This window comes from Pristiophorus japonicus, chromosome 6 (genome assembly GCF_044704955.1).
Source record: "Pristiophorus japonicus isolate sPriJap1 chromosome 6, sPriJap1.hap1, whole genome shotgun sequence".
NCBI lineage: Eukaryota > Metazoa > Chordata > Chondrichthyes > Pristiophoridae > Pristiophorus > Pristiophorus japonicus.
The window spans coordinates 33,190,765-33,262,853 of NC_091982.1; the positions used below are offsets into that span (position 1 = coordinate 33,190,765).

Consider the following 72,089-nt stretch of genomic DNA (forward strand, 5'->3'; position numbering starts at 1 on the left):
TCGACTACATGCTGGGGCATGTCCGATTGCCCTTGGCTGCCTAGAGAACTGTGTGCCGCATTAACAATGTTGACTCCCTGGTCGTTTGCTGCATTTGAGCCAACATTTTTGTCATACATCATTCTGGTCTCTTCCTCCCCTGAGATAAATGTCTGGGCTATCAGAGCCGCCACTTCCAAGGTCAAGTCTTTGGTCTCAATCAGTTTCCTGAAAACCCCAGCGTGCCCGATGCCCCCAATAAAAAAAGTCTCACAGCATCTCTGCTCTGCATGCATCTGGGAACTTACATAGGCTCGCCAGTCACCGGAGATCTGCCACGACGTCTGGAACGCTTTGCCCTTCTCACTGCCGGTGCATGTAAAACCGGTGTCTCGCCATGTGCATGCTGCTCGCCGGTTTAAGGTGCTCTCCGATCAACTTACTGAGCTCTTCAAACGTCTTGTCCGCCGGCTTCTCTGGCGCTATAAGTTCCTTCATCAGAGAGTACGTTCTGGACCGTCAGGAGATGAGCCCTGCGTTTGTCGGCCGAATCCTGTCCCAACCATTCCTTAGTGACAAAACATTGCTGTAGTCTCTCAATAAAGTCGTCCCAATCATCACCAACACAGTACCTCTCTTCTGTGCTGCTAGTGGCCATGTTCGTGTGGTTTAAATCCCAGTTTCTCGTCGACAATGATATGTCCTTACTATACAGTATAAATGCACACAAGGCCCATACTTGAGAGAAGGTTACTCTGTGACCAGTTACCTTTATTACCAAGACCTCAAGTGATGAAGGTGGGTGGAGCTTCCTCTTTTATACCTGAAAGGCCAGGTTAGGAGTGTCTCCCACAAGTTCGCCCCTTGTGGTCAATGTTCTCAAGGTGTACAACTTAGGTCAGCTTATACATAGGTTACAATGATAGTTGAATACATGACAGAGTAGGACCTATTAGAGACCATAAAACTAATCTGTGTGTGGACGTGAAAGACGTGGGTATGGTTAGAACATAAGAACATAAGAAATAGGAACTGGAGTAGGCCATACGGCCCCTCGAGCTGCTCCGCCATTCAATATGATCATGGCTGATCTGATCATGGACTCAGCTCCACTTCCCCGCCTGCTCCCCATAACCCCTTATCCCCTAATCATATAATAAACTGTCTATTTCTGTCTTAAATTTATTCAATTTCCCAGCTTCCACAGCTCTCTGAGGCAACGAATTACAGAGATTTACAACCCTCTGAGAGAAGAAATTTCTCCTCATCTCAGTTTTAAATGGGCTGCCCCTTATTCTAAGATTATGCCCCCTAATTCTAGTCTCCCCCATCAGTGGAAACATTCTCTCTGCATCCACCTTGTCAAGCCCCCTCATAATCTTATATGTTTCGATAAGATCACCTCTCATTCTTCTGAACTCCAATGATTGGAGGCCTCCAATGCATATATATCCCTCATTAAATAAGGAGACCAAATCTGTATGCAGTACTCCAGGTGTGGTCTTACCAACGCCCTGTACAGTTGTAGCAGGACTTCCCTACTTTTATACTCCATCCCTCTTGCAATAAAGGCCATCATTCCATTTGCTTTCCTAATTACTTGCTGTACCTGTATGCTAATTTTTTGCGTTTCATGTACGAAGACACCCAGATCCCTTTGTACTGCTGCGCATCCTGGTATAGGGCCCAGATGGCGAAAATTCCTTACAAAAGTGTAACCTATTCCCGGCTGGTAATTTTCCTGCCCCACCTCCGTTTTCGTCCTGAAAACAGAAAAGCCTAAAATCCAGCCCCATGTGTACTCCTCACAACTTGTTTTCCCACCTATCTTTGTAGCATCAGCAAATTGGGCTAGAGTACAATTGTGATATATTCACAGAGCACAAGCACACACAGCTTTCTATCAAAACCGGCAGCTCTCAGAATTCTCTGGAACTTCCTGCTTCTTTATTATTAACTCTGTAGTTACAGTACACAATACGATCACATCCACAGTGTGGAGCTACAAACATTACAAGCTCACAAACATTACACTTCTCCCTCCTTACTAAAGAAGTTATTATAACAAACATCATCCATAACTTGCATGTTTATACATAACACAGGATATAGACTTTTTTTCCATATTTATAAATTTACCTTAACCACTTGTTTTCTGTTTCGAAGAGGATACCTTTGCTCTCGAACAGAACCTTCCAAACATGGTGTCGAACTTAAACTCATTCGAGGCTCATCCTGAGGAATGCTTTCCTCCACGGAATTTCCTTGATTTTCATTTGAACTCACTCTAACTTCAGGCTCTTTGTTTTCCTGACTCGGACTCAGACTTACATTCTGATTTTCTCTTGGATTTGTTTCCAGTACACTAAATGTAGGATATACTACTGGTGTATCAAAACTCACTGATGAGTCAGAAATAATTGAGTTATTCCCACCTTCAACTCCTTCCATGTCTGTAGGTAAAATATGATCAATGTGAACAAACCTAACCTGTCCATTATCAAATATCTTGACCAAATATGTGCGAGGACCACATATCTTCACCACTCTTCCTCGTAACCACTTTAACCATTTATGGTGATGGATCTTCACTCTCACCTTCTGGTTTAATTTCAACATTTCTTCTTTTATTCTACCTCTATCATGATTCTCTTTCTGTCTTAATTGTGTCTCTTCTACAGACTGTGCCAAGTTTGGTTTTAACAATGAGAAGTTGGTTTGTGGCTGTCATTTGAGAAACAACTCTGCTGGTGTTCTACCAGTAGTTGTGTGAGGAGTATTACGATACGTAATTAGAAAATTAGCCAAGTTGTGATACAATGACAACTGTCGTTTCTTTGGATTTGGATCTAACATTTGTTTTATGAGGGAACGTTTTACAATTTGTACAGTGCGCTCTGCTGCACCATTCGAAGCAGGGTGGTATGGTGGAACCTTGGTATGTTTCACAGCATTTTTGCTCGTGAACTGTGCAAATTCTTCTGAACGAAATTGTGGTCCATTATCTGAAACAATTTCTTCTGGGAGGCCAAATGAAGAAAATAAACTTCGGAAAATGTCTAATGTTTTACTTGTTATTTTCCACATTGGAAACACCTCAAACCACTTCGAATGGCTATCAATCACAATTGTTGTCCTTCTAGCTCAGCAAAAACAATATATAGCCTTTGCCACACCCTGGGAGGCCATTTCCATGGCTGTAATGGTACTGTTGGTGGTTGCTTGCTTACCGATTGATATGTCGTACACTGATTCACGATGTACTCTATATCTTTATCAAGACCTGGCCACCATAAATAACTGTGTGCAAAACTCTTGGTCAAGCACATTCCCAGGTGCTAGTCATGGTCTGCTAATAACTTGGACCTGAATTTATTTGGTATATGTTGTAGGCATTAGGCACCTGCTGAATATATCAAAACACTAGGCATTAGGCACCTGCTGAATATATCTAAACTCATATAGGTTTAAAGTGGCCACATATAAAATGGCTGCCCAAGCATGATGGGAGCTCGGTTAGCCAAGTTAGCTAAAGCTGCTGACTGAGCACTGACCCTGCAGAGCCTGGTCTCAGGAATGTCTTGAATCAACAGCTTGATTCCAAAAATTAATGCCAAAGCTTTCCTTTCGATTTGCACATAATTACTGAGCGTGCGTGAAACAAAAGCAATTGGTCTTTAAGTCTTACATGAGAGATTACTGCCCCAAATCCATACGGAGGGGCATCACATGCTAGCTTGATCTCCTTAGAAACGTCATAGTGAACTAACAAGGTGCTCGCTACCAATTTGCTTTTACACTCCTTGAATGCTGAATTGCATTCTTTTGACCACTTCCAATGGACCTGTTTTTTCAATAGTTCATTTAGTGGATTTAATACTGTAGCCAAATTTGGTAGGAACTTCTCATAATAGTTCAAAAAACCCAAGAATGAACGAAGTTCAGTGACATTCCTGGGAGTGGGTGCATTTCTGATTGCATCCAGCTTTCCTATGGTTGGATGTAAACCATCTTTGTCTACTCTGTACCCTAAGTACTCCACTGAGTTTTGAAATAACTCACACTTACGAGCAGACACTCATACTCTGTGCTTCTCTAGCTGTTTGAGGACTTCATTCAATATGTTATTATGAATTTGCCTATTTGGTGCTGAAATTAGTATATCATCCAAATAACATACTACCCCTTCAATACCTTGCAAAATCTGGTTCGTCACCCCTTGGAATATGGCAGGGACGGAAGACACTCCAAACGGTAGCCTATTAAATTGATATAGGCCAAGATGAGTATTCATCGTCAAACATGGCTTGGACTCCTCATCTAGTTCAAGCTGTAAGTAGGTATTTGTACGATCCAGTTTTGAGAAGATCTGACCAACTGTCAGTGTTGTGAACAAATCTTCTATATTCGGCAATGTATTAGGGAGATTACCCTCTAGAACCTGGTTTACGGTTACTTTATAATCACCACACAATCTTACCTTACCATCGGACTTAGGTACAAAAACAATGGGTGTAGCCCATTCGAGGAGGCGGGAGCTCGGAGCAGCGCGAGTCCGGGGTCGGTGAGAGGCCTATAAAGGCCAGCGGGAGTCGAGCAGTTCGAGCAGTCAGTCGAGGAGGCGGGAGCTCGGAGCAGCGCGAGTCCGGGGTCGGCGAGAGGCCTATAAAGGCCAGCGGGAGTCGAGCAGTTCGAGCAGTCAGTCGAGGAGGCGGGAGCTCGGAGCAGCGTGAGTCCGGGGTCGGCGAGAGGCGTGCCGGTGCAGCTACAGGGAGAAGGCAAAGAAAGAAACAAAGGTGACGTCACAGCCTAGGGGGTAAGTGATTGGCTGGTGATTAGTGAGTAGTTTTTCTTTTTCTTCTTATATTAGTCAGTAACTTTTAACATTGTTGTTGCCAATTTAAGTGTATCTAAGGGTTCAGTCATGGCAGGAGAGCTCGGTCGGGTGTTATGCTCCTCCTGTACCATGTGGGAACTCAGGGACACTTCCGGTGTCCCTGATGACTACGTGTGCGGGAAGTGTGTCCACCTCAAGCTCCTGACTGTCCTCGTTACGGAATTGGAGCTGAGGGTGGATTCACTCTGGAGCATCCACGATGCTGAGAATGACATGAGTATCACGTATCGTGAGTTGGTCTTACCGCAGGGAAAGGGTCCACAGCCAGATAGGGAATGGAAGACCAGCAGGAAGAGTAGTGCAAGGAAGGTAGTGCAGGGGTCCCCTGCGGTCATCCCCCTGCAAAACAGATACACCGTTTTGAGTACTGTTGAGGGGAATGACTCATCAGGGGAGGGCAGCAGCAGCCAAGTTCATGGCACCGTGGCTGGCTCTGCTGCACAGGAGGGCAAGAAAAAGAGTGGGACAGCAATAGTGATAGGGGATTCAATGGTGAGGGGAATAGATAGGCGTTTCTGCGGCCGCGACCGAGACTCCAGGATGGTATGTTGCCTCCCTGGTGCAAGGGTCAAGGATGTCTCAGAGCGGGTGCAGGACATTCTGAAATGGGAGGGAGAACAGCCAGTTGTCGTGGTGCACATTGGTACCAACGACATAGGTAAAAAAAGGGATGAGGTCCTACAAAACGAATTTAAGGAGCTAGGAGCTAAGTTAAAAAGTAGGACCTCAAAAGTAGTAATCTCGGGATTGCTACCAGTGCCACGTGATAGTCAGAGTAGGAATCGCAGGATAGCGCGGATGAATACGTGGCTTGAGCAGTGGTGCAGCAGGGAGGGATTCAAATTCCTGGGGCATTGGGACCGGTTCTGGGGGAGGTGGGACCAGTACAAACTGGACGGTCTGCACCTGGGCAGGACCGGAACCAATGTCCTAGGGGGAGTGTTTGCTAGTGCTGTTGGGGAGGAGTTAAACTAATATGGCAGGGGGATGGGAACCAATGCAGGGAGACAGAGGGAAACAAAAAGGAGGCAAAAGCAAAAGACAGAAAGGAGATGAGTAAAAGTGGAGGGCAGAGAAACCCAAGGCAAAGAACAAAAAGGGCCAGCAAAATTCTAAAAGGACAAAGGGTGTTAAAAAAACAAGCCTGAAGGCTTTGTGTCTTACTGCAAGGAGTATCCGCAAAAAGGTGGATGAATTAATTGTGCAAATAGACGTTAACAAATATGATGTGATTGGGATTACGGAGACGTGGCTCCAGGATGATCAGGGCTGGGAACTCAACATTCAGGGGTATTCAACATTCAGGAAGGATAGAATAAAAGGAAAAGGAGGTGGGGTAGCATTGCTGGTTAAAGAGGAGATTAATGCAATAGTTAGGAAAGACATTAGCTTGGATGATGTGGAATCTATATGGGTAGAGCTGCAGAACACCAAAGGGCAAAAAACGTTAGTAGGAGTTGTGTACAGACCTCCAAACAGTAATAGGGATGTTGGGGAGGGCATCAAACAGGAAATTAGGGGTGCATGCAATAAAGGTGTAGCAGTTATAATGGGTGACTTTAATATGCACATAGATTGGGCTAGCCAAACTGGAAGCAATACGGTGGAGGAGGATTTCCTGGAGTGCATAAGGGATGGTTTTCTAGACCAATATGTTGAGGAACCAACTAGGGGGGAGGCCATCTTAGACTGGGTGTTGTGTAATGAGAGAGGATTAATTAACAATCTCATTGTGCGAGGCCCCTTGGGGAAGAGTGACCATAATATGGTGGAATTCTGCATTAGGATGGAGAATGAAACAGTAAATTCAGAGACCATGGTCCAGAACTTAAAGAAGGGTAACTTTGAAGGTATGAGGCGTGAATTGGCTAGGATAGATTGGCGAATGATACTTAGGGGGTTGACTGTGGATGGGCAATGGCAGACATTTAGAGACCGCATGGATGAATTACAACAATTGTACATTCCTGTCTGGCGTAAAAATAAAAAAGGGAAGGTGGCTCAACCGTGGCTATCTAGGGAAATCAGGGATAGTATTAAAGCCAAGGAAGTGGCATACAAATGGACCAGAAATAGCAGCGAACCTGGGGACTGGGAGAAATTTAGAACTCAGCAGAGGAGGACAAAGGGTTTGATTAGGGCAGGGAAAATGGAGTACGAGAAGAAGCTTGCAGGGAACATTAAGGCGGATTGCAAAAGTTTCTATCGGTATGTAAAGAGAAAAAGGTTAGTAAAGACAAACGTAGGTCCCCTGCAGTCAGAATCAGGGGAAGTCATAACGGGGAACAAAGAAATGGCAGACCAATTGAACAAGTACTTTGGTTCGGTATTCACTGAGGAGGATACAAACAACCTTCCGGATATAAAAGGGGTCAGAGGGTCTAGTAACGAGGGGGAACTGAGGGAAATCTTTATTAGTCGGGGAATTGTGTTGGGGAAATTGATGGGATTGAAGGCCGATAAATCCCCAGGGCCTGATGGACTGCATCCCAGAGTACTTAAGGAGGTGGCCTTGGAAATAGTGGATGCATTGACAGTCATTTTCCAACATTCCATTGACTCTGGATCAGTTCCTATGGAGTGGAGGGTAGCCAATGTAACCCCATTTTTTAAAAAAGGAGGGAGAGAGAAAACAGGGAATTATAGACTGGTCAGCCTGACCTCAGTAGTGGGTAAAATGATGGAATCAATTATTAAGGATGTCATAGCAGTGCATCTGGAAAATGGTGACATGATAGGTCCAAGTCAGCATGGATTTGTGAAAGGGAAATCATGCTTGACAAATCTTCTGGAATTTTTTGAGGATGTTTCCAGTAAAGTGGACAAAGGAGAACCAGTTGATGTGGTATATTTGGACTTTCAGAAGGCTTTCGACAAGGTCCCACACAAGAGATTAATGTGCAAAGTTAAAGCACATGGGATTGGGGGTAGTGTGCTGACGTGGATTGAGAACTGGTTGTCAGACAGGAAGCAAAGAGTGGGAGTAAAGGGGTACTTTTCAGAATGGCAGGCAGTGACTAGTGGGGTGCCGCAAGGTTCTGTGCTGGGGCCCCAGCTGTTTACATTGTACATTAATGATTTAGACGAGGGGATTAAATGCAGTATCTCCAAATTTGCGGATGACACTAAGTTGGGTGGCAGTGTGAGCTGCGAGGAGGATGCTATTAGGCTGCAGAGTGACTTGGATAGGTTAGGTGAGTGGGCAAATGCATGGCAGATGAAGTATAATGTGGATAAATGTGAGGTTATCCACTTTGGTGGTAAAAACAGAGAGACAGACTATTATCTGAATGGTGACAGATTAGGAAAAGGGAAGGTGCAACGAGACCTGGGTGTCATGGTACATCAGTCATTGAAGGTTAGCATGCAGGTACAGCAGACGGTTAAGAAAGCAAATGGCATGTTGGCCTTCATAGCGAGGGGATTTGAATACAGGGGCAGGGAGGTGTTGCTACAGTTGTACAGGGCCTTGGTGAGGCCACACCTGGAGTATTGTGTACAGTTTTGGTCTCCTAACTTGAGGAAGGACATTCTTGCTATTGAGGGAGTGCAGCGAAGATTCACCAGACTGATTCCCGGGATGGCGGGACTGACCTATCAAGAAAGACTGGATCAACTGGGCTTGTATTCACTGGAGTTCAGAAGAATGAGAGGGGACCTCATGGAAACGTTTAAAATTCTGACGGGTTTAGACAGGTTAGATGTAGGAAGAATGTTCCCAATGTTGGGGAAGTCCAGAACCAGGGGTCACAGTCTGAGGATAAGGGGTAAGCCATTTAGGACCGAGATGAGGAGAAACTTCTTCACCCAGAGAGTGGTGAACCTGTGGAATTCTCTACCACAGAAAGTAGTTGAGGCCAATTCACTAAATATATTCAAAAGGGAGTTAGATGAAGTCCTTACTACTCGGGGGATCAAGGGTTATGGCGAGAAAGCAGGAAGGGGGTACTGAAGTTTCATGTTCAGCCATGAACTCATTGAATGGCGTTGCAGGCTAGAAGGGCTGAATGGCCTGCTCCTGCACCTATTTTCTATGTTTCTATGTTAATTACATCGATCTATCTTCGAAATAATGTTCTCAGTCTCTAGTCTTTTGAGTTCTTGCTCAACTTTCTCCTTGAGTGCATATGGTACGGAACGTGGCTTGCAGTAAACCAATCTGGCATCCTTCTGTACCCTGACACTTGCCTTGAAGCTTTGGATCGGACTGCCCATTTCTCAGAACACCTTCGGATAACTCTTGATAACATCATCCATTGATGCAAATCTCGTTTCAATATGAAAAATCTCACTCCAATCCAGCCTCAGTGATCTCAACCAAATTCTTCCTAATAAGGCAGGCTTGTCTCCTTTCACTACTATTAGAGGCAAGTTCTGAAATTGATCCTTGTATTTCACCAGTATGGTGATACGACCTACCACAGGAATTTTCTCTCCCGAGTAGCCTCGCAGCTCTATCTTGGATTTCTCCAATGGGAAATCACGCAATTGGTCGAGGTACAGTGACTCCAGTACTACTCCATTGGTATCTTGAATCCCGCAACATCTATGTGGATTTTGATACTTTTCGAATCGCTGTCCGTTAACCTCGTACTCCTGATGACGTGTAACTCTAACATCTCCACGTCCTGTTGTTGTTCTTCCATGCTATGTAGTCTCTGGGGATTTCTACCATAGCTTTGAAAGCTGTACTCATAGCCTTGAAAGCTGGTTTACCCTTCAGTCGGAATGCCTTCTCAAGATGCCCAGTCTTTCTGCAGAAGAAACACTCTGCCTTCACATATGGACAACTTTGAGCAATGTGTTGTCCCAGGCACCTATAGCATGACTTTGGTGGTCTGTTAGAATTTTCAGTTTCTGAGACTTTGGGCCCCCACCGCCTTTTACTTTGAATCTGCTGGCGATTTACCTTGGTTGATTGACGACAGTAATTATTATGAAATTGTCGGGATTATTGATCGGCCATGCCCATCGACCTCGCTGTCTGACAATCTCAAAAGTCAAGTCATCCATCGTCAATAACTTTCTTCTGATCGCATCATTTTTCATCCCACAAATAAAACGATCGTGCAATACTCGGTTTTGAAAGTTTCCAAAATTACAGTGAATAGATAGCTTTTTTAATGCTACAATGTAATCACTGATACTTTGATCAGTCTTTTGATTTTGTATACTGAAACGGTAGCTTTCAGCAATTTCTAATGGTTTGGGGTTATAGTGCTGCTCCAGCTTCGTTAAAATCTCTTTAAGCGTTGTGTCCTTTGGCTCATCAGGCACAAGCAGATTTATCAGCGTTTCATACAATTCAGGTCCAGCTGCAGATAAGAAGATAGCTCGCTTCCGTTCCAACACAGCCCAGTTCTGATCTGCATTCTCTGGAACTTCGATTATGTTATTTGCAGTGAAATATATTTCTAGCCGGTCCACATACGCCTTAAACCTTTTCTGGTCACGTTTATATTCACCTAAATATTCCATTACGGTTTTGGGTGCTGCCATTTTAAAATCTGCAGTAACTAGTGTGCTCGTTTTTTACCTCGGATTTTGTAGCTTTTTCCAAAGACAGAGAAGCTTCCAAAGTCTCACTGTCGGCTGGCTGAATCCTTCACCAACAAAATTTCAGCTTTAAATCATCCGAAAAATCCCATCTCGCCACCAAATGTGATATATTCACAGAGCACAAGCACACACAGCTTTCTAACATGGCAGGCAGTTCTCGGTAGTCTCCGGAACCTCCTGCTTCTTTTTATTATTAACTCTACAGTTGCAGTACACAATACGTCCAGATTCTCAGTGTGGACCTATAAACATTACAAGCTCACAGACATTACAACACTCAACCTAGTCATTAATATAGATTGTAAATAGTTGAGGCCCCAGCACTGATCCCTGTGGCACATCACTAATTACAGTTTGCCAACCTGAAAATTCCCCATTTATTCTAACTCTCTATTTTCTGCTTGTTAGCCATCCTCTATCCATGCTAATATATTACCCCCAGCACCTTTTATGTGGCACCTTATGGAATGCCTTTTGGAAATCCAAATACACTACGTTTACTGGTTCCCCTTTATCCACTCTGCTCTTTACATCCTCAAAGAACTCTAATAAATTTGTCAAACAAGATTTTCCTTTCATAAAACCCTGTCTATATGTACTGCTACTACTCCATTAATAACGATTCTAGCATCGTCCCAATGACAGATGTTAGGCTAACTGGCCTATAGTTTCCTGCTTTCCGTCTCCCTCCTTTCTTGAATTGGGGTGTTACATTTGCGGCTTTCCAATCCACTGGGACCTTTCCAAAATCTAGGGAATTTTGTAAGATTATAACCAATGCATCCACTATCTCTGCAGCCACTTCTTTTAAGACCCTAGGATGCAAGCCTTTAGGTCCAGGGGACTTGTCAGCCTTTATTCCCATTAGTTTGTCTATTACTTTTTCTCTAGTGGCTGTTTCCAATGGGGTTCGGCAGGGCTCAGTATCAGGTCGCTTGCTTTTTGTGATGTATATATCAAGGATTTAGACTTGAATGTAGGGGGTATGATTAAAAAGTATGCAGACGTTACAAAAATTGGCCATGTGGTTGATAATGAAGAAGAAAGCTGTAGACTGCAGGAAGCTATCAATGAACTGGTCAGGTCAACAGAACAATGGCAAATAGAATTCAATCCAGAGAAGTGTGAGGAACAAAGGGACCTTGGAGCGCAGGTCCACAGATTCCTGAATGTCACAGGACAGGTAGAGAAGGCATACGGGATACTTGCATTTATTAGCCGAGTCATAGAATACAAGAGCAGGGAGGTTATGCTTGAACTGTATAAAACACCAGTTAGGCCACAGCTAGAGTACTGAGTGCAATTCTGGTCACCACCTTACTGGGATGGTGTGATTGCATTAGAAAGGGTACAGAGGAGATTTACGAGGATGTTGCCTGGACTGAAGAATTTTAGCTATGAGGATAGATTGGATAGGCTGGCGTTGTTTTCTTTGCAACAGAGGAGGCTGAGGGGAGACCTTATTGAGGTGTATAAAATTATGAGGGGCCTAGATAGGGTGAATAGGAAGGACCTACTGCCCTTAGCAGAGGGGTCAACAACCAGGGGGCATAGATTTAAAGTAATTGGTAGGAGGTTTAGAGGGGATTTGAGGGGAAATTTCCACCCAGAGGGTGGTGGTGGTCTGGAACTCACTGCCTGAAAGGGTGGTAGAGGCAGAAACCCTCACCACATTTAAAAAGTACCTGGATATGCACTTGAAGTGCCGTAACCTGCAAGGCTATGGACCAAGAGCTGGAAAGTGGGATTAGGCTGGATAGCTCTTTGTCGACTGGCACGGACACGATGGACCGAAATGGCCTCCATCCATGCTTTAATTTTCTATGAATCTATGATTCTATGAATGTTAACTCTCTTTCTCTCTCCACAGATGCTGCCTGACCTGCTGAGTGTTTCCAGCATTTTCTGTTTTTATTTCAGATTTCCAGCGTCTGCAGCATTTTGCATTTGTCTACAACAACAACTTGTATTTATATAGCGCCTTTAACGTAGTAAAACGTCCCAAGGTGCTTCACAAGAGTGTTATAAGACAAAACAAATAAATTTGACACCGAGCCACATCAGAAGAATTTACGGTAGATGACCAAAAGCTTGGTCAAAGAGTTAAGGAGCGTCTTAAAGGAGGAAAGAGATGTAGAGAGGCAGGAGAGAGTTCCAGAGCTTGGGGCGTAGGCAGCTGAAGACACGGCCACCAATGGTTGAGCGATTATAATCAGGGATGCTCAGGAGCGCAGACCATCTCGGGGATTGTGAGGCTGAAGGACGGGAGTCCTCCCACTATTTATCGGGGACTTGGCCTGGAGGGTGGTGCACGGAGCAGTCCCGTGCAATAAAGTTTTAAGCCGGTTCACGGGCTCCCAGGCCGCCTGCAATTTCTGCGGTCTGGAGGAGTCCGTGTTCCACATTTTTATGGAGTGTGCGAGGTTGCAGCTCCTGTTCCATTATTTAAAGGGGCTGCTCCTCAATTTCTGGTTGCACTTCAGTCCCACTCTCCTGATCTTTGGGCACCCTGTGCGGAGGGGAGCGGGTAGGTCCGAGGGCCACCTCGTAGGACTGCTCCTGGGCACGGCCAAGGGTGCCATCAGCCGGTCCAGGCAGCGGGCGGTCGAGGGGGTCGTTCAGCCTGACTGCCTGCCTCTCTTCCGCGCCTACATCCGGGCCAGGGTGTCCTTGGAGATGGAGCACGCGGTGTCCACCGGTACGCTGGCGGCCTTCCGCGAGAGGTGGGCACCGGAGGGACTGGAGTGCATTATAACCCCCGGCAACCAAATTTTAATTTGATTTTATATATTTTAAAGTCTAATTTATTTTAAATGCCGGTTTTAGTGTCCCCCTCCCCTTTTATAGGGGGCACTTGGAAAAAATTATGATTTTAGTGCCCAAAAAAACCCAAAAAAACCCCACAAAAATCACCATAAAAACAAAAAAAGAACAAAGAAAAAGGGCACGTGAAAAGTGTTTGGAGTGTCCCCCAGATCGGGGGGGCACTTGATTTAATGTTTATTTTGTTCCCCCAAAAGAGTTGTGAGGCTGAAGGACGGGAGTCCTCCCACTATTTATCGGGGACTTGGCCTGGAGGGTGGTGCACGGAGCAGTCCTGTGCAATAAATTTTCAAGCCGGTTCACGGGCTCCCAGGCCGCCTGCAATTTCTGCGGTCTGGAGGAGTCCGTGTTCCATGTTTTTATCGAATGTACGAGGTTGCAGCCCCTGTTCAACTATTTAAAGGGGCTGTTCCTGAAATTCTGGCTGCACTTCAGTCCCACACTCCTGATCTTTGGGCACCCTGTGCGGAGGGGAGCGGGTAGATGCGAGGGCCTCCTCGTAGGACTGCGCCTGGGCACGGTCAAGGGTGCCATCAGCCGGTCCAGGCAGCGAGCGGTCGAGGGGGTCGTTCAGCCCGACTGCCTGCCTCTCTTCTGTGCGTACATCCGCGCCAGCGTGTCCTTCGAGATGGATCACCCGGTGTCCACTGGTACGCTCGCGGCTTTCCGTGAGAGGTGGAGTGCATCGTCACCCCCGGCAACCAAATTTTAATTTGATTTTATATGTTTTAAAGTTTAATTTGTTTTAATTGCCGGTTTTAGTGTCCCCTCCCCTTTTATAGGGGGCACTTGTAAATTATGGCTTTAGTGCCCAAAAAAAACTTACAAAAATTACAAAAAAAAACAAACAAAAAAAAAGGGCCTGGAAAAATGTTTGGAGTGTCCCCCAGATTGGAGGGCACTTGATCTAATTGTTTATTTATTGTTTCCAACCAACCAGAAGAGTTGTGAGGCTGAAGGAGATTACAGTGATAGGGAGGGACAAGGCCATGGAGGGATTTGTAAACAAGGATGACAATTTTGAAATTGAGGCATTGCTTAACCGGGATCCAATGTAGGTCAGCGAGCACAGGGTTGATGGGTGAGGGGACCTTGGTGCAAGTTGGGACACGGCCTGCCGAGTTTTGGATGACCTCAAGTTTACGTAGGGTAGAATGTGGGAGGCCAGCCAGGAGTTCATTGGAGTAGTGAAATCAAGAGGTAACAAAGGGATGGATGAGGGTTTCAGCAGCAGATGAGCTGAGGCAGGGGCGGAGACGGGCAATGTTACGGAGGTGGAAATAGGCGATTCTAGTTATGCGGCCTGAAGCTCATTTCAGGGTCAAATATGACACCTAGGTTGTGAACAGTCTGGTTCAGCCTCAAGTACAGTACTGCAGTATGAGTTGGCATCTTCAGGGGAGGAGAGAAAATTAGGAGGGGGAAAAAATCTTAACCTATTTTCTTGAAAAGAAAAGGCCAAGGGCTGATTTAATTGATGTCTTTAAAAATATGAAGGAATTTGATAGGGTCGACATAGAGAGGTTTTCATTTGTGGGGAGTTCAAAATTAGGTGTCATAAATATAAGATAGTCACTAATAAATCCAATCAGGAATTCAGGAGAGACCTCTTTACCCATAGAGTGGTTAGAATGGAACTTGCTACCACATGGAGAGAGAAACAGGGTTAACGTTTCAGGAATAGAAGGATTATGCAGAGAGGCTTAGATGAAGTCGGGTAAAAGGGGGATTCTGTGGAGCATGAGCGCCATGCATGGATCAGTTTTGCCGAATGGCCCTGTTTCTGTGCTGCAAATTCTGTGTTATATTAATTCTGCCCATTCCTGGGCTCTGCCTTTGATAGTGATTGACAGGTTGGAAGGGGAACTCTGCTAACCCCTCCCCTCGCCCCACAGCTACGTGCCGAACGTGACTCCGCAACTCTTGACGCAGTCGCAGCCGCAGGAGAAAACGGACGTCAGGCGCCGGTTGTGATGGATGGCAGGAAAGGCCAATCAAAAGGAGGACCTGCCTGTCGGATCGGGCGGTGCCGTCCGGCAGAACCAATCAGCACCGAGCAGGGGGACGGGACAAGACTTGCTGGCCGGTCACAGTGAAGCGCTCAGACAGATACCGTTCACTTTATCTCTAGGTCACTGAGGTAGTGAGAGGGGAATCTCAAACTTAAAACAACAACAACAAGAAGTGAATTAAAATAATAAGCAAAAATGTCGCTATCTAATAAACTGACCTTGGATAAAGTCGACGTGAAGGGGCAGAGAGTGATCATGAGGTGAGTGAGGAGGGAAGGCCCCATTGAACTCGGACATGGCCCCAATCCAACTGCTTCCAAATTGCAAAGTGCTGCTAATTTTATATATTCCGAATTGAGAATATTGTTTATATTGATCCTACAACGCCATTGAATTGTGTCTCTGTGTGTTCGTTAGAGCTTGTGGTTTAATGAGAAACGTGAGATCTCAAAATCATTAACAATTAATGTGCAGAAATATCAAGATCCAAATTTCTTGGCCACCGCGCACACGTGCTGATGGATTGAAACTAAATATTTGACACATTTTACTTTTGCAATGAATTTGATAATTGAATTATTAGTGGGTTTGTGCAAAGCAGCCTTAAGCTGTGCAACGTGCTGAAATAAAGTGCAGAATTGCAAAACGTTTTTGGGGAGGGGTTGGTGAACTGTGCATCTTCATATTTGCTCGATCTGAAACCACTTTGATAGCAAAAAAAAAATCATCCATATAGACTTTCATTCATGAGTAGTTGTTAATTAAGTTTGCATTTAAGTTTGCTCAACATTTATCTTGGCCCTAAAATATTTATTTAAAAAAATGAAACTGATCTTTTTTGGAGCTGGTCTAAGTCGATGCATTTGAAGGGTTTATACTTTCTGCAAATTAAATCAACATTATTCAGTGTTTTAATTTGATCACTTGTAATTTTGTTATACTTTAATGCTTTTATTCTCCTTTTTACTAAATTTACTAACTTATAATTTCAATTCACTTTGGAAAATGCTCCCTATGCATTTTTTATGAGTGAGAGAATGAAGGGTTAATGGTGCAAACCCAAAGATACCACTGCTGCTGCCCTTTGCTTAATTGATGAGTTGGAGAATACTTCATCGAGATGACCTTTAATCTTAAATGCCAGAGCACAGATGTAGAGGTATTTCTGGATTAGTAGTAAGTAGTTGTGTGAAAAGTCCTTATGAATGAAGTGAAGGGCAAGGTCATTTTTCCACCCTTTGTGCTCATGGGAGTTTGAGGAAAATTGCAAAATAAAATTAAAAAAATCTATGCTGTCAAAGATGGCTTCCAATGTTCCCAGGATTTTAAGCACAATGGATGCAGTTCAGAGCTCCTTCTAGGCTGCAATGCATTTTGTCTCTAGCTGCCAGAGTGTTTGTATGACTGATATTTCCAGTGTCCTGCACCAGTAATCTACTTGTAGACATGAGTGAGTTTAGAACAAAAAAATCATGGCTAGATTTGTCCTATGGGTGTGTGCACAGGACACTGACTTTGACATTTTCTTGCACTCTTAACCTTCAGAATGAATGAGTGGCAGATGTTAGATGGCTGCATTTGGAGCTAGGGTCTACCAGTAAAAATACTGACATGTCAAGTTGCTGCTAACTCCATACTTGAAGTGTTGCCCTTGTGCAGCTTTTGATAGTCCAAGACAGATGGCCGTAATTATTTTTGGTACAGAGAGCCTTTAAGAACCTGAAATATACAAAGGTTTGAAACTGCAGTCAGAATTATCTGCAGGCTCTCCTTGCATCAATTATTTTTAGTGTTCTCATAAAGGAGTAGTGTGTGGTAATTCTGGCTTAACTGAGGCTTTTATATTAGAGATGATCCAAAACTCGGCTGCCCGTGTCCTAACGCGCACCAATTCCTGTTCACCCATCACCCGTGTGTTCGCTGACCTACATTGGTTAAGCAATGCCTTGATTTCACAATTCTCATCCTTATTTTCAAATCCCTCCATGGCCTTGCCCCTCCCTATCTCTCTAATCTCCTCCAGCTCTACAACCCCACCCATCCGAGATGTCTGCGCTTCTCTAATTCTGCCCTCTTGAGCATCCCTGATTATAATCACTCAACCATTGGTGGCCGTGCTTTCTGTTGCCTAGGCCCAAACTTTGGAATTCCCTGCCTAAACCTCTCTCTTTCCTCCTTCCAGATGCTCCTTAAAACCTACCTCTGACCAAGCTTTTGGTCACCTGCTGTAATTTCTCCTAGTGCAGCTCGGTGTCAAATTAAAAAAACAATCTCAATACTCCTGTGAAGCGCCTTGGGATGTTTCACTGTTAAAGGCACTATATAAATACAAGTTATCATCATTAGTATTCCTACTCTTAACATTTTTAGTAGCAAGGTCCATTATTTTTGCAGCAATTTCATAGCATGCTTTTCTTTAAATGCTAATATTGCTAACTGCAAAATGGTCTGGCTGTCTGAGAACCAATTCCAAGATGGTTGTCCTGGCAAAATTTTAGCAGGAGAATGACTTGATTTAAAATTCTTCTGGTAATTGTTAAAACTCTCTGGGACCATTCAATCCACAATGAACTGTGAGGTTGCGAGCAGGATGTAGTAACAAAGTTACAATATCCTGCATGTGGGTATCAGCAGTTGCAATCAGAGCATGTGTGTTGGCCTGACTAAGAGATCTCAATAGCCAATAACTGCACAAATGATCAAGTAAAAAGTATATAGCTTTTTGGGGGATAAAATGGCATTATTTTATGTTTTTGATGTGATTGGAATATCTTGCAAGAGTAATTGAATTGTAAATGTTTGTACCAATGACCATTTTATCTATGAAATTTGCCTGCTGGTGTGACTCGGCCAAGAACGCGTAAACTTTAATTATACCTATAGCAACATGGGTTTCTGATTTGAGTTCGTTCGCACATGTGTAATGTGCATAGATTTGTTAATTTCACTGTCTGAATGATTTCTACTGCTCACCGATTCCATTGTGCAGTACATTCAGAAGCAGAAAGCGAGTGATGAGATATTCTACCACATGAGTAATCTTAAAACCACGATTAAGTAGTGGAATGTGAAGTGAGGATGAGTGGGTGACCTTTTACATTGCACGATAGGTTTTCAGGATGAATGTATTCAGTACCATTATTTCACATGGATGGCGATTCAGAGACTGAATCCGTAAAACTTTCTCTGTGCATTAAATTGACATTGCAATACGCTCCTGGTTAGTCACCTTACCTTGGTAAGTTTTTTGAATTTGAAAACTGCCCAACTGATTTGTTTGCTGTAAATGTTTTTTCTGTTTATAATCTTGACTGCATTGCTTTGAGATGTACCACCCTGCAGATGTTGATACACTCCTGGGTTCCCCTTCCAAATAGTGACAAACTACCATTCATCCTGGCAAATATTGACATCTCCAGTAAACCCCTGTCCCAACTTCCAGCAGACAGTAAAATATCCCAAAATAAAACACCACTGTCATTGTAGAAAATGTTTTATTAGTGCACTGAAATAGGTGTAATAAGTTAGCAAGTTCAAAAATGTAATGACAGAAGGAATCTGATGACTGTGTGGCGTTCCCTAGGATATCGGAGTTCCAGTTTGAAAATCTATATCTTGCAGCCATCAAAAAAAAAAAGATTTGACTGCTGTTTCCCTGAACTAGATTTGTGTCCGATCCTGGAGGTGAACATAAGATCATAAGAAATAGCAGCAGGCCATTTGGCCCCTCGAGCCTGCTCCGCCATTCAATAAGATCATGACTGATCTGGTCATGGACTCAGCTCCACTTCCCTGCCCGCTCCCCATAACCCTTTACTCCCTTATCACTCAAAAGTCTGTTTATCTTCGCCTTAAATATATTCAATGACCCAGCCTCCACAGCTCTCTGGGGCAGAGAATTCCATAGTTTTAAACCCTCAGAAGAAATTTCTCCTCAGCTCAGTTTTAAATGGGCGGCCCCTTATTTTAAGACTATGTCCCCCTAGTTTTAGTTTCCCCTATGATTGGAAATATCCTCTCTGCGTCCACCTTGTCGAGCCCCCTCAATATCTTATGTTTCGATAAGATCACACCTCATTCTTCTAAACTCCAATGAGTATTGCCGGTTCAACCTATCTTCATAAGTCAGTCCCCTCATCTCCAGAATCAACCTAGTGAAAGGACAGTGTTGAAGTCATTGTGCTGAAATAAACATAGTGAGAGAGGCAGTATTAAGGGGTTTAGCATCTTTGAAAGTGGATAAATCCCGAGGCCTTGATGAAATGTATCCCAGGCTGTTAAGAGAAAATAGCAGAGGCTCTGACCATCATTTTCCAATCCTCTCTAGCTCCAGGTGTGGTACTGGCGGACTGATAACATTGTACCTTTGTTTAAAAAGGGAGAAAGGGATAGACTGAGTAATTACAGGCCAGTAAGCCTAACCTAAGTGGTGGAAAATTATTGGAAAAAATTCTGAGGGACAGGATAAATCTTTATTTAGAAAGACATGCATTAATCAAGGACAGTCAGCATGGATTTGTTAAGGGAAGGTCGTGTCTGACTAACTTGATTGAATTTTTTGAGGCTGTAACAAGGGTCAATGAGGGTAGTGTGTTTGATGTAGTCTTTATGGATTTTAGCAAGGCTCTGCTATTTCCTCTTTTGCTTCTGTTAACAGCCTGGGATACATTTCATCCAGGCCTGGGGATTTATCCACTTTCAAAAATGCTAAGGTCCCACATGGCAGACTGGTCACGAAAGTAAAAGCCCATGGGATCCAGGGCAAAGTGGCAAGTTGGATCCAAAATTGGTTCCGGCAGGAAGCAAGGGTAATAGTTGATTGTTTTTGTGACTGGAAGGCTGTTTCCAGTGGGGTTCCGCAGGGCTCAGTGCTAGGACCCTTGCTTTTTGTGGTATAGATCAAGGATTTAGACTTGAATGTAGGGGGTATGATTAAGAAGTTTGCAGATGATACAAAAATTGGCTGTGTGGTTGATGATGAAGAAAGCTGTAGACTGCAGGAAGATATCAATGAATGGTCAGGTGGGCAGAACAGTGGCAAATGGAATTCAATCCGGAGAAGTGTGAGGGAATGCATTTGGGGAGGGCTAGCAAGGCAATACACATTAAATGGTAGGACACTTAGCAGTGTAGAGAAACAGAGAACTTGGAGTGCGTGTCCACAGATCCCTGAAGGTAGCAGGCCAGGGGGTTAAGGCGGCATATGGAATGCTTGCCTTTATTAGCCGAGGCATAGAATACAAGAGCAGTGAGGTTGTGCTTGAACTGTAGAAAACATTAGTTAGGCCACAACTAGAGTACTGCGTGCAGTTCTGGTCACCACATAACAGGAAAGATGTGATAGCACTAGAGAGGGTACAGAGGGGATTTACGAGGATGATGCCTGGACTGGAGAATTTTAGCTACGAGGAAAGATTGGACAGGCTGGGTTTGTTTTCTTTTGAACAGAGGAGGCTGAGGGAGACCTTTTTATTGAGGTGTTTAAAATTATGAGGGGCTTAGATAGTAGATAGGAAGCACCTAGTTCCCTTAGCAGAAAGGTCAGCAACCAGGGGGCATAGATTTAAGGTAATTGGTAGGAGGTTTAGAGGGGATTTAAAAGGAAATGTTTTAACCCAGAGGGTGGTGGGGGTCTGGAGCTCACTACCTGAAAGGGTGGTAGAGGCAGAAACCCTCACCACATTTAAAAAAAATACTTAGATGTGCACTTGAAGTGCGATAACCTACAAGACTGGAAAGTGGGAATAGGCTGTTTGTCGGCCGGCGCGGACATGATGGGCTGAAGTGGCCGTCTTCCGTGCTGTAAATTTCTATGACTCGATATTTCTATGCTCCTCTAATTCTGCCCTCTTGAGCATCCCTGATTATAATCGCTCAACCATTGTTGGCCGTGCCTTCTGTTGCCTAGGCCCAAGCTCTGGAATTGCTTGTTTAAACCTCTCTGCCTCGCTACCTCTCTTTCCTCCTTCAAGATGCTCATTAAAACCTTCCTCTTTGACCAAGCTTATGGTCACCTGCCCTAATTTCTCCTTATGTGGCTCGGTGTCAAATTTTTTGCCTCAATACTCCTGTGAAACGCCTTGGGTCGTTTGACTATGTTAAAGGCGCTATATAAATACAAGTTATTGCTTTTACATAAGAAATAGGAGTCGGCCATACGGTCCCTCGAGCCTGCTCCGCCATTTAATACGATCATGGCTGATCTGATCATGGACTCTGGTCCACTTCCCTGCCCGCTTTTAATGTCCTACCGAGTTTACGTGTCTATCAGATTATGGTATGACTTTCTAGATTCTAGAATTAGCAACAGCCTTGTGTGCAGGCCAGCTGCATTTTATTTTTTTTTTAAAAACAGCTCTCCATATACCTGTTTTCCATCTCGCCCCCTCCTAATTTCTCCCCATCTCTCTTGATAATGCTCACTCTTGTTTCATGAATGCTGGGCTCTTTGTTAGCTAGCTCAAGTGGCCTTTAGGCCAAGTGATCGCAAACAGTGAGTATCGGCATGTTCTACGATTGTGGAGGTCCGAAAGCTGAACCTAATTCTGTCCTTGCACAACTTCCAGATGCACTTTTCAGTAGAGGTCACTATATAATTTTTTTTTGTCTTGGTTTCCCTAACTCTGCTGGCAGTCTATCAGTCTTTAATAACCAGTACAATAGAACTGTGTCTTTTAGCGGTGTACAGATAAAATGGTTAGTAAAGAAAGAACTAGCATTTCATGGCTTTCACAACCTCAGGATATCCTACAGCATTTTACAACCAATGAAGTGTAGTTACTGTTGTGCTGTAGAACTGCTGAATTGCTTACCTTTTCAATAAACTTAAAGATGTATTTGTGGTATGCAGTGAGTTTGTTTTTGGATTATATCCGGTATTCTGATTTATCGTGTGTTTTTCTGATACTGTTACTGTGCTTATTTTGAGCTCAGCCGACCTTGAGGTCTTTTCTCCAATTTCCCTTTCCTGGGTCTCCGTCAACTACAGATAAGAGGACAGGCTGCCAGTTTGCTGCTTGACCCCTTGAACCATCTTTAGGGTGATTTTATCTGTAGTGCCTTGCCCTTTAGAGGGACGTCTGGATTCTCGACTTCCTTGTGATACACCTGAGGTTCGGGACCACATATGGTCTGTGTGGGACTAATTCTCTTTTTTTTTTCCCCCTTCCATAGCACAGCACTTTAAGGATCCAACACACTGACATATCCACCCTCCAGTGACTCATTCAAGTGCCCATTGTTCAAGTGTGAGCATAGATGATGAATGCTTGAAGACCATTTGACTGGGAATACCACAGCCTGGCCTGATCCAGTCTTTGCCCATTGTTCACACATGTTTTCTCGCCAGGGTCATGATCAGGAACATAAACCCTACCTGATTTTTTCGCCCCTCTAGCAATTATAATCTCTGTGGTGCTACCCCACCTCATATCGGCTAATTGAGCACGAACCAGCGACTGGTACCTTCCGGTTTGTACGGTTCAGTTTCATACTGCCATTACATAGAAACATAGAAAATAGGTGCAGGAGCAGGCCATTCAGCCCTTCTAGCCTGCACCGCCATTCAATGAGTTCATGGCTGAACATGAAACTTCAGTACCCCCTTCCTGCTTTCTCGCCATAACCCTTGATCCCCCGAGTAGTAAGGACTTCATCTAACTCCCTTTTGAATATATTTAGTGAATTGGCCTCAACTACTTTCTGTGGTAGAGAATTCCACAGGTTCACCACTCTCTGGGTGAAGAAGTTTCTCCTCAACTCGGTCCTAAATGGCTTACCCCTTATCCTCACACTGTGACCCCTGGTTCTGGACTTCCCCAACATTGGGAACATTCTTCCTGCATCTAACCTGTCTAAACCCGTCAGAATTTTAAACGTTTCTATGAGGTCCCCTCTCATTCTTCTGAACTCCAGTGAATACAAGCCCAGTTGATCCAGTCTTTCTTGATAGGTCAGTCCCGCCATCCCGGGAATCAGTCTGGTGAATCTTCGCTGCACTCCTTAAATAGCAAGAATGTCCTTCCTCAAGTTAGGAGACCAAAACTGTACACAATACTCCAGGTGTGGCCTCACCAAGGCCCTGTACAACTGTAGCAACACCTCCCTGCCCCTGTATTCAAATCCCCTCGCTATGAAGGCCAACATGCCATTTGCTTTCTTAACCGCCTGCTGTACCTGCATGCTAACCTTCAATGACTGATGTACCATGACACCCAGGTCTCGTTGCACCTTCCCTTTTCCTAATCTGTCACCATTCAGATAATAGTCTGTCTCTCTGTTTTTACCACCAAAGTGGATAACCTCACATTTATCCACATTATACTTCATCTGCCATGCATCTGCCCACTCACCTAACCTATCCAAGTCACTCTGCAGCCTAATAGCATCCTCCTCGCAGCTCACACTGCCACCCAACTTAGTGTCATCCGCAAATTTGGAGATACTGCATTTAATCCCCTCGTCTAAATCATTAATGTACAATGTAAACAGCTGGGGCCTCAGCACAGAACCTTGCGGCACCCCACTAGTCACTGCCTGCCATTCTGAAAAGTACTCGTTTACTCCTACTCTTTGCTTCCTGTCTGACAACCAGTTCTCAATCCACGTCAGCACACTACCCCCAATCCCATGTGCTTTAACTTTGCACATTAATCTCTTGTGTGGGACCTTGTCGAAAGCCTTCTGAAAGTCCAAATATACCACATCAACTGGTTCTCCTTTGTCCACTTTACTGGAAACATCCTCAAAAAATTCCAGAAGATTTGTCAAGCATGATTTCCCTTTCACAAATCCATGCTGACTTGGACCTATCATGTCACCATTTTCCAGATGCACTGCTATGACATCCTTAATAATTGATTCCATCATTTTTCCCACTACTGAGGTCAGGCTGATGTAACACCAATTGTTGAATTGCTTTAGTACAAAGACTTACTCCGCTGTACTTAAATATTGTTTTGCTAGTTGCAAGCAACTACTGTGTACATTGATCGTTGCTACAAACCAAATGTCTTTGTAGTATCCATGTATTAAAAGTGACTGGATCATTGAAGACATTATATTACTGAGACTGAATCCCTATTATTGATTTGTAAAGTTGTAACATCACTGTCTTACAGAGTGGACTTCAATGTACCAATGAAGAATAATCAGATCACCAACAACCAAAGGTAAGATGCACTTTGATGCTGCCTATTGATTCTGTATACAGTATAGTATAAAACAGAAATTCAGTTGGCTGGTTCTGATTCAGTGTATGATTATCAGAATAGATGATTGGATTATTACATGAAAGTCTGTACACGAGATGTATATTTGTATTTTAATGTTTCTCTCTTCCCTTGCCTCCTGAAGACAGTGACACATGCTACATTATAGTTTCCCAGATATTGTCTAATATCTTCCTCCAAGTGATTATTTTACATTTATGTGTCAAAACATTACATTTTGGTAGACTATTCCACCATTAGGCTCATCATGGGTGTGCCTGATCCTGACTTCACCTGATAATCCACATTCGCACACTTTGCAGCAGGTGACAATAGGTCAGGAATGGCCACTCCAGCTATCAGACATACAATCATAGAATGATTACAGCATAGATGGAGGCCAGTCGAGCCCGTGCCAGTTCACTGCAAGAGTGCTTCGGTTTGTCCCACTCCCCCGCCCATTCCCTGTAGTCTTGCAAATTTCAGTGCAATGTTTGACACAGGAATGTAATGTAGATAAATGTGTAATAATGGAGGTAGAGATGTTGAGGCAGAAGTTATCTGGGATAGTGTGGCACCATTTACATTAATCACTATTATAATCTTTTCTGGCAGATTACACAGGAGCATAATTGTGTGCTATATTACAATATATAATCCTAATATAGTGGAGCTTAGCTGCTGTAAATATATATCCAGAGTATTGGTTTGCATTGCATGGTGTTCAGTGCAATGTATGAAATGAACACTGGTGCACTGAACATACGGGATTAAGTTAAGTCACGGTACAGTATTATGCAAGCAAAACTCACCTTAACATAAACATTATTTAGGTTCTCTTGTACTGCATATCTGGCGATCAGATGTTCTTTGAACGTTGCTGTTCTATAACATGCAATAACAACGTATGATTTAAGATTGACTAGAACCTTTTGGAAATGTTCGGACAAGAAAAATTTGGAGGCAACAGAAAAAGAAATGTGGGATCAAAGTAATATATTTTAACTTTATTTTTTTCTACAGGATTAAAGCTGCAATTCCAACTATTCAGCACTGTTTAAACAATGGAGCCAAGTCGGTGGTTATCATGAGCCATTTAGGGAGGCCTGATGGTACACCCATGCCTGAAAAGTATTCACTGGCACCAGTTGCAGAGGAATTGAAGAAACTTATGGGAAGGTAAAGTGGAAACCGAGCAACCAGATCACCCAGATGTGTATAACTTGCTTAAAGACTGCCTTATTTTTAATAAAATATCCAAAAGTATTCCAAAGAAACAGACTGGTGCTTTCAACATGCTTATACAGTCTTGATAGATATGCTTACTTGACACTTTACAAACTGCAGGATATCTTTAAAATGTGTAAATGTAGCACCTGCAAGATTGCTGATCATTATAGAGCAGGACAACATTTTAAAATATTAATTTGTAAATGGTGAATGCTTGTGGAATGTGGATTTTTGTTGGGTAAGGGTGCAGAACAGAATTGGAGCTGATGGAGTAACCTAAAACCAAGTGTGATTGTTTTTGCATATGAAAGGTAACCTGATTATGCCATAAAAGTGTCATTGTTAACCCTTACACCCACAGTACCTGATGGGGCAGGGGTCATGGTAAGGCATTTGTGTATGGACAGTCCCACACATTTCCTGTTACGCAACTATAAATTGTTGTGGTACCAGTATTATAACGACATAGAAAAATTGCATCTTTCCTGCGCAAGGACCTCCTAAAGTTTTATTTTGGTTTACAAATAGGAATATTACCTTCCTCAAAGATTGTGTTGGATGTGAAGTTGAGGAAGCATGTGCTAACCCAGCTGATGGAAGTGTGATTCTCCTGGAAAACCTACGATTCCATGTTGAAGAGGAGGGGAAAGGGAAAGATGCATCTGGGAATAAGGTGAGATTTAATTCTATTAACATGAGTAAAGGTTTTTGAATAGTAATACGGGTAGTAAAGGTATGAAGGAGGCCCAAGAATTTCTGAAGTGGAAAGGAGTACAGTGGCGAGAAAACATCCCTTCAGCTGGATTAGTGGACTACTGGTGTAAAATGGATCTGATAGTGAAGTGAAATTTTGCAGTTCTAGGAAAAGGGTGTAGGCTGAAGGGTCTCATTTGAACATGTTCACATTCATTACTTACCTTCTGCATGTTGTGTGGTTGATAATGAAGTAGAACATGACAACATGATGGCAGGTGCTGAAATGTGGAAGATTTCTTTGAGACTTCTTCTCGTTTACCCCTCCGCACCCCTTCTTAGTCTCCGAGTGGAAATTCTGTCCTAAAATAACTTGCAAGGAAGTACACGAGTGACCTGAGAACGACTCATCTGAAGCAAAGTGAATATCTTGATGGCAACAGGGCTGAGATCAGGAGTTCAACATGAAAGAAATAATGGGAAATTTCCTATCGAAAGTATCATCTAGACCATGAATACTGAGGTCTATACAAGCAGAGGTTTACAGCACAGAAGGAGGCAATTTTGGCCCATCGTGTCCACGTCAGTCAACAAGAGGCGATCCAGCCGTAGCCCACTTTCCAGCTCTTAAGTCCGTAGCCCTGCAGGTTACGGCACTTCAAGTGCACGTCGAGTACTTTTTAAATGTGGTGAGAGTTTTTGCCTCTACCACCCTTCAGGCAGTGAGTTCCAGACCCCTTAATCCTCTGCATGAAGAAATTTCCCCTCAAATCCCCTCTAAACCTTCTACCAATTACTTTAAATTTATGCCCCCTGGTTGTTGACCCCTCTGCTAAGAAAAGTAGGCCCTTTCTAGCCACGATATCTCGGCCCCTCATAATTTTATACACCTCAATGAGGTCTCCCCTCAGCCTCCTCTGTTCCAAGGACAACAACCCAGTCGATCCAATCTGTCCTCATAGCAAAGATTCTCCACTCCCGGCAACATCCTCATAAATCTTCTCTCTACCCTCTCCAGTGAAATCATGCCCTTCTTGCAATGTGGTGACCAGAACTGCACACAGTACTCCAGCTGTAGCCTAACTAGTGTTTTATATAGTTCAAGCATAACCCACCTGCTCTTGTATTCTATACCTTAGCTAATAAAGGCAAGCATTCCGTATGCCTTCTTAATCACCTTATCTACCTGGCCTGCTACCTTCTGGGGTCTGTGGACATGCACTCCCAGGTCCCTTTGTTCCTCTACACTTCTCAGTGTCCTACCATTTAATGTGTATTCCCTTTCCTATTTCGCCCTCCCCAAATGCATTAACATAGAAAATAGGTGTAGGAGTAGGCCATTCGGCCCTTCGAGCCTGCACCACCATTCAATAAGATCATGGCTGATCATTCCCTGAGTACCCCTTTCCTGCTTTCTCTCCATACCCCTTGATCTCTTTAGCCGTAAGGGCCATATCTAACTCCCTCTTGAATATATCCAATGAACTGGCACCAACAATTCTCTGCGGCAGGGAATTCCACAGGTTAACAACTCTGAGTGAAGATGTTTCTCCTCATCTCAGTCCTAAATGGCCTACCCTTTATCCTAAGACGTGTCCACTGGTTCTGGACTTCCCCAACAATGGGAACATTCTTCCCGCATCTAACTTGTCCTGACCCGTCAGATCTTACACGTTTCTATGAGATCCCCTCTCATCCTTCTAAACTCCAGTGTATAAAGGCCCAGTTGATCCAGTCTCTCCTCATATGTCTGTCCAGCCATCCCTGGAATCAGTCTGGTGAACCTTCGCTGCACTCCCTCAATAGCAAGAACATCCTTCCTCCGATTAGGAGACCAAAACTGAACACCATATTCCAGATGAGGCCTCACCAAGGCCCTGTGCAACTGCAGTAAGACCTCCCTGCTCCTATACTCAAATCCCCTAGCTATGAAGGCCAACGTGCCATTTGCCTTCTTCACCGCTTGATGTTCACTGCATGCCAACTTTCAATGACTGATGAACCCAGGTCTCGTTGCTCCACCCCTTTTCCTAATCTGCTGCCATTCAGATAATCTGCCTTCATGTTTTTGCCCCCAAAGTGAATAACCTCACATTTATCCACATTATACTGCATCTGCCATGCATTTGCCCACTCACCTAACCTGTCCAAATCACCCTGCAACCTCTTAGTGTCCTCCTCACAGCTCACACCGCCACCCAGTTTAGTGTCATCTGCAAACTTGGAGATATTACACTCAATTCCTTCATCCAGATCATTAATGTATATTGTAAAGAGCTGGGGTCCCAGCACTGAGCCCTGCGGCACTCCACTAGTCACTGTCTCCAATTCCGAAAAGGACCAGTTTATCCTGACTCTGTTTCCTATCTGCCAACCAATTCTCTATCATGCCAGTACATTACCCCCAATACCATGTGCTTTGATTTTGCTCACCAATCTCTTGTGTGGGATCTTGTCAAAGTCCAAATACACCACATCCACTGGTTCTCCCTTGTCCACTCTACTAGTTACATCCTCAAAAAAATTCCAGAAGATTTGACGAGCATGATTTCCCTTTCATAAATCCATGCTGATTTGGACCGATCCTGTCCCTGCTTTCCAAATGCACTGCTATTTCATCCTTAATAATTGATTCCAGCACTTTCCCCACTATTGATGTCAGGCTATATAATTACCCGTTTTCTTTCTCCTTTTTTAAAAAGTGGTATTACATTAGCTACCCTCCAGTCCATAGGAACTGATCCAGAGTCGATAGACTGTTGGAAAATGATCACCAATGCATCCACTATTTCTAGGGCCACTTCCTTAAGTACTCTGGGATGCAGACAATCAGGCTCCGGAGATTTATCGGCCTTCAATCCCATCAAATTCTCTGACACAATTTCCCGCCTAATAAGGATATCCTTCAGTTCCTCTTTCTCACTAGACCCTCGGTCCCCTAGTACATCCGGAAGGTTATTTGTGTTTTCCTTCATGAAGACAAAACCAAAGTATTTGTTCAATTGGTCTGCCATTTCTTTGTTCCCCATTTATAAATTCACATGAGTCCGACTGCAAGGGACCGACGATTGTCTTCACTAATCTTTTTCTCTTCACATATCTATAGAAGCTTTTGCAGTCAGTTTTTATGTTCCCGGCAAGCTTCCCCTCGTAGTCTATTTTCCCCCTCCTAATTAAACCCTTTATCCTCCTCTGCTGAATTCTAAATTTCTCCCAGTCCTCAGGTTTGCTGCTTTTTCTGGCCAATTTATATGCCTCTTCCTTGGATCTAACACTATCCTTAATTTCCCTTGTTAGCCATGGTTGAGCCACCTTCCCTGTTTTATTTTTACTCCAGACAGGGATGTACATTTGTTGAAGTTCATCCATGTGATCTATAAATGTTTGCCATTGCTTATCCACCGTCAACCCTTTAAGTACCATTTGCCAGTCTATTCTAACCAATTCACGCCTCATCCCGTCGAAATTAGCTTTCCTTAAGTTCAGGACCCCAGTTTCTGAATTAACTGTCACTCTCCATCTTAATAAAGAATTCTACCATGTTATGGTATCACCTCCCCAAGAGGCCTCGCACAACAAGATTGCTAATTAGTCCCTTCTCATTGCTCATCACCCAGTCGAGGATGGCCAGCTCTCTAGTTGGTTCCTCGACATATTGGTCAAGAAAACCGTCCCTAATACACTCCAGGAAATCCTCCTCCACCGCATTGCTACCAGTTTGGTTAGCCCAATCTATATGTAAATTAAAGTCGCCCATGATAACTGCTGTACCTTTATTGCACTCATCCCTTATTTCTTGTTTGATGCTGTCCCCAGCCTCACTACTACAGTTTGGTGGCCTGTACACAACTCCGACCACCGTTTTCTGCCCTTTGGTATTCCGTAGCTCCACCCATACCGATTCCACATCATCCAAGCCAATGTCCTTCTTACTATTGCATTAATTTCCTCTTTAACTTGCAACGCCACCCCACCACCTTTTCCTTTCTGTTTATCCTTCCTAAATGTTGAATACCCTTGGATGTTGAGTTCCCAGCCTTGGTCACCCTGGAGCCATGTCTCTGTGATGGCAATTACATCATATCCATTAACTGCTATCTGCGCAGTTAATTCGTCCACCTTATTCCGAATACTCCTCGCAATGAGGCACAGAGCCTTCAGGCTTGTCCTTTTAACACACTTTGCCCCTTTAGAATTTTGCTGTAATGTGGCCCTTTTTGTTTTTTGTCTTAAGTTTCTCTGCCCTCCACTTTTACTATTCTCCTTTTCTATCTTTTGCTTCTGTCTCCCTTTTATTTCCCTCTGCCTCCCTGCATAGGTTCCCATCCCCCTGCCATATTAGTTTAACCCCTCCCCAACAGCACTAGCAAACACTCCCCCTAGGACAGTTGGTTTTGGTCCTGCCCAGGTGCAGACTGTCCGGTTTGTACTAGTCCCACCTCTCCCAGAACCGGTTCCAATATCCCAGGAATGTGAATCCCTCTCTTCTGCACCACTCCTCAAGCCACGTATTCATCTGAGCTATCCTGAGATTCCTACTCTGACTAGCACGTGGCACTGGTAGCAATCCTGAGATTACTACTTTTGAGATCCTACTTTTTAATTTAGCTCCTAGCTCCCTAAATTTGTCTCATAGGTAAAAAACGGGATGAGGTCCTACATCGTTGGTACCTATATGCACCACGACAACTGGCTGTTTACCCTCCCTTTTCAGAATGTCCTCGTATATATCATTCAACGGTGTCAGTAGAATTTCAGTAGAACATAATGATGGGCACATGAAATGTTCATGCAGCATCCACTTCAACTGTGTGTTTTTAAAATAAGTAAATAAATAATACTCCCAGCAGTATTATGGTGTGTCTAGAGAGAGCGTTTTGAGCCCTGTAACATTAAGGTGAAGTAGTATTACCTCACACCTTCAGAATTATCTCTCACTTCTCTGGATTAAATTCCATTTGCCACTGTTCTGCCCACCTGACCAGTTGATTGATATCTTCCTGCAGTCCGCAGCTTGCTTTCTTCATTATCAACCCCACAGCCTATTTTTGTACAGCTGCAGACTTGACCAAACTTCACACTGGGTCCAAGAAATGCAATAGTTGCCTTGCATCTAGTGACTGAGAATAAGAGTAGTGCGCATGGAGGAATGACCCAACTCTTATCAATATGGTGGTTGAATGCTGATCTATCTAGATCATATTCTTGCTCCAGTGAGTATATACAAAGTCAATATTGTGTGTCTATATCCTCATTCAACAGTGTCACTAGGAATTCAGTAAATCATAATGATGGGCATATTAAATATTCATGCAGCATCCACTTCAACTCTGTTTTTAAAATAAATAAATAATACTCCCAGCAGTATTATGGTGTGTCTAGAGAGAGCGTTTTGAGCTCTAACATTAAGGTGAAGTACTAGTATCTATAGATGTACTACTAGTTGTTGCAGTAGTTTGAGGTGATGGATAGTGCACCTGTAATGTATCTCATGGCATTGTGTGTGTTCTAATATTTTGGTACCAATACAATAAATAAGCCCAGTGACGAGAGATTTTGTGTGCTTGGCATAAAAATTAAATCTGTTGGGTAAATAAATCTTCTAGGAGTACACTGAATTAATTCCTCCTATTATTAACTCCACCATCTACCTTATTAAAAATCTGCACACTCTGTCTTGATTATGAAGCCTATTTTCTTCAAGTCCTATTTTCTTGAGGTTTTTAGGCACTAGTTTAAACCATATCTCTGAATGCCAAAAGTCACCAATACTTTGATACTCAAGAGTGGTGACTTATTCCTGAAGGTCAAATGGTATCCTGACTCTTGGATTGCTGTGCCTTTCTTGAGCTACGGAATCTCATTGGTTTCTTGCACTGCAATCACCCCAGATACAGTAAAACCAGTTGCTCTGTCATGCTGACCTTTACAGGCTGACATTTGAGCCTCACTTTACTCCGACTACATGGGCTGCTGGATTTTTGCCATAACTTAATTTAGCACACTTACTGACTATGAATAGCTGTAACAAAGTTACTTGTGGTGGTGGTCTTTTTGCAGACTCCGCTGTGCGAGATATTTCTTTTTTTTTTCCAGACTTGTACGTGTGTACCATTCTCCCTGCTCTTTAAACTATTCTACAATCATCTCTGCTGTTTGCAGTGCTTTAATTTAAAAAAAAACACTGGGGTTTTCTATGAATAGCCAGTTTGGATTAACAGCATAGTATAAATGGTGGAATCACTTGGATGTAATTGAAGCATATTTCTTCCATTTAAGCTCTTCAGTATAATGGTGGGATGAAGTGAGTTGAACATTGAAGGCATGCAATAATGTTAATGCCACTTCAACTGCATTTGTAGTTACAATTGTAACATTAGCTGATTCATAGAAATATAGAAATTTACAACGAAGGAGGCCATTTCGGCCCATCATGTCTACGCCGGCTGAGAGAGAACCGTACGGCCCTTCGTCAGCCCTAAAGGTTACATACAAACCCATGAACAATGACGGAAAGGCAAAGAGCACCCAGCCCAACCAGCCCCATGCCACTGCAACACCCCTTATACTAAAAACATCTACACTCCACCCCAACCGGAGCCATGTGATCTCCTGAGAGAGGTAAAAACCAGATTTTAAAAAACCCAGGCCAATTTAGGGAGAAAAAATTTGGGAAAATTCATCTCCGACCCGTCCAGGAGATCACCCTGGCCGTATTCTATTCCCTGCCGTACTTACCATTATGTCTGCGGCAACCAACAAAAGTCATCTAGTCTAATCCCAATTACCAGCTCTAGGTCCGTAACCCTGTAGGTTACGGCACTTTAACAAGTGCCCATCCAACATCTCTTAAGTGATGAGGGTTTCTGCAGCCACCACTCTTCCAGGCAGAAAGTTCCAGATCCCCACAACATTCTGCGTAAAGCAGCCCCACATCAAATCCCCTCTAAACCTTCCACCAACCACTTTAAAACTATGCCCCCTTGTAATAGCCCCCTCCACCAATGGAAATAGACCCTTGCTATCCACTATGTCCAGGCCCCTCAATATTTTGTACACTTCAATGAGGTCTCCTCTCAACCTCCTCTGTTCCAATGAGAACAAACCCAGCCTCCCACACAAGAGATTGGTGTGCAAAATCAAAGCACATGGTATTTCAGGTAATGTACTGACATGGATAGAGAACTGGTTGGCAGACAGGAAGCAGAGAGTCGGGATTAACGGGTCCTTTTCAGATTGGCAGACAGTGACTAGTGGAGTGCTGCAGGGCTCAGTGCTGGGACCCCAGCTCTTTACAATATATATTAGTGATTTAGATGATGGAATTGAGTATAATATCTCCAAGTTTGCAGATGATACTTATCTGGGGCGAGGTGTGAGCTGTGAGGAGGATGCTAAGAGGCTGCAGGGTGATTTGGACAAGTTAGTTGAGTGGACAAATACATGGCAGATGCAGTATAATGTGGATAAATGTGAGGTTATTCACTTTGGGGGCAAAAACATGAAGGCAGAATATTATCTGAATGGCGGCAGATTAGGAAAAGGGGAGGTGCAGCGAGACCTGGGTGTTCATGGTTCATCAGTCATTGAAAGTTGGCATGCACTTACAGCAGGCGGTGAAGAAGACAAATGGTATCTTGGCCTTCATAGCAAGGGGATTTGAGTATAGGAGCAGGGAAGTCTTACTGTAGTTGTACAGGGCCTTGGTGAGCCCCACCTGGAATATTGTGTTCAGTTTTGGTCTCCTAATCTGTGGAAGGACGTTCTTGTTATTGAGGGAGTGCAGTGAAGGTTCACCAGACTGATTCCTGGGATGGCGGGACTGACATATGAGAAAGACTAGATCGACTGCGCCTGAATTCATTGTAGTTTAGAAGAATGAGAGGGGATCTCATAGAAACATAAAATTCTGACTGGGCAGGTTAGATGCAGGAAGAATGTTCCCGATGTTGGGGAAGTCCAGAACCAGGGGACAAAGTCTAAGGATAAGGGGTAAGCCATTTAGGACTGAGATGAGGAGGAACTTCTTCAATCAGAGTTGTTAACCCTTGGAATTCCCTACCGCAGAGAGTTGTTGATACAAGTTCATTGGATATATTCAAGAGAGAGTTAGATATGGCCCTTGTGTCTAAAGGGATCAAGGGGTATAGAGAGAAAGCAGGAAAGAGGTACTGAAGGAATGATCAACCATGATCTTATTGAATGGTGGTGCAGGCTCGAAGGGCCGGATGGCCTACTCCTGCACCTATTTTCTATGTTTCCCTGTTTCTATCCAATCTGTCCTCATAACTAAGATTCTCCATTCCAGGCAGTATCCTAGTAAATCTTCTCTGCACCCTCTCTTGTGCAATCACATCCTTCCTACAATACGGCGACCAGAACTGCACGCAGTATTCCAGCTGTGGCCTAACCAAAGTATTATAAAATTTAAGCATAAACGTTCTGCTCGTATATTCTATGCCTTGGCCAATAAAGGCAAGCATTCCATTTGCCGCCTTAACTACTGTATCCACCTGGCCTGCTACTTTCAGGGATCTGTGGATAAGTACTCCAAGGTCCCTTTGTTCATCTACACTATTGAGTGGCCTGCCACTTAATGTGTATACCCTTTCCTTATTAGCCCTCCCCAAGTGCATCACCTCACACTTCTCTGAATTAAATTCCATTTGCCACTGCTCTGCCCACCTGACCAGTAGATTGATATTCTTCTGCAGCCCGTGACTTTCCTCTTCATTATCAACCACACAGCCAATTTTAGTGTCGTCTGCAAACTTCTTAATCATACTCCCTATATTCAAATCTAAATCGTTGATATATACCACAAAAAGCAAGGGAGCCAGTACTGAGCCTGCGGAACCCCACTGGAAACATCCTTCCAGTCACAAAAACATCCATCAATCATTACCCTTTGCTTCCTACCTCCGGTATGGTTCCATAGGAGCTATTGGACCTCCAGTATATTACCAAATGGCCATTCTTCATATGTGAGCCTGGCCGGCAGGATATTCAGGAAAAGGTAAAGATAGGTAGCAGTATTATAGCAGAGCCTGATTCTGTCTTCACCTGGTGTCTCACAAATGCACTTTCCAGCAGGAGTCTCTGAGTAATCATGAACATGAGTCTGAGCTGAGTTTTTTGCATCTTCCGATTCCACAGGTATTGAAGCTAATTGCAGCACTCCTACTACTTCAAGTTTGGAGTCACTGAGCTGTAGCCTACAGTGCAATTTATTAAAATTAATCATGGATCCATTCTAATGAGCCACATAGTTCAGCAGAAGATAAACAATCTAACCAGATTTAAAGGCTGTACTTTTATAAACAAAGCTAAGCTATATTTGTTCATAAGTCTTTGTGTCAGTCACGTCCAGCATCCTTTATAAATTAAATGATTTTGCTGCATATAAACTTAGCAGTTGTGGAATTTCTTGCTTGATTATGTAGGTTAATCTTCAATGCAGCAGAGGTGTTAATAGTTGATCTTTGTGTTCCAAAGATGGGAAGGGAGAACAGCTAAAAATTTCTGTCCCGAGTGCGAGAAAGTGTACATATAGGGATGCTGGGCAAATATAGGCTCAGGTTTGCCCACAATACTCTGCCATAGTTAAATAGGCTGCAACATTTTCTGGACTTCTCGATGTGGCTATTTCTCACGTGCAAGGTATTGAAAGCCTGAAGGCACCTATGACTGGTAGCCCAGCAAGAGAATAGGGTACAAATTATAGTCTGCCCCCCCCCTCAAAAATAAGTAGTGGCATCTTTGTATGTAACGCCTGCACACTTTTAAACTATACTTGGGCCTCTTGGTTGCATTGTTCACTCAATATATGCATACCTGGCTACAGTACAGATTTTTCTGGATCAGTATGGGCATTTCTGGATTTATGCAAGATTGATAATTATCTGTAATATTGCTATATATCCGAGAAGAGAAACAAGTAGGAGTTAAACATGAGAAAATAGGACCACTTTTTTAGCATTTTGTTGCAGAGCATTATTGGCAATAGCTTGGGAGCAGTTTACCTTCACGCCTGCTTTGCCAGATTTGATGTGGAAGCTAATGAAAGGGGTAAAAATACACTGAAGGAGGGGAGTCTTTTCCCCCAACAATAATATACACTTTTAAATATAATCTCTTCCAGATAAAAGCAGATGATGAAAAAGTGAAGTGTTTCCGAGCTTCACTGTCTAAGCTGGGTGATGTGTATGTCAATGATGCTTTCGGAACAGCGCACAGAGCTCACAGGTGAGCTGTTCGTATGTTTCTTTCACTTGAAGAAATACCCAGACTAGAGAAGGGTTGAAATATATTATATAATATATTATATTATTTGGCATAGAATCTCAATGTGCTTGAGGCACAGAAGTAGGAGGTTTGGCAAATGTTGAAGAGGACTGTAGAAAACTTCAGGAAAACATAGACCGTTTAGTGGAATGGGAGATAATACACTTTGGTAACGAAAACGAAGAATGGGAGCAACGTTCCCTGTAAGCTGTACGGTTGCGCAGGACTTCAGAGAACCCGCGCATCCAGCTTTTGAATGGCCCATGCAGGATTTTGAATGGCCACGCAGGACCAAAAAAAATTACAAGGAACATTGAATGCACCCAATGGAAAGACACTGGAAGGTGTGGATGAACACCCATACTTGGGGGTTCAAATATGTATAATTCCCTGTAAGTGTCGATAGATGAAACCATTTATTAAAAAAATACATAGATTTTTGGGTTTTATAAATGGGGGCATAGAATACAAGGGTAAAGAAAAAGTGATGAATTTGTACAAAAACTTGACTAGACTGCAGTTTAGAGTACTGTGTGTAACTGTTGTCTAAAAAGATCTCTCATAACTAGAACAAATGTAAATGCTTAACCAGTTGTTGAACCCAGAGCTACTTAATCCAAAACCTTAGTAAGTGAGATGGCAAAAAAAAGTTTACCTGGATTGTTCCTCTGAATGTAGATGATTAATGCCCTTGTTTTGATTTATATTTCTGTTCTAGCTCCATGGTTGGTGTAAATTTGCCAAAGAAGGCTGCTGGCTTATTGCTGAAAAAGGAGCTCGAGTATTTTGCCAAAGCTCTGGAATCCCCTGAGAGACCCTTCCTTGCCATTCTGGGCGGGTAAGTGCTGAAGTTACTCAAACTATTCTTTACTTGGCTTTGTAAGAATGTTTTAGAACTGCCAGCATACCTGCTTTATTAGCAGATACTCAACTTCTGACATAAAATTGAAAACCTTTGTACAATGCTGCGATTATAAGCTGCAGAAATATTGCATAGTTCATGTATTTTAAAAATATTGAATTCAGGACGGTAAAGTACCAAACATTGGCAGGATTTGCCTTGTCTGGTAAAGTGAAGAACTATAATGACTCAGTTTAACTAAAATGCCATTTGCAATTTCGGCTATGTAGTTTACACAGATAAAGTACTTTATAAGGGAGACCAAGCTATAACTTCTGGAATCTTATTTACATGTATGATGTGACCATTTTATAGCATGCAGTTATGGGTGATGGAATAAAATACTCCTGAGTGGGAGTAATATGGCTGAGAATAGAGAGCGTGCCCATGGTTATGTGCGAGGAGGGAATTACAATACTAACGCATGCCTCTTGGTGGCAATGTAGTGCAATAAAACAGGAAGCTTATCAAACAGTCACTTCGAAAGTCTCTGGAAATTCTTAAGACTTTATAGAACTGCATCTTGTTCTAGCTTTCAATATGGACATACATTAGGCCCAAGAAGTGCGACTGAAATTTGCAACCGGGGACATATCTTCTATCTGGAAGAATTGCTTTTATTGCATTTTATATTGACTGTATTAAGTATTGTAAATGGGAGTTGCAGCCATAGTCACTACAGCGGAGAGACTAACTCGAGTTACTGTCGAAAGCTGAACTGTGCTCCATTGTTCAATGTCTTTACAAGCTGCCAGCTCAGCATAATGGTATCTAAACTAAAACTGCATGTTTTGTGAATTGAACTCTTAATATTTAGATGACTTACCATTTCAAGATGCAATTCCTTCAGAAGAAAACCTAGAAGCATAATTGTTTTTTAAAGTAGTAGTTTTTTTTAATTAATAGAAATGCATTAAACCCTATTTTCTTGCTTCTAATCAATTAAATGTGACCTGATAGAAGTGTGTTTTTCTCTTCTTCCAGCAAATACCAACCATCACCATTGCTTAATATGTTTGTACAGCAGTTTAATGAAAAAAACACAAAATTATGTAGCTTTAATACCTGCTTCTGTTGCTGTTCAACAGGGCTAAAGTCCAGGACAAGATTCAGCTGATCAATAACTTGCTAGATAAGGTTAATGAAATGATTATCGGAGGAGGCATGGCCTTTACATTCCTGAAGGTTCTTAATAAAATGGAGGTATGTGTGCCAACAGAATTGCACCATCAAGCTTCCAGTTTGCTAAGTCAAATAATAGATTTCATATGGTTATTGCAACACTGAATTTCAGTTTAAAGTAGTGCATTGGCAAATTTTGTAGCAGCAATTATTGCACAATCTTGAACTCTTGGGATTGTGTTCTCTTGTCTGGACTTATTGCTGCGACCTTCTCTAGTAACTGCTTAATTTTTTTTCATTTTTGGATTTTGGTGTGTATATTATGATTGGTTTCTTATCTGAGTCACTTTACAGTGGATAACTACCTCAATTTCTTTAAGGAAGACATAGAAGATCATAGAATTTTACAGCACAGAATGAGGCCATTCGGCCCATTGTGCCTGTGCTGGTCTTTGAAAGAGCTATCCAATTAGTTCCTCTTCCCTGCTCTTTTCCCATCGCCCTGCAAATGTTTTCCTTTCAAGTATATATCTAATTCTCTTTTGAAAGGTACTATTAAAATTACAGATCATCATAACTGTGTAAAATAAAAATTCTCCTTCACTCCTAGTTCTATTGCCAATTATCTTAACTCTGTGTCCTGCGGTTATTGACTGTCCTGTCAGTGGAAACCGTGTCTCCTTATTTACTCTTATCTAAACTATTAAATCTTCCTGTAACCTTTTCTGCTCATAAGATCTTCACAATTCACATACAGCTCAATCAGTTCTGACTTATTAATCTTCCGGAGTGGAATAACATGCATTTTTCACGATTCTATTTGTTGAACGGGTGTAGAGGAATACACACACACTTATCTATTTATTTATGTATGTGTGTATGTATATTTGTTAAACTGGTCAAACCACATTCATCCAAATTTGTTGTGATAATATGTATATTTTTCTTTGGCGTGTCTGGACAAACTGTTTTTATACATTGCCTTTACTGCTTTCTCCAGTTTTGGACCCTGATCTCTTCCAACACACGCTCTGAATTCCAGTCTTTGTCCTGCTCTCTGGCTCTGAGCACTGTGGCTCTGCTGTATCTACATCATCATGGTGTAGACTAGACAAAGCTTACATAGTACATTCTCTTCCCCCACCTCTGCTGTCCATGTTCAGGTTATATACTGTTATTTTCTAGGAATTTTTTTTTAATGCAGCTGTTTCCACTATCGATTCTCTGTAGGCCTGAACCTGGAGAATACAAGTGATGGTAGCAGATTGGTTTCTTGATGTGAGAGCAGGCACTATTTTAGGGAGTAGGAGGAGTACTTAAAATATGAAATGTATTCCTTCTCTGCTCTTAATTGCCACACATGTAGGGGGTAGATGTATATGTGCACCAACCTGCTCTGATTGCCCTGGAGTGTGATGACATTTCTTGACACTAGTTGTTGTATTAATATTATTGCTACTCTAGTTCGGTCTCTTATTTGTAGAATAATGGAAGGATTTCACACACTAAAATAACTAATATTGAAATAGTGTCAAATATTAGGTGACCTTTGCAGCTAGATTTGAATTAATCTTGGTAAAGATCTTGATGTCCACAGCAGTAAGGGCACGGTGTATAACGATGGTCCCTAGATATTTTTTGAATGTTTTGAAACTTTTCTTTTAGATTGGTACTTCCCTCTATGATGAAGAAGGGGCTAAAATAGTTAATGAACTGATGGCCAAAGCTAAGAAGAATGGGGTGATCATCTCACTGCCTGAAGATTTTGTTACTGCTGATAAATTTGATGAAAACGCCAGTATTGGAGCAGCCACTGTGGCTACAGGAATCCCAGCAAACTGGATGGTAAGATCATTGTATGGGTTGCTCAGTGCTCTAAAACATTAGTGCCTTTCATGTCCTCAGAGTTCCAAAGCATTTCACAGCCAATGCATTACTTTTTGAACTGTAATCCCTGTTATGGGGGAACCCAGGTAGCCAACTTGCTAAAATCTAAGTTTTACAAATAGCAAATGAGGTAAATGACCAGATATGATCTGTCTTAGTGATGTTGATTGTGACTTTTATGCTTGGAGGCTAAGGATATCAAGGGAATGGGCACCATTAGTCAGCATCAAGCACTCCTGGTTTGTGCACAGTAGAGCCAGCTGCAGAGTAAAGTGTCCTCTTCTCTATTCCAATAATGAGCTTAAGATCCAACCTGAAAGTACTTGCGATACACTTGTGTGATATTTTCATTCCCTACACCTGTCTATTACTATAGTCTCTCTTTGTACATTTTAGTTCCAAATTAGAAGCCATTTTGTAATGTGAACCTGCACCTACATATAACTGGATTGAAAACACTTCAGTTCACTTCATTTCTGACACTTGCAGTTAGTGGAAAAAGGAGACTTTATCCCTTCAGTTGTTCCTGGATATGAAACCAGATTTAGGGTGAGATGACGGTGTATTATCAACCCAGTGCTCTGGAAAACAATAAATCAGTTAAAGAGAAATTTCAGGTAAAGCTAGTAAAATCCATGATGTACTATGTTGATGCTTACATGTAGATTATGGGTGATGAAATGTTGGAAATACACAGCATTTTCTGTTTTATTTCACATTTCCATTATTTGCAATTTTTTTTTTAGTATAGCTTGTGGACATACAGATTGTGAATTATTTTAGTGTGTTTTACTCTTGCACTGAAATACAAGAGCCATTCTTTCATTTTTGACTGTTGCTTGCTTGACCACTGCAGTGAAACATGTACAGGTATTAGTTTTGCAGCAAAAAGGAGCAAACTATTGCCCTATATATTGTGGTTTTAGGTATTGAATGCTTGTTTGTGATCATTTCTGTGACTACCAATCTTTTACTCGAGTCCACTCTTAAGCTGTTTAATTCAAATTATCTAAATTCAAATTCTTTAGCACTACATTTCCACTTTGCTGCATTATTTACATTGCTGAATTTAAATTATTGGGCAGTTCAAGTTTTTTAATGCAAAAATGACTGAATTATTAGTAGGCTGTATATTTTGCAACACTTCTCAGTATTTTATGATAATGGTACTAAGTCAAGGACACAGAACTGAAATACCAGCCACAATAATGGTGGGGGGTGGCATGCACCTCATGATCTATTCTAAACATGACTTGTTTTTAATGACTTCGGAAACATCCTTTTTAATCCTTGGAGAAGCAACTTAAAGGTAAATTGCTGACAATGTTCTTATTTCTCAATTGTGTAGGGTTTCTGTGTATGTATTTCTCAAGCAATGCATCAATTTACTTTGCATAGGCTTTCTGCATATTCAAATACCAAAGGGTAGTCTGTCTTTATGGGCCCAAGTTTCCACAAGAAAAAAAACGGGCGCCCCTCCGAGCTGGGCGCCTGTTTTTCGCGCCTAAAACGGCGCCTAAAAAAATCCTCGGTAGTCTGCACCTACTTACAGGTCCTCTGGCCCTTGGCGCAGTCAGCACGAGCTATGGGGGGGCGGAGCCAGGTCCCGGCGCTGAAAACAGTGCCGGGACCTCTGCACATGCGCGCTACAGTCGGCACGCAAGTGCAGTAGCTCCAGGCGCCGAACTGTGTGGGAGGGGCCCCGAAGTACGCAGCCCCTAGCCCTGGCCCAATGGCCTCACTGGGGCTCCTCCCACGGCCAGCTCCTGCTCCCCGCCTGACCAGACCGACACTCGCTCCCCCCCCGCCCCGAGACCCGCTCTCCCCCCCACCCCCCCCCCCCCCCTCCGACTGAACCGACCCGCGCTCCTGTTCCCCGACCCGACGCCACTCCTCTCTTCCCTCTCTTCCCTCTCTTCCCTCTCTTCCCTCTCTTCCCTCTCTTCCCTCTCTTCCCTCTCTTCCCTCTCTTCCCTCTCTTCCCTCTCTCTTCCCTCTCTTCCCTCTCTTCCCTCTCTTCCCTCTCTTCCCTCTCTCTTCCCTCTCTCTTCCCTCTCTCTCCCCCGCTCAGCGGCACGAACGGCTGCAGAATTCTCCCTGGCTGAAGCACTTTCTCACAGGTAGGAAGATGGTTTATTTAATCTTTTCGTGGCTTATAAATGTTTATTCAGGTTGGATTTATTTGTAGAAGTATAAATAAGGATTTATTGTCGGATTTAATGAGTTCCCTTCCCACCCCCCTCCCCCCCACCTCGTTCTGGACGCCTAATTTGTAACCTGCGCCTGATTTTTTTAATGTGTAGAACAGGTTTTTTCAGTTCTACAAAAATCTTCACTGGCTCCATTCTACTTTAGTTTGGAGTACATTTTCACTGTGGAAACTTTCAAATCAGGCGTCAGTGGCTGGACACGCCCCCTTTTGAAGAAAAAATTCTGTTCTAAACTCGAACTGTTCTACCTGACTAGAACTGCAGAAAAAAAAATGTGGAGAATTGCGATTTCTAAAATAGTCCGTTCTCCACCAGTTGCTCCTAAAAATCAGGCGCGAATCATGTGGAAACTTGGGCCCAAAGTTTCACCCTTATTTTTAAATAGTTTAGAAGAGTTGCAAACAAAACCTAAAATAAACAATATTTTGTACACGTATGAATAGAATTGGAGCACTTGAGGACCTGATGTATTTGGTGTCTGGTGTTGTCTACCTGTACTGCTGATATTAATAGATTGGGAAGGATGCAAAATTACACTGTAGTGGTATCCACCATGTTAAATTTCTACCATTGTAATATCAATAAAATCAAGTTTTTGAAACCTACTAAATGATCAATCGAATGGAGAAACATATTAAGAACAGCTAAAATGTATGTTTCAGCTTAATTTCCCCCTATTTTATTTTACACGTTATGTGAAATTAAAGCTTTCAAAGGCTTATGTATAATCAGCCCAATTGGAACTTCGAAATTTTATGCTCAGCAGTTTTGACAAAAACAGTTCGATTCTGTTTCACCATGACACTTGGGTGCATTTATTTTGCAACTTTAGTGTCTCGGCAAAGTGGAGACTGGTTTCCAACCATGTTAAAGTTACAGAATATCTCTGGAGTAGGGTCCTGATCTGACTACAATCAGAAACGGTATGAAACTATCTGGATCAGGCAAATGTATACAGCTTGTGATTAATGCTGCTTGCAACTCCAGTGTGGTATCACACCTTGTTTTTTAAATGCTCAGATTATCTGTTGAACCTCTTGAGTACTTAAATGTTTAGTGAGTGTGGATGCAACAGATGTGCTCAAAACATCTAAATTTTGAATGGGGTGGAACCAGTGTATGTGACATGGAGCATTCTATTATAGAAATACTGACTTTCAAAGTAAAATTCTCACTCTATTTAAAAAAAAATGATAAACTCTTGCAATTCATGACCGGCAGTACTGTACAGCATTTTTCTTTTAGATTTAAAAAGAAACACACGCAAAGCAAATGGTTAGTAGCTGATAATCTAGTAACCATATCTTAATGGGCTGTTAATGCATTTCAGTGTTTTCATTGTATGTATGAATATGGCCAGTACATAGTTATGTAGAGGATAAAAGTGCAGATATTTCCTCTTCTGTGTCTTTCTTTAAAATAAATGACTACTTTTAACAGGAATGTAATACTAAGAGTGAAGGAGCTGGGGAACTTGTACATGTCGGTGTTTGAATTATGTAGAGCAACTTAAACGGTGTCACTATGCGGCCTTTATATAGTCCATATCTGCCAAGTTGTCTATACAGAGCAGTAAGATAGAATGTGACAATATAATTTGTATCTCTTTGACCTGGAGGTATGAAACAAGTGTTGATATCTTGCCACTCCTTACAAATAGTGAAATACAGCAAGTTTTGATGTATTTTTAATTATTTTTTCCTAATCAGGGTCTAGACTGTGGTCCTGAGAGTGTTAAGAAATTTGTTGCTGCTGTGGGCAGGGCCAAGCTGATTGTGTGGAATGGTCCTGTCGGTGTGTTTGAGTGGGACAAGTTCGCCAATGGCACCAAGGCGGTTATGGATAAGGTTGTGGAAGTTACCCAGAAAGGTTGCATCTCTATTATTGGTAAGTATGGAGTGGAACTGGGAAGGTTGCTTAAGCCTGATAAAAATAAATGGTAACATTTCGTAGCCTTCATAAGCTAAAATGGGGTTGTGTTGATAGTAAACTATTTATATAGATTTTACCATTTTGTATACAGGTTTTCATGTAATGCAGGCAGTAAAATTGGTAAATGATAAACACAGCTGGCCTCCTGTCCTCGCTCAACATCCACATTTGTGGACTTCCACAGGGGTCGTTGCGAGCAATCAAGACTGGAACTGTGGATGATTTTTTTTTTTTATCCCTCTAGAATAGAATTAAAAAATTACGACACAGAAGGAGGCCATTCGGCCCATCATGTCCGTGTCGGTTGAAAAAGAACTACCCAGCCTAATCCCACCTTCCAGCACCAGGTCTGCTGCCCTCTGTCACAGCTCTTGAAGTGCACATCCAAGTACTTTTAAAAATATGATGAGGGTTTCTGCCTCTACTGCCCTTTCGAGCAGTGAGTTCCAGACCCCCACCACCCTCTGGGTGAAGAAATGGTTCCTCATCTCTCCTCTAATCCTTCTACCAACTACTTTAAATCTATGCCCCCTGGTTATTGACCCCTCTGCTACAGGAAATAGGTTCTTGCTATCCATTCTGTCTCGACCTCTCAATTTTATACATCTCAATTAAATCTCTCCTCAGCTGCCTCCTGTTCCAAGGAAAACAACCCTAGCCTATCAAATCTTTCCCCATAGCTAAAGTTTTCCAGTCCTGGCAACATCCTTGTAAATCTCCTCTGCACCCTTTCTAGTGCAATCACATCCTTCCTGTCTCTCAGGCCAGGGATCCAAAGGTCAATTGTTACAATCCTCCTATTACCCAATCTGAGATCAGTTAACACAGTATAAACATTCAGTCTTCCTGACTGAGCTATCAGGGGACCTTGTCTACAGCTCGAAAGAAATTCTGCAGTCAGGATTCCAATGTGATGATACTGATCAGTATTTTGATTAAGTAGACAGCAAACAAATGAATCTGCTTCATTTATATTTCAGAGCAGTTCTGAAGGCACGGTCTTTATGACACATGTATCTTGTGTTACACTCAGCCAAATAACACCTACAGCCTGCTTCCAAACTTCGACTAATGTTACACTGCTAGGCTGCTTGAGGTTGTGTAGAAGCATCACTGAACAACTTCCAGCTTTCCTGGAAGCACATTGCTTCTGCACATATTCCCTGTCTTTATCTTCTTCTGGCTCAGAGAAGATCAGGGAGATGCTGTCTGAAGAATTATGGCAGAAATTTCCAAAATACCACTATTTGTGAAGGTTGCATTTTTTTCAAAAAAAGTTTCAAATAAGTTCATTAAAAATGTTGGTGTCCTTGTGTGCCAACATCCATTTTGAGTCCACAAGCAAGTTAGCGTTTTCATTTTAAGAGAACATGTATAGCATTGTTAAATAGAAAGTTGCAGTTACATTTTTAATAGTTTGTAATTCTAATGCCATAACTGACAATGAATATTGTGTAGTGATTATATTTTCATTTTTTGCCAATTGCAAGAGTTGACAATTCAACTCTATTCAGAAGTTGCAAACAGAAGCTTTGTTTGGAGTCTGCCATGAGGATCTCAAATGAGGCTTGGGCCTGGAAATGCTGGGTCTTGGCCTTGAACTGGAATATCTGGAATGGTCTCTTGGGTGGGAAGCCTCTGCCTTCCCCAAACATGGTCATCAGTGTAAACGGGACAGGGCCAGGCACAACGACTCGCTGCATCTGGAATTCCCCCTTTCCCAGTTCCCACTGGGACCCAACCTAGGGTTTGCAGAGACCTGTATCTGAACGGACCACATACCAATTTTATATTTAAATTGAATGACTTGGTTCCTTGCTCGAGTGAACTGCCAGGGGACCAAATTGACTGGTTATGGCAGCATTGTGTTGTTGAGCTGAGACACAATTTCTGAGTGAAGCTGGTTTTTAAACTCTATTATACCATGACAGAATTGAAGAGGTCAATAGCAAGCTAAATATGAGACAAAATGAAGCATTTTTTCTTTTTTTTTCTCATTTTTTACCTCTAAAACAAAATTATTCTAAACTTTTTAAAATCTTGAATTACCTTGGTCATTGACTTTCTACTTAACACCAGGAATGAAAAATAGGAAGAATGTATTAACACATTAGAGGTTATGGAATTATTAAATATATATTTTTACATTTGTGTATCTTCAGTGTTGGAAAAACACTGCCACTAAGTGTTTAAGTACCACACTTTTCAATAAACTTTAGTAGCTATGAGAGATATCACTAGTTTTCAAACTTTTTTTTTGTGTGTTTTAGGTGGTGGAGACACAGCCACTTGCTGTGCCAAGTGGAACACTGAAGACAAAGTCAGCCATGTTAGCACTGGAGGTGGAGCCAGTTTAGAACTGCTCGAAGGTGACTTCTAGTTTTTGCTGTCTTCTGTTTTGAGTTTTGTTTAACAATTGAGAACTAAAGAAAAGCTTTTAACACATTATTTTGTATTCAGTGAAGTAGCTAAGCATTATGAATGCTGGCTCGGAAGTTTTGTGTGACTATCCAGTTGGTTAACATTTCCTTTTTGATTTAGCCTTGTATTGTTGCAATTTAAAACTATTGATGAGCAGAGCTGATTTAAAACATTTTTAATTTAAAAAAAAAAAGATATACAACTAATTATTTTGGTATCCCCTTGCCGAGTACTATTTGCAGCTGTGAGGATGGGCAGCTCTATTGAGAACTTGAGTTGGTCATTGCAAAAGCAGCTCTGTGAGACTCCCTTTATTTTATTTTTTTTTCCTTCCTCATGGTGAACCTGTACTACTACAAGCAGATCTTGTGAGACGCACATTGATCAGTCACAAAAATAAGCAGAATTATAATGTTGCGTTTTTTGGCTGAAAATCCCTGTAATTAAAAACAAATCTCCAAAATCTACGTTGTTCCTGAAATCCTCTCGTAACTACAGGTTGAACCCCTCGGGTCCGGAAACATCCATAGTTCGGCATCTGTGGTACAGCTGCTGCTTTCCTGGGCCTGGGCTTGGAGCTCACTGTTAATTGCTCCTATGAAGCTCAGCATCTCACTGCTTCCTCATTGTGGGACTTGACGGTGCAGTAAGGGGCATCAGACCCGAGACAGAGAAATGACCAATCACCAACATTCCCCAGCCTCTCCTCCCTCACTCGGCGATCACCAACACTGACCCACCGTGGTTTGGAAAATTCTCTGTTTTGGCACCGGTCAGGTCCCGAGGGTGCCGGACCAGAGAGGTTCAACTGTCCCTGATGGGCTCGCCAAACAGAACTTTAAAAAGCAAAACATGAACATGAACATGAACTGTTTTATGTCAGAGTTCCATGTAAAAGCTGCAAATCTGCTGCAGTACTGGGCATGTTAAGATTAAGTTCATAACTATGTTTGAATAGCTTCACAAAGCAAGTGGAGAAAAGTATTCTTCCTTTCCCAACACCAACTTGTATTTTAATAGCACCTTTAATGTAATGATCCCAAGGCACTTCACAGGAGTGTTATCAGACAAAACAAATGTTGACACCGAGCCACATAAGGAGAAATTAAGGCAGGTAACCAAAAGCTTGACCAAAGAGGTAGGTTTTAAGGAGCGCTTTAAAAGGAGAGATTTAGGCAGGGAATTTGAGCTTTGGGCCTAGGCAACAGAAGGCATGGCCATCAATGGTTGAGCGATTTTATAATCGGATGCTCAAGAGGGCAGAATTAGAAGAGTGCAGATATCTCGGTGGTGGGGGTGGGTCTAAAGATGATTAGAAATAGGGAGGGGTGAGGCTATGGAGGGATTTGGAAACAAGGATGAGAATTTTGAAATCGAGGCATTACTTAACCAGGAGCCAATGTAGATCAGTGAAAATAGGTGTGATGGGTGAATGGGACTTTGTGCGAGTTATGACACGAGCAGCAGAGTTTTGGATGACCTCAAGTTTACATCGGGTCGAATGTTGGAGGCCAGCCAGGAGTGCATTGGAATAGTTAAGTCTAGAGGTAACAAAGGCATGGACGAGTGTTTCAGCAACAAATGAAACAATACTAGAACTTGAGCAGAGCAACTTAAAATATACTCTTGGTAATTTTCCTGACTCTTTCCTCCTAACACTTTTTTTTTTCATTCATAGGTAAAGTTCTCCCAGGAGTTGATGCTCTCAGCAACATCTAAGGACAAAAGAATGATATATATTCTCCTGCATACACACCTCAAGAGTTTCACCTGCTGTGCTTTAGAGCATTTGAAAAGTAATTGTCTCAATACTGTAGATCTCTGTATATGATGATGATTAGTTATCTATATATATATATATATATTGTGTTTAGTATTGTCCAAGTCCTCTAATCCATTAACTGCCATAATGTTGAAGTAATTTTCCAACAAATTAATGTCTTCATGAACTGTAGTGCACTGCTGTCACAAAGTAAGTTTACGGTTTTCAGTTTTACTGGAGATGGACTGTAATGACTGCTAAATAAACATACAAGCAGTGGGTGCTTTTATTCAGAAATGAAGATTGGGTAAAGTGGACATCAATTAACCTGAACAGAGCTTGCTTTTATACAAGAACATAAGAAAAATAACCGACCGGAAAAGAGATTCACCCAGTCATAATACCTTGTGCATCATAATATATGTACTCCCCACCCCACCTGGAGCTATGTGATCTGGGAGAAGTGGAAAAACCAGCCCAATTTAGGGGGAGAAGTGGAGAATTCCTCCCCAACTTCCTTAGACGATCGAAACTAGTCCAGGAGACCATCCTGGCCATGATTAATGTTATGAGCTGAGAAACACATCCAGCTTTCAGTTGAAGTGTTTTGGCAAATCAGAGTTTACCCCTCACTTTGTGAGCTGGAAACTTGTTCCACTGATCCAGTATTCTCTAGGGAAAAGAAGAACCTCTGAACATTGAACCTGGTTGTACCCTTGTATAACTTGTAATAATGACCACTGGTCCTCCTAACATTCAGTTGAAACAATTGATCTGCACAAACATTATCTAGTTCCTTCATCATCTTACAAACCTTGCTGAAATTACACCCAAGTCTACACTTATCTAAAGTATAGAGATACAGCTCTTTGAGCACAGCTGGGTATGTTTTAAACTAGGAAGTAAGCTTGTCACTTTCTTCTGCACCCTTTGTAAAGCCTCTTATCACCCACCATGTTTAGAGACTAAAACTCAACACTATAACTGAGGCCAAATCAAGGTATTGTACAAAGACAACAGGGTGTGCTTTATAGTGAATAGTCCTGTAAATACACCCTAGGACCTCATTGGCTATAGCTTTGGTCATGAACCTTTCACGATTGATGTACTAAAATCCCCAGTTATTTTTCACCATTGGCTGGTCTTTACCCTGAAGGGTGCATATATGTTCAGCATTTGAACAGCCCACATGCATAAACACTATTCCAAGTTAAATGTCATTTGCCAGTGATGGGACCTATTCCCCAGCACATCTAGATCTGCTTGTAATAGTCATGCATCCTCTACAGTCCTAGCTCTTGCACATTTCTCAGTACTGGAATATGATCTTGCAGATAATTGCCCTATTGGCCATTCTTCACATGTAAGCCTACATTAGTGCAAAAACTAAAGCTTTGGCAACCACCTTCAGCCAAAAGGGCAGAATGGATGATCTGTCTTGGACTGGTCCGGAGGACCCTACCATCACAGATGGCGATCTTCAACCTATTCAATTTACTCCACTTGATAGCAAGTGCACTGGACACAGCAAACATTTCAGGTCCAGATAGCATCCTGATTGTGGTGCAGAAGCCTTGCATTACAGAACTAGCCATGTCCTTAGCTAAGTTATTCCACAATTTCTATAACACTGGCATCAATCTGACCATGTGTAAATTTTCCTATAGTATGTTCTCTCCAACAAAAGCAGGACAAATCTAACCTAGTCAATTACTGCCCTATTGGCCTACTCCGAATCATCATCATAGGCAGTCCCTTGAAATCGAGGAAGACTTGCTTCTACTCAAAGTGAGTTCTAAGGTGACTGAACAGTCCAATATGGGAATTACAGTCTCTGTTACAGGTGAACAGACAGTCGTTGAAGGAAAGGGTGAGTGGGGTGTCTGGTTTGCCACAAGCTCCTTCCGCTGTCTGCGCTTGCTTTCTGCATGCTCTCGGTGACGCGACTAGATTCTCGGCACCCTCCCGGATGCTCTTCCTCCAGTTAGGACGGTCTCTTGACCAGGGACTCCCAGGTGTCGATGGGGATGCCGCACCTTATCAAGGAGGCTTTGAGGGTGTCCCTGAAACGCCGCCTCTGCTCACGTGAAGCTCACTTGCCGTGTAGGAGTTCTGAGTGCAGCGCTTGCTTTGGGAGTCTCGTGTCAGGCATGCGAACAATGTGGCTTGCCCAAAGGAACTGGTCGAGTGTGGTCAGTGCTTCGATGCTGGGGATGTTGGCCTGATCGAGGACATTAATATTGGTGCATCTGTCTTCCCAGTGGATTTGCAGGATCTTGCGGAGACATCGCTGGTGGTATTTCTCCAGCGATTTGAGGTGTCTACTGTATATGGTCCACGTCTCTGAGCCATACAGGAGGGCGGGTATCACTGCAGCCCTGTAGACCATAAGCTTGGTGCCAGATTTGAGGGCCTGTTCTTCGAACACTCACTTCCTCAGGTGGCCAAAGGCTGTGTTGGCGCACTGGAGGCGATGTTAAACCTCGTTATCGATGTCTGCCTTTATTGATAATAGGCTCCTGGGGTATGGAAAGTGGTCCATGTTGTCCAGAGCCACACCATGAATCTTGATGACTGGGGGGCAGTGCTGTGTGGTGGGGTCAGGTTGGTGGAGGATCTTTGTCTTACTGATGTTTAGTGTAAGGCCTATGCTTTTGCATGCCCCAGCGAAGATGCTGAATATGACTCAGTGTTCAGCCTCTGAATGTGTGCAGCAAAGTAATTGAGTCATCAACAGTGCTATCAAGTAACACTTATCAATTACTTGCTATTAATGCTCAGTTTGGATTGTGCCAGAAGCACTTGATTCCATAACATGGGAACAAGACTTGAATTCCAGGTAAGGTGAGAGTGACTGCCTTTGACATCAAGTCAGCATTTGACTGAGTGTGACACCAATAAGCCTGAGTAAAACTGAAGTCAATATTGATCCAGTGGTTGGAATTATACCTGACACAAAGGAAAATGGTTATGGTTGTTGGAGGCCTGTTATCTTGGCCCCAGGACATTGCTGTAGGAGTTCTCCAGGGCAGTGCCCTCACCTCAATTCTTTTCAGCTGGTTCATCAATTATCATCCTATCAGAAGTGGGTCAGTTGCTGATGATTGCACAGTATTCAACTCCATTTGCAGTTCCTCGGGTAATGAAGCAACTTATGCTAGCATACAGCAAGACCTGGACAACATTCAGGCTTGAGCTGGTAAGTGGCAAGTAATATTTATGTCAGGCAATGACTATCTCCAACCAGAGAGCCAAACCACCCACCTTGACATTCAATGGCATTACCATTGCTGAGTTCCTCACCATCAACATCCTGCAGGTCATCGTTGCCCAGAAACTCAACTGGACCAGCCACATAAATGTCATGGCTCCTGGAACAGGTCAGAGCCTAGGTATTCTGTGGCGAATGGCTCAAAGCCTGACCCTATAATGCTTCTCCACTACCGACAATGCACAAGTCAGGAATATGATGGAATGCTCTCCAATTGCCTGGATGGGTGCAGCTGCACTAACACTCTAGAGGCTCATCATCATCAAGGACCAAGCAGTTCATTTGATCAGTTCACTTCATCCGCTAGCTTAATCATCCATCACTGGCGTACCGTGACTGCAGTGTGTCCTATCTACAGGATACACTGCAACAACATGCCAAAGCTTTTGGCAGCATCTCCTAAACCTGCTACCTCCATCACCTATAAAGGACAAGGCCAACCAGTGCATAGGAGCCTCCAAATTCCCCTCCAAGTCACAAACCATCTTCACTTGGACATACACATAGAAACATAGAAAATAGGTGCAGGAGTAGGCCATTCGGCCCTTCGAGCCTGCTCCGCCATTCAATGAGTTCATGGCTGAACATGCAACTTCAGTACCCCATTCCTGCTTTCTTGCCATACCCCTTGATCCCCCTAGTAGTAAGGACTACATCTAACTCCTTTTTGAATATATTTAGTGAATTGGCCTCAACAGTTTTCTGTGGTAGAGAATTTCACAGGTTCACCACTCTCTGGGTGAAGAAGTTTCTCCTCATCTCGGTCCTAAATGGCTTACCCCTTATCCTTAGGCTGTGACCCCTGGTTCTGGACTTCCCCAACATTGGGAACATTCTTCCTGCATCTACCCTGTCTAAACCACAGAATTTTAAACGTTTCTATGAGATCCCCTCTCATTCGTCTGAACTCCAGTGAATACAAGCCCAGTTAATCCAGTCTTTCTTGATATGTCAGTCCCGCCATCCCGGGAATCAGTCTGGTGAACCGTCGCTGCACTCCCTCAATAGCAAGAACGTCCTTCCTCAAGTTAGGAGACCAAAACTGTACTCCAGATGTGGCCTCACCAAGGCCCTGTACAACTGTAGTAACACCTCCCTGCCCCTGTACTCAAATCCCTCGCTATGAAGGCCAACATGCCATTTGCTTTCTTAACCGCCTGCTGTACCTGCATGCCAACCTTCAATGACTGATGTACCATGACACCCAGGTCTCGTTGCACCTCCCCTTTTCCTAGTCTGTCTCTGTTTTTACCACCAAAGTGGATAACCTCACATTTATCCACATTATACTTCATCTGCCATGCATTTGCCCACTCATCTAACCTATCCAAGTCACTCTGCAGCCTCATAGCATCCTCCTCGCAGCTCACACTGCCACCCAACTTAGTGTCATCCACAAATTTGGAGATACTACATTTAATCCCCTCGTCTAAATCATTAATGTACAATGTAAACAGCTGGGGCCCCAGCACAGAATCTTGCGGTACCCCACTAGTCACTGCCTGCCACTCTGAAAAGTACCCATTTACTCCTACTCTTTGCTTCCTGTCTGCCAACCAGTTCTCAATCCACATCAGCACACTACCCCCAATCCCATGTGCTTTAATTTGCATATTAATCTCTTGTGTGTGACCTTGTCAAAAGCCTTCTGAAAGTCCAAATACACCACATCAACTGGTTCTCCCTTGTCCACTCGACTGGAAACATCCTCAAAAAATTCCAGAAGATTTGTCAAGCATGATTTCCCTTTCACAAATCCATGCTGACTTGGACCTATCATGTCACCTCTTTCCAAATGCGCTGCCATGACATCCTTAATAATTGATTCCATCATTTTACCCACTACCGATGTCAGGCTGACCGGTCTATAATTCCCTGTTTTCTCTCTCCCTTCTTTTTTAAAAAGTGGGGTTACATTGGCTACCCTCCACTCCATAGGAACTGATTCAGAGTCTATGGAATGTTGGAAAATGACTGTCAATGCATCCGCTATTTCCAAGGCCACCTCCTTAAGTACTCTGGGATGCAGACCATCAGGCCCTGGGGATTTGTCGGCCTTCAATCCCATCAATTTCCCCAACACAATTTCCCAACTAATAAGGATTTCCCTCAGTTCCTCCTTCTTATAAGACCCTCTGACCCCTTTTATATCCGGAAGGTTGTTTGTGTCCTCCTTCGTGAAGACCGAACCAAAGTACTTGTTCAATTGGTCTGCCATTTCTTTGTTCCCAGTTATGACTTCCCCTGATTCTGACTGCAGGGGACCTACGTTTGTCTTTACTAACCTTTTTCTCTTTACATATCTATAGAAGCTTTTGCAGTCCATTTTAATGTTCCCTGCAAGCTTCCTCTCGTACTCCGTTTTCCCTGCCCTAATCAAACCCTTTGTCCTCCTCTGCTGAGGTCTAAATTTCTCCCAGTCCCCGGGTTTGCTGCTATTTCTGGCCAACTTGTATGCCACTTCCTTGGCTTTAATACTATCCCTGATTTCTCTTGATAGCCACGGTTGAGCCACCTTCCCTTTTTTATTTTTACGCCAGACAGGGATGTACAATTGTTGTAGTTCATCCATGCGGTCTCTAAATGTCCGCCATTGCCCATCCACTGTCAACCCCTTAAGTATCATTCGCCAATCTATCCTAACCAATTCACGCCTCATACTTTCAAAGTTACCCTTCTTTAAGTTCTGGACCATGGTCTCAGAATTAACTGTTTCATTCTCCATCCTAATGTAGAATTCCACCATATTATGGTCACTTTTCCCCAAGGGGCCTCGCACAACAAGATTGCTAATTAATCCTCTCTCATTACACAACATCCAGTCTAAGATGGCCTCCCCCCTAGTTGGTTCCTCGACATATTGGTCTAGAAAACCATCCCTTATGCACTCCAGGAAATCCTCCTCCACCGTATTGTTTCCAGTTTGGTTAGCCCAATCTATATGCATATTAAAGTCACCCATGATAACTGCTGCACCTTTATTGCATGCACCCCTAATTTCCTGTTTGATGCCCTCCCCAACATCACTACTACTGTTTGGAGGTCTGTACACAACTCCCACTAGCGTTATCTGCCCCTTGGTATTCCGTAGCTCCACCCATACCGATTCCACATCATCCAAGCTAATGTCTTTCCTTACAATTGCCTTAATTTCCTCTTTAACCAGCAACGCCACTCCGCCTCCTTTTCCTTTCTGTCTATCCTTCCTAAATGTTGAATACCCTTGGATGTTGAATTCCCAGCCTTGGTCACCCTGGAGCCATGTCTCCGTGATGCCAACCACATCGTATCCGTTAACTGCTATCTGCACAGTTAATTCGTCCACCTTATTCCGAATACTCCTCGCATTGGGCACAGAGCCTTCAGGCTTGCCTTTTTAACACACTTAGACCCTTTAGAATTTTGCTGTAACGTGGCCCTTTTTGTTTTTTGCCTTGGGTTTCTCTGCCCTCCACTTTTACTCATCTCCTTTCTGTCTTTTGCTTCTGTCTCCATTTTTTTTCCCTCTGTCTCCCTGCATTGGTTCCCATTCCCCTGCCATATTAGTTTAACTCCTCCCCAACAGCACTAGCAAACACTCCTCCTAGGACATTGGTTCCGGACCTGCCTAGGCGCAGACCGTCTGGTTTATACTGGTCCCACCTACCCCAGAACCGGTTCCAATGCCCCAGGAATTTGAATCCCTCCCTGCTGCAGCCACGTATTCATCTGAGCTATCCTGCGATTCCTACTCTGACTAGCTCGTGGCACTTGTAGCAATCCCGAGATTACTACTTTTGAGGTCCTACTTTTTAATTTAGCTCCTAGCTCCTTAAATTAATCTCGTGGGACCTCATCCCGTTTTTTACCTATATCGTTGGTACCAATGTGCACCACCACAACTGGCTGTTCACCCTCCCTTTTCAGAATGTCCTGCACCCGCTCCGAGACATCCATGACCCTTGCACCAGGGAGGCAACATACCATCCTGGAGTCTCGGTTGCGGCCGCAGAATCGCCTATCTATTCCCCTTACAATTGAATCCCCTATCACTATCGCTCTCCCACTCTTTTTCCTGCCCTCCTGTGCAGCAGAGCCAGCCACGGTGCCATGAACTTGGCTGCTGCTGCTCCCCCCTGATGAGTCATCCCCCTCAACAGTACCCACTGCTGTTCCTTCATCGTTGGGTCAAAATGCTGGAGTGCTCTACCTAACTGCATTGTGGGAGCACCTTCGCCACACAGAGTGCAGCAGTTCATGCAGAAGGCACACCATCACCTTCCCCGGGCACCGAGGAATGGACCATAAATGCTGACCTTGCCAGTCACACCCAAACATAAAAAAAATAAAAATCAGCTAGCTTTTCAATTTGATTGAAGCAATCTAAAACATTTGCAGATGAAGTGTAATTTTTTTAAGTGCATTTATTTTGATCACATCTAAGGATTTTTAAAAAAGATTGGGTTTAAATGCATATGCTTTGAATCAGTGCACAACCACATTGTCCAGTTTCAATGTGTTTTTGAGGGTGGCTGTGCAGTTCCTCAATGTCACCTGTGCGCTTGGCTCCTTCAGCCGCGGAACAAGCCAAAGCGCCCCCTGCAGGCGCCGCGGGAAGCGTGTTGGAAGCTGTAGTCCGGCCGGGCAGGCGGCGGTGAGACAATTGGCGGGATTCGGGCAACCAAAGGACTGCAAGCCCCGAGCGGCACCGCGGTCCTGTGCGCAAGCGCAGTAACCGTCGAGCGGGTCGGTGCAGCAGGTGAAAGCAAGTGGTGAGGATTTGTTTTCTCACCTGGGGACGGCGGTGCAAGGGAGGAGAGCACGGACAGGTATGTGGGCTGTTTCAATAACAGTCTTATTTGGTTAATATTAAAAGAAAACATAACTTCGTGGATTTAGAAATGCAACCGTAACATTTTTTTTTGCAGGGAATCGCACCTCTACTGGCCAGACACCTGGTGACAAAGAACGGACTTCATTTACATTGAACGGAGACGGAAATTGTTAGGAACTTGCAGTAAATAAAATGTTTTTTAAAAGCCTTACCTTGTATCTGTGTTGTTACAAAAGTAAATGCACTTGAGGGAAAGGCATTCTTGTCACCTGTCGGGCTTTCGAATGAATTGTCAAGAAATGTCTAAAATTAGACAAAGTATGCTTCTTCCTGGAGCTGAGCTTCCAACTTCATTATCCTCTCCATCACTACTTTCACCCCCGACATTGCCCATCTCCGCCCCTACTTCAGCCCACCTGTTGCTGAAACCCTCCCACAAGTCTTTGTCACCTCCAGACTCTCATTATTCCAACGTTTTCTTGGTAAGCTTCCCATCCTGCACCCTCTCTAAACTTCAACTCATCTAAAGCTCAGCTGCCTGTATTCAGTCCAGCTCGTGTCTCACCCCTGTTCTTCCCGAGCTACTGTGCCTCCTAATCCCCTGACTCCTCAAATTTAAAAATTCAAATTCTCGTCCAGTTTTGGACTTTCAAAATTACCATGTAACCACCAAAACTAGACTGTCCTTTATAAGATGGATCTGTATTTTACTTATAAGTCCGTGTATGTGTCGTCTGGAAGAATGCCACATTATGTGACAATAAGCCTGTTTGCTTTGGGAAAAGTCCGCCTAAAATGTCTACAACCTCTCAGAAAATGTCATTCTCATTCGTAAATTTACATCACCTATAGTCACTGTTGTGTACTTTTTAGTGAGTGGTTGGAGAGATCTGAGAGTGGGTTACCATCTAATCTGTACTAGGGAATGAATTGTGATATTTGGGGCTGTGGGGGGAGGGGGATATGTTTGGATAAAAATAATGAGAAGGAAAAAATGTTCATTTGTGGAATACTATTGGTGAAGAAATGAGTGTTGCAATGCACTTGATTCTTGAACAAATTCTGGGATGGATATCTGATTTCATAATGTTGATTTTAATGGCAACTTGAACTATCATCAACCTTGAAGAGGTTGATGGTTTCAATTCATAGGCTGATGTGCAAGATTGAATGTTGAATTCATCAATTGATATCAAGCACACGGCACTTTTCCCTTTATGCCGTTTAGTTTGCATATCTTGCTTATTCTGCGTTCTAATATTTATTATTAGAACTGCCTAGAAGGTTTCACAATGGTCTGATGTAATCAATTACAAAGAATTAAGATTGATTTAATATCTTAGCTTTTCTCTCTTCATTTTATTTTGTTTAGCTCGTAATACATACATCTATACAACTAGATCAGAAGGTCCTAGTTTGACTCCTGATCTGTGCTTGACTAGCTTAATGTTGGTGGGATAGTTGTTGGGACCTAGGCTCCCTTGGAGGGGAACTACCTTCCAGGGTTTCTGCTTCTAATTTGTGACTCCTGTTAGAAAGTTATATGGCAAGTTAAAAAGGACTGGACGTGGCTGTGATGCTCTCCATGTTTGAATAGCCTGCTGATTCTCACACTTTGGGTTAACTGACGAATTGTTCCCACTTGGGTGAAAGGTTTGGGACTAACACCATTTGTGATACAACACCCATAATCAGTGCCTTTAGGAGAGGAAAGGAGAAAATTTGACATTTCATGAAGCACTATTATCATGACACCAATCATTAAATTAAAACTTACATTTTATTTTTTGTCTGAGTCTGTGTGTGTGTGTGTATTTATTTACTTATAGTTCTGGTAGCTTATCTTGCAAGAGCTAGGCTGGAATATGGGACCTGAAACTTAACTGAAGTGCCAGGTGAGCCCACTACAATGTATTCCATAATAGGATGTTCTTTACTGCTTGTGAACAACAATAATGTTTTAAAAAGTTAAAGTTGGTTGTGCAGTATCACAAAATATCTCTCGTTTCTGTCTTATCCTTTCAGTGAGGTGAGAGGATGCTTTCTTGGATGGGAGCATGCAGTCGCTGACAGAGTGCCATCCCTCTGATGTAGCCAACTGGTTGAATCGATTTGGCTTTCAGCAATATGCACAGCAATTTTCAGGTACTGGAAAATTTGTATTTTTTAGATCATTCTGTAGTAGATTTTATTTATCTCTTAAATAGAGCAACCTTGTATTTGTTTGGAACAAAATTGCAATGAATTAGGATAAGTCTTTGTGGGACTCTGTTTCCTGGGAACCTGCTAACCAGTTCCTTGAAAAAATACTATTGGGCCTTTAAAAAATATATAATCAATTACAAAGAATTAAGATTTATGTAATATCTTAGTGTTTTTCTCTGTTTTATTTTGTTTTGCTCATTATTGCTGATGGCATCATTGAAACAACTGACCTGGAGGATTCACTGAGCATAGCATTGTAGATTAATTAACATATTTGGCTAAAGTGGTGTGATCACTGAACCGCCCGAGTTATCTTGGCGCTTATGCTGTTGCATTAGCTACAGGTTACCTGTAGTGATAATTCAACTTCCTTGCACTATAGCCCCCAAACAGAATAATAGTCACTTAAAGCAGATTTGTTCAGATGATATGCTTTGGGTATTTTGAGGATCCACTGCAGATTTAAATTTGATATAATTGAGCAAGGACTGCACAACTTGGGTCGACCAGTCCATTTGCAATAGCAGTATTTTGATCCACTTTGCTGTGTTCACATCAAATCAGCACTAAGGCTTGATGCAGTTATGGCTTTGCTCTTGAGGTTTGTAAACCCCTCTTAAGTTGGAGTCTTGCAATTGCTTCCTGTTTTCTTGGACTCATGATGGTATACAGTTCCATGTGCACCATTACATCTCCAGTACCATATCCATTTTTCATGTATGACCCTAGACAGTGAGTTTACAGGCTATTTTTCCACACATGCATACTTTCCAGCAACAGTCATTGGATAGCAATCAGGAGTGAGGCTTCAATGATTTTGAACTTGGGACCTTCCTGGTTTGTGTGGCTCAGTGCCATGCCACATGTTGTAATTACCCAGTGAGCAGTTGGGGTTTGGATTTTGTTTTTGAGTAGTGCTTTTGTCTTTGACGTCTGATGCCAAGCCCTTAGCAAAGGAGGTATTAATGCCTTGTAATGCCATTTAAACAATATTAAGTTTTATTTTCCAGCTAATTATCAGGATTTACTGTTTGCCTAAGGATATAGTTGATAGATTGCAACAAAACTATTGTTTGACCAGCAGAGGATGCTAATGATCTTACAAAGCTGTGTCTGATGCTGGTGCATAAATGGTAACAACCTGTGCAAAGGCACTTTTTCATATATGAAAAATATTTTTTAAAGATATCTGCAGCACCACTTTATTTTCATCCTGGTTGATTACGTGGAATCTCCAAATATGTCTCAACCACAGAGCACAAGGCGAAATAGTAAAAATGAAGCTTTGTTTTGATTTCTTTACCCTGCAACATCATGTTGAGGCATCATTTATAATATATTAAAGTTTTGCGTATAGCACGCATTTCCTGTAAGCACCGCACATACCTCCACGTCACACTTCAGCTGTTACATTTTGGAAATCATACTTTCGCATAGCCTTTGATGTACCATGAACAACACCACTGCAAGTAACAATAACATAGTTATAGAATCATAGACATTTATAACACAGAAGGAGGCCATTCGGCCCATCGTTTCCGTGCCGCCCAACATAGAACTATCCAGCCTAATCCCATTTTCCAGCTCTTGGCCCATAGCCCTGTAGGTTACAGCACCTCAAGTGCATATCCAAGTACTTTTTAAATATGGTGAGGTTTCTGCCTCTACCGCTCTTTCAGGCAGTGAGTTCCAGACCCCACAGCCCTCTGAGTGAAAAAATATCCCCTCAAATCCCCTCTAAACCTCCTACCACTTAGTTTAAATCTATGCCCTCCAGTTGTTGACCCCTCTGCTAAGGAAAATAGGTCCTTCTTATCCACTCTATCTAGGACCCTCATAACTTTACGTTTAACAAATGGAAAAGAGTGACTAAAGTAAAAGTTGGCCCTTAGAAGATGAGAAGGGGGATTTAATAATGGGAAATGTGGAAATGGCTGAGACCTTAAACAATTATTTTGCTTCGGTATTCACAGTGGAAGACACAAAAACCATGCCAAAAATTGCTGGTCACAGGAATGTGGGAAGGGAGGACCTTGAGACAATCACTATCATTAGTGGGGTAGTGCTGGACAGGCTAATGGGACTCAAGGTAGACAAGTTCCCTGGTCCTGATGAAATGCATCCCAGGGTATTAAAGGAGATGGTGGAAGTTATAGCAGATGCATTCGTTATAATCTACCAAAATTCTCTGGACTCTGGGGAGGTACCAGTTGATTGGAAAGCAGCTAATGTAACGCCTCTGTTTAAAAAAGGGGGCAGACAAAAGGCAGGTAACTATAGGCCAGTTAGTTTAACATCTAGAGTGGGGAAAATGCTTGAAGCTATCATTAAGGAAGAAATAGCGGAACATCTAGATAGAAATAGTGCAATCAAGCAGACGCAACATGGATTCATGAAGGGAAAATCATGTTTAACTAATTTACTGGAATTCTTTGAGGATATAACGAGCATGGTGGATAGAGGTGTACCAATGGATGTGGTGTATTTAGATTTCCAAAAGGCATTCGATAAGGTGCCGCACAAAAGGTTACTGCAGAAGATAAAGGTACGTGGAGTCAGAGAAAATGTATTAGCATGGATAGAGAATTGGCTGGCTATCAGAAAGCAGAGAGTCGGGATAAATGGGTTCTTTTCGGGTTGGAAATCAGTGGTTAGTGGTGTGCCACAGGGATCGGTGCTGGGATCACAACTGTTTACAATATACATCGATGATCTGGAAGAGGGGACAGAGTGTAGTGTAACAAAATTTGCAGATGACACAAAGATTAGTGGGAAAGCGGGTTGTGTAGAGGACACAGAGAGGCTGCAAAGAGATTTAGATAGGTTAAGCGAATGGGCTAAGGTTTGGCAGATGGAATACAATGTCGGAAAGTCTGAGGTCATCCACCTTGGGGGGGGGGGGGGGGAAAAACAGTAAAAGGGAATATTATTTGAATGGGGAGAAATTCCAACATGCTGCTGTGCAGAGGGACCTGGGGGGTCCTTGTGCATGAATCCCAAAAAGTTAGTTTGCAGGTGCAGCAGGTAATCAGGAAGGCGAATGGAATGTTGGCCTTCATTGAGAGAGGGATGGAGTACAAAAGCAGGGAGGTCCTTCTGCAACTGTATAGGGTATTGGTGAGGCCGCACCTGGAGTACTGCGTGCAGTTTTGGTCACCTTACTTGAGGAAGGATATACTAGCCTTGGAGGGGGTACAGAGACGATTCACTAGGCTGATTCCGGAGATGAGGGGGTTACCTTGTGATGATCGATTGAGTAGACTGGGTCTTTACTCGTTGGAGTTCAGAAGGATGAGGGGTGATCTTATAGAAACATTTAAAATAATGGAAAGGATAGACAAGATAGAGGCAGAGAGGTTGTTTCCACTGGTCGGGGAGACTAGAACTAGGGGGCACCGCCTCAAAATACGGGGGAGCCAATTTAAAACTGAGTTGAGAATGAATTTCTTCTCCCAGAGGGTTGTGAATCTGTGGAATTCTCTGCCCAAGGAAATAGTTGAGGCTAGCTCATTGAATGTATTCAAATCACAGATAGATAGATTTTTAACCAATAAGGGAATTAAGGGTTATGGGGAGCGGGCGGATAAGTGGAGCTGAGTCCACGGCCAGATCAGCCATGATCTTGTTGAATGGCGGAGCAGGCTCGAGGGACTAGATGGCCTACTCCTGTTCCTAATTCTTATGTTCTTATTTATTCACCTCAATTAAATCTCCCCTCAGCCTCCTCTGTTCCAAAGAAAACAACCCCAGCCTATCCAATCTTTCCTCATAACTAAAATTTTCCAGTCCATGCAACATCCTTATAAATCTCCTCTGTACTCTCCCTAGTGCAATCACATCTTTCCTGTAATGCAGTGACCAGAACTGCACGCAGTACTCAAGCTGTGGCCTAACTAGTATTTTATCATAGAATGGTTACAGCATGGAAGAAGGCTATTCGGTCCATCGAGTCCGTGCAGGCTCTCTGCAGGAACACCTCAGCTAGTCCCACTGCCCCACCCTTTCCCCGTAGTCCTGCAAATTGTTTTCTTTCAGGTACTTATCCAACTCCCTTTTGAAAGCAGTGATCGAGTCTGCCTCCACCACCCTTTCAGGCAGTGCATTCCAGATCCTAACCACTCACTGTGTTTAAAAAAAAAAAAGAAGTTTTTTCTTGAGTCACCTATGGTTCTTTTGCCAATCACCTTAAATCTGTGTCTTCTGGTTCTTGACCCTTCTGCCAGTGGGAACAGTTTCTCTCTCTTTCTCTCTCTCTCCCCTCTGTCCAGACTCTGTTTCACGGGCACCATTACTGATAGCTTTATATTCTAGGTTTATTTAATTAACTGAATTTAAAATCCCCAGCTGCCGTGGTGGGATTCGCGTCTCTGGGTCATGAGACTAGGCCTCTGGATTACTAGTATGATAACATAACCACTATGCTACCGTTCTTGTTAAACTGGTGCTTCCTATGTAAAATCTGCCTCTATCATGTCACTTGTTTAAATAATGAAATTAACTTCTGCATTTAGAAGTTTGATTTCACTTTAAACAGGAGGCATGTCCTTCAATAATTCTCAGTAGTTCACATTTTAATGACAATCCAGGAATTCTAAATAAATGGACGCCAAGTGTTTTCTGGATGAATACTGGCATGGACACGATGGATCAAATGGCCGCCTTCTGTGCTCTAAATGTCTATGATTCTATGATTCAAAAATACTCCGTGATTTGCTGGGTAGTGAAAATAGTTGCAGTTTGAAGCTTTAAAACGTTGGTGCTGGCTAATGTGGAAACCACCTGCAATATAAATGGTTCAGTATCTACATTATCGGGAGCTGCAGCTGATATTGTGGAATTGTCAAGTAGGATGTCCTGTAACATCATAGGAATCTTACTGCACAGAAGGCGGCCATTCGGCCCATCGTGCCCATGCCAGCTCTCTAAAAGAGCTATCCAATTAGTCCCACACCCCTATAGATTCAGCGGATATAAATACAGCATAGTAAGAAATAAAATGAAAGCTGTTTTTATATTGGGTTTATTGGAGAGCTAGGGCCATTGGCTCCCATTGTTCAGTTTTTGAAAAAATAGGGTCTTTCTGGCCATCAGCCCCAGTAAATCTGGCAGGTTTACTGTGGGGTTGCCGTTGGCTGCGCAAAACTACCATCAGGAGCTGGCAGCCCTAGTAACCCAGTAAACTCAATATAACGGCAGTGTTTGCTTGCCTATTCTTCAGTGCTATTAGTAATTAGGAGACCGGGAGCCCAGTATTAAACAGGGGGTTGAACTTGGCACTTAAGTGTGCAATGCTAAAACAACCTCATGGAAATTCCAGTAAATATGATTGATTTGTTTGCCCCGCAGTGAGTTTCTCATTAAAAGGAATGAGTTTCAAAACTTGTTGGCAAGTCTTTGGGTTAATCACTTTCAAATTCAGTTTAATGAACATTTCTCATTTTTGCCAAGTTCTTTCTAACTGATGGGGAGTGACAGGCATGATAAATTAAAAAAATATGTTTATACCATCAACAATGATATTCAGTCCAAGAAAACTCCCTCTGAATTTATACCCAGAAAATTAACATTAGACGTACTGGTGCTGAAAGTGGCACAGGCACAATCATTGGAGAGAGGAGAGATGAAGGGTCCTGTTCTTCCCACTACCCCTCACCCAAAAATTATTGCAGAATGTGTTAGGACCCCATTCCCACAAATTAAAGCAGATAGAATTGTCTAATGCTCCTGCTTTGTGTATCCTACTGATGCCAAATTACTTGGATCGGCTAATACAAGGCCATGGACCATATTTTCTGCTGATAATAACGACAATTGAACAATAAATCTAGGCCCCTATTCCTGCCCCAACTTTTTATAGAAAAGCAAAATACTGCGGATGCTGGAATCTGCAATAAAAACAAAAAATACTGGAAATTTCAGCGTGTCAGGCATCATCTGTGGAGAGAAAGCAGATTTAACGTTTCGGGTCGACGACCCTTCGTCAGAACTGGAGAGTGTTCAGAAAGAACACATTCTTAATGAGCACTGAAAGGGAGAGGAGAAGAAAGACTAAAAGGGAAGGTCTGTGCAAACACAAGAAGGGAAACAGAAAGCAAAGAAGATGAACAAAGTAAAAGAGACAAACAGAAATCTCATCTGAGGGCAGAACAGAGTTCCTTCAAGGTGGGCATTCCTAGAAGAGAAGTGGCAGTGAATTAAACACTTCATACAAAAGCAAAATACTGCGGATGCTGGAATCTGGTATAAAAACCGAAAATGCTGGAAATCTCAGTGGGTCAGACAATTCTTTATACCTGATTGTGCCCTGAATGGTAGTGCTAAGTTGTTGAGGGATGGGAGAATGTAATTGCTTTCCGGTAGGTTTTTTTTTTACAATGTGTAAAGCATTTTGAATTTATCATCTCCAGTTGTTCTAATTAAAAAAAAAAAAAATATTCTGCCCTCTTCTCCTGAAGACATTGAATTTTGCTGCGGCATAGCTTCAGGGGTGTGCGCTATCGTCTGATACAAATGGTAATTCTTTGACCGTGTAGGCTCTCACAATGTCAGCAGGTTATTAAACTGTTGAGGGCATCTCATCCACATGCAGTTTCTAGTGGGGGAAGAAATCACTGGAAAAAGATCAGGAGCAGAAACAAAGGCCCAGATTTTGCTGCCTAAGTAACAGTTAGCAAGTTTAATGTGCAAATTGTCCAGCAACTTGTGGCAGGGAAGAAATACTCCATGAGCTGTGAATCACCACAAATTGCTGGACAATTTGCAACACTCTGCCTTTAGCCTCGTGAAAATGGCAGTTGGCCCTCAACATCCCCGTGAGTTACATGAAATCGTTGCACCTTTTTAAATGAGGAGATTTATGTTCCTGCAATGCCACTAAACTTCTCCGGCCCATCTTTCCCCTCTTTCTTTTTCTTTCTCTCTCTCAATCCAATATTTATTTCCCTCTATTTCTCTTTCTGCACCGGATTTGACTTTAATTCACCCAACTTCTCCATAGGTCCTCTGTTTCTTTCTCAATTCTTAAATATCATTGGTTAAGGAGGTGCCATTATCAGCTTGCACTTGCAGAGCGGAAATTTTTCAAGCTGAAGGATGAGGGGAAAAATCTAACTAACGGGGCACACCATGAGATGACCCGCTCCAGCAAAATCTGGGCTATTGAGTTTTTTCTCCTCCACCCCTTCCCTAGTCTACAGCCACAACAGTCAATTTTTCTATCACATCCCCAGCTGAGATCAGCATGAATAGAGGATCCAACCTGGAATTTTCCTGGATTGCATGGCTCAGAAGGAACCCATAAACGTTCTTGCATGCTTAACATTTGCTTGAAAAGCTTCATTTTAAAGTAAGGGAGATCTTTGCCACAATATTTACGGGGTGTGTGTGGGAGAGGGTGAAATGGGCTAAAGAACCCTGTAAAATTACCATATTTTAAGATCTGTTTCCCGCCTGGCTGCCAGTCAATTGACAGCCTGGTTGGCGCCCGGGTGAATCAGCAGCAGGAGGCTACACCCAGGATGGTCCCTGGCATTTGGGGGTAGTGGCGGGGCGGGGGGAGGCTGACTATCACAGGGGATGGGATTGATGAGATCGGCCATCGCGGTTTGGGGGGTGGAGGCAGGGGTGGGGAGATCACCCATCGCAGCAGGGAGTGGGAGAGGCTGTGATTGGCAGGATGGAGGCCGAAGGCTGCCTTGCGGGGTCGATAAGAGCTCTCCTCTTGGCTCACAAGGAATGCTTGAAAAGGCACTTGCCTCGGGGACCCAGCAGCTCCTGGTTCCCTTTCACAGCCCTGGGAAACCCACACAGCAGCAGTGGATTTTAAATCGTGCTCCCATTTGCAATATGGGTGCCCTATTTAAATATATTTACTGTCCCATCTCTCCACAGTGGGACATTTGGACGTCATGATGTTGGGGACACTGTATTTAAGTTTTAAGCCCCCGATCCTCTTCCGCCTGTTGTGCGGCGGGGTTGGTGGGGAGGGGGGGTTAATATATAGAAGCCCTTGAGTTATAAGAGCATTCCCATTAAATTTAAGTCAGTTTGGGCAAGCCTTTCTATCACTTTGTAATGAGATTTCATTTCTGGGTGATTGAGCAGCTTAAGGCTCTCCATGGACTTGTTTCTATTGCATTAAAGTTGAAACATGATCCTGATGTGGAGAATGCCTAGTTCCTTGCAATAAATCTCTTCGACTGCTGAGACGCCTCACTGTCCAGATGCTGGATTTGCTACCGAGGCAAACATTTTTATCCTGATTAATCTGAACAAGCGCTTTTTGGGAAAGAGTCAGGCAGAATCCGTTCCATAATAAACCTTGGATGTTGCAGTACTATTGCCACTTCAAAACGTCAAAATTAATTTAAAAAAAAATTAAGTGTATTTTCACGAACCTTCGTAAATGAAAGCATTCTAAATACTGAATATTGGAGCTAAACAGATACCTTATTCAAATACGATTCTGATCCAAACATGCAGTTTCAGTGCAAGAAATTCATTCACATTTTACAGTATTCCTGATTTCTTTCTAAACTATTGTCCCAATTATTAGTGTCTCCAGGCTCAATACACTGAAACTTGTGTCACTTTAATACATCGGCTTATTACGCTTCATCAATATGTTGATGAATTTCAAATGCTTAGTATTTTTCCAAATGAGAGGATGAACTTATTGTATAGTAAATGCATTACCAACATGAAGAGACCCATGAAAGATAATGTGCATTGAACTGATTGACTTGGATAATGACAGTGCTTGTGTATAGGCAATTTAAAGAAATCTTTTTCTGAACAAATTACTGTAACTTAACAAATTCAATTTATTTTTATTGTTGAATCTTGGTTCTCGCTTTTCAATTGGGACGTGTCAAATCCAAACTAATCAAAATCTTTCATTTTTTTAGCTCCCACAGAGGCAGTTTTATTTAGTAGTGGTGTGGAGACCTGTACACAATAGGTACAGATCCCTGACCATGGAAGTGCATTTAGTGGGGAATGCTAGTCTCCATCTCCTTGCCGCCATTTCTGATTCGTCACTGTGCTTGCTGTGGCGTATTCTAATCTCTTTTCCAGCAAATTTTGGTATAAATTCACTATTGGAGGTTTGGGTGCACAACAGTCTAATATATGGTGTTTGTCACCAACATTTGCATTGCAAAAAAATTCCAGCCAGTATAAATGCAGCAGGAGGGATTTTCTCTGCACTGACATCTGGAAAAAATAAAATGAGAATGCTGTTTTGTTTTGTTTTGAACTTTAGGTTGGTTACGCCAATTTTTGTTCCACAGACACAATGGCAGTGTTTATAACGTGCCAATTCCACGTTCTACTCTGAATTCTGGGTACCTCACACCTCTTTATATATAGGATTATTTAGGATATACGGTGCAGAAACAGGCCATTCGGCCCAACCAGTCCATGCCGGCGTTTATGCTCCACTTGAGCTTCCTCCTACCTTTCCTCATCTAAATTTATAGTATAGCATCAGTCATAACTCTCCGTCTTGCTTAATAATCTGTTTCAAAACAAAGTGCTAACAAATAAGTTTGCCTATATTTGATACATTTATTGATTTTTGAATGTCTCATGCTTAGAATGGAAGTTAAACCATTGGGATTCCTTTTCATATATTGAACAGTTGCAGAGAATTACAGTATATTTAACACTTTTTTCTGTTTCTCTTAACTTCATTTTGATTTTACCCACCGTCAATACTGGTGGTGTTATTCAAGAACCTGCTTGTATAAGTTACATGCCATATGTGGGGTGGGAACTGAATTAATATACAATTGAAATGACGGGGATAATAAATTTATCTGCTGATATTCAAGAAGCAAAGTACTTGAGGTTACTTTCAATAAAAAGTATCACTACCTGGCCCTCTAGTGGTTAAGGGAAGAAAGTGGTAGCATGTAGCGATATGAGACCTAGGGGCAGAAATTGCCCTCAGCCCCAGATGGGGCGGATAATTCAAGTTAAGTGACGATTCTCCGCGAAAATCGTTTCAAAATTGCCCTTTTTTTAATAATCAAAAAAAATCTTTGGGCCGAAAATGCATCGGAAGTGGGGCGGAAGTCAGGCGGTGTCATCAGCATGGCGCTGGACCATAACAATGTCCCTCCCCTTTAGTTAAAAGGGAGGGCCACTGCAAGCTCTGCAGCTACTTTAGTGGCGCCTACTGCTGGCCAGGCCAAACCCGTGACCGCCATTGTCGGGCCGACTTCAGAGTCGGCCGACAATTAAAATAAAATGGTGGCAGCAGCGGTGCGCCCTCCCCTTTTAAGGGCTGACGTGCCACCCAGCCACTGGCAGCTTCCCGCTGGGTAAAGCTGTCGGGGGCACCGACTGGTGGGTGCTCTGTGCTCACAGGGCAATTTCCTTCGCTGGGCGGAAAGGGGTCGGCGCGGCAACACGTAGCGCGGCGGAAACCCGTTTTGGCCGCTCTCGGCCCGGGGGCAATTTCGGATCGGTCAACTCATCCGCCTCCCTCAGGTCGCAAAGGCCTTACTGCCTCATTAAGAGGGGGCAATTTCGACCCCCCCTAAAGTAGTAGGTGTTTGTGAGGAGGGCTAAGATTAAGTACATTTTCATTTAGCCAGTGGCATTTACCTAGTTTTGCCTCTGTGGCCTGTACTTCTTAGTGTAGATGACTATTACCTATTTGATTTCCATTTCCCTGATTCCAGGCTCTGTAACATCTTGCAGCCAGTAGCTCTGTATTGTCATCAGCACTTGCTGTCTGAAAAGTACTATTGTTTCAAAAAAAAAGGCACAGGAAGTAGAGAAAAACAGGTTTGTATTTATTTTTTTAAAAATCGGAACGGTTCAAGATTAAGGGCTCAATTTTGCCCAAGCCAGTTTTTTGGCGTATGGCCAGAGTTATGCTTGTTTTTCACGGCCAGAAATGCACCAAAAATATTTGTCCAAAGCTTCCCCGCTATATTTTTCAAATTTGGCGCCGCGCAGCCTGTCCAGTTGCCTCGGGGTGGAGCCTACTGTCTGTGCTGAAAAAACGATGCAGCACCTTCTGCGCATGCATGAACAAAAAAAGGTCATTTTTGACGTGATCCAAATGGGCGCGCATGCGCAGTACAGCTCCGAGTCTGCAATCGACCATTTTAAAACAGCCAGTTGTGTGTGTGAGAACGTTGAGTGCTGTGTGAGAGCATTGGAAAAATCAGAGCTGCAATACAAGATGCAACACTGCAAGGACCAAGAATTTCTTACAGGATGAAGTGGAGGCACTAGTGACTATGATTGATTGAGGGCAGATGGCAGGAGCTGGACACCAGCAGAGGTCACATAAAAGTTCCACCGAAAGAAATGAAGAAACGCTGGAACCAAGTTGCAGAAGATTACTGTGCAATGGTGGCTACCATGAGATCTGGAGGCCAGTGTAAAAAGAAATGTCAGGACTTTGGTCAAGTAGTTAGTGTAAGTAATATTTTCATTTTTCATTGGAATTGTAAATGTGACCAGCTGTATATGTCCCATCCAGCAGAAAGACACCCTCTCTTTTTAAAAAGTTACATTTTCATCTTTGCAGTGGAAAGTGGCACACAACAGAGGAGAAAGACCTCTAACAGGAGGAGGTCAATCTGCACCCACTGACACCCTTGGAAGAGAGGGTCGCTGCTTTGATGGGTCCTGCCTGGAGAAAAGCAACCACCACTGCACAAGCTTGGCCCACACTTGAGGGAGAGGGTAAGTCTTGCAAATTCCACAGTCTGGCTTTCCTAAATGTGAAGTACTGCGTGGGCTAGCCATGCTTTGGTTCCTGGGGATGTCTCAGTCAGCTACGCTTCGATTGATGCACTGTGCTATCATTCATCGTGGTCCTTCAAATCAGCCTGCTGCCTGTGGTGTGTGAGCCTACTCATGCCATGCACCCTGCCACCTCCTGTGCTGCTAACCATTTGTCTGTTCTGTTATACTTTACAGAACTTGAGGCCAACCCTGACGAGGCAGAAGAAAATTCAGACCCGAGGACAACATCTTCCAATCCCACCTTCCAGACCATAGGGGGGAGATGGATGAAACCCCCACTGTTTTACTGACTTTCGAGGAAGTGCAGGTGCCAACCCCTTTTGTGACTGGTGGTTTGAGTGTTGGTGGGACATTCCATGGTTTCCTAATATCCGACGCTGCGAGTCCCAGTGGTGTGGTGCAGCAAGGCACACCCCAGGGCCTCACCATCCGAGGCTGCGGGTCCCAATGGTCGGATGCGAGCCACACCCGTGGGGAGGAGGTGAAGGAGAGTTCAACTGCGCTCTCCTGAGGTGCAGGATCGAAGAGATGTGCTTCAGATAATGGCAATGAGTGGGGAGAGCATTGACCTAATGTGATCACTCCTGGACACCATCAATGGGGTGGGTGATGAGGTAGCGGGACTGTCGGGCGAAGTAACAACAATCACATGAGAAATGGAAACGATGTCCGGGACCATGAGTGAGGGAATACCTCAGTCAACTGAAGCCATGTCAGTGACCATGAGTGAGGGAATGTCGCAGGTAGCTGATGTGCTGTCAGTGAACATGAGTGAGGGAATATCAGAGATGGTGCAAACACTCTCGGTGAACATGTTGTAGGTCGTTGAGACACTGTCAGGGTGCATGAGGGATGGCATGTTAGTTAGCTGCTGCAATAAGGGAACACCCCTCCTCCCCCCCCCCCCCCCCCCCCCAAACAGCTGCGCACTACCAGAGATCTTAAAAAGAATAAGCTTGGTACCAACCCCAGAAACACTGCGCCACCGCCTGCGGGCAGGGGTGAGTCACCAAGAACAAGTGCGGCGGGCGGTCTTAGAATAAGGTGGAGGAGAGATGGGTGCAGCTTTTCTTTGCTGTTGTTATTATTATTGTTACTGTTGTAACTGTT

General features: G+C 43.0%; 2 protein-coding genes across 3 annotated transcripts in view; both read left to right on the forward strand.

Moving 5' to 3' along the window:
* The first annotated feature begins 15,318 nt into the window (after positions 1–15,318).
* pgk1 (phosphoglycerate kinase 1) lies at positions 15,319–49,222 on the forward strand. The gene is made up of 11 exons (XM_070882016.1): positions 15,319–15,530; positions 24,390–24,440; positions 25,503–25,658; positions 26,238–26,382; positions 36,544–36,647; positions 37,405–37,524; positions 38,676–38,790; positions 40,375–40,554; positions 44,516–44,693; positions 47,009–47,107; positions 48,838–49,222. The coding sequence occupies exons 1-11, from the start codon at positions 15,466–15,468 to the stop codon at positions 48,876–48,878; spliced, it is 1,254 nt and encodes a 417-aa protein (XP_070738117.1). The 5' UTR covers positions 15,319–15,465; the 3' UTR covers positions 48,879–49,222.
* A 7,709-nt stretch (positions 49,223–56,931) lies between these two features.
* amot (angiomotin) overlaps positions 56,932–72,089 on the forward strand; it is a 138,095-nt gene continuing 122,937 nt past the window's right edge. For both annotated transcript variants that reach the window (XM_070882741.1, XM_070882742.1), the window contains exons 1-3: positions 56,932–57,000; positions 57,100–57,188; positions 59,031–59,150. In XM_070882741.1, coding sequence (XP_070738842.1) covers positions 59,063–59,150 — 88 coding nt within the window. In that variant the 5' untranslated portion in view covers positions 56,932–57,000; positions 57,100–57,188; positions 59,031–59,062. The remainder of the gene's footprint in view (positions 57,001–57,099; positions 57,189–59,030; positions 59,151–72,089) is intronic.

Excerpts from the sequence above, each read along its gene's own strand:
- pgk1 (XM_070882016.1), top strand. The coding sequence starts at position 15,466 with ATGTCGCTATCTAATAAACTGACCTTGGATAAAGTCGACGTGAAGGGG. Across the intron at positions 15,531-24,389 it reads GGGCAGAGAGTGATCATGAG|AGTGGACTTCAATGTACCAA; the intron begins GTGAGTGAGGAG and ends ACTGTCTTACAG. Across the intron at positions 25,659-26,237 it reads TTGAAGAAACTTATGGGAAG|GAATATTACCTTCCTCAAAG; the intron begins GTAAAGTGGAAA and ends GTTTACAAATAG.